The 72,089-nt window shown below is 33.4% G+C and overlaps 1 protein-coding gene and 1 long non-coding RNA gene across 3 annotated transcripts in view; both read left to right on the plus strand.

The window, feature by feature from the left end:
* Positions 1-3,964: 3,964 nt before the first annotated feature.
* LOC142352784 (lactosylceramide 4-alpha-galactosyltransferase-like) lies at positions 3,965-35,903 on the plus strand. The gene is made up of 6 exons (XM_075404891.1): positions 3,965-4,606; positions 16,172-16,321; positions 16,746-16,917; positions 23,368-23,615; positions 34,410-34,580; positions 35,624-35,903. Exons 1-6 carry the CDS (start codon positions 4,243-4,245, stop codon positions 35,716-35,718), a joined length of 1,200 nt encoding a protein of 399 aa, XP_075261006.1. The 5' UTR covers positions 3,965-4,242; the 3' UTR covers positions 35,719-35,903.
* A 31,654-nt stretch (positions 35,904-67,557) lies between these two features.
* The window catches only part of LOC142353087 (uncharacterized), an 8,831-nt gene continuing 4,299 nt past the window's right edge, over positions 67,558-72,089 (plus strand). The window contains exon 1 of one of the 2 annotated variants that reach the window (XR_012761026.1): positions 67,558-68,309. This is a non-coding gene — a long non-coding RNA (uncharacterized LOC142353087). The remainder of the gene's footprint in view (positions 68,310-72,089) is intronic. The other variant, XR_012761025.1, reaches the window with a different exon arrangement.

Genomic DNA, 72,089 nt, shown 5'->3' on the forward strand with positions numbered 1-72,089 from the left:
TCTATCTCATTAGGTGACATTTGAAGCCCCAGTGCTGGAATCGGGAGCAGACAACGATGCTCCAGCATATGGATTGGAGAATGACAAACGTCGATTTCTCTTTCAGAAGCTAACATGCCCTGGAGAATTTGAAAATTTTATACTCTTTTGCAAAATTAGTTACATTGTCGAAGCGCACTTTCGAGCAACCCTAATCTCCAAATATAACTGCTGGCCTCATTAAAATGTCTTCTTCAAAGTTTTGGAAAACAAGTTAAAACTTATTGAAGTAAATTTTTGGTCATTTGATTCCATGGTTGAAATAACATTAATATATTGCGATTGTCTGCATTGTATATAATATGTAATTGTTAGCTTCACCTTTGTTTAAAATGTTTTAATTCTCATTTCATAGTTCCGTCTTGCATTTGGGAGGAGGAATCATATACTGAATTGGGTTTTTCTTCAATCATTTTTGGACGATCGATATATTCATTGTAGAGAGTTGTGAACAGTGTCATTAGAAAGCCCTCCAACGTGGAATATAGAATTGAAAAGATTTTTCTCCCTTTTTGGCAGGGAAATATCGAGACTAAAATCTTTGTGAATAGCAGACGAAATTACATTGTTTCTCTTTACCTTTCTCCTAATTTTTGATCAAATTTTTGTCAAATTTGCCAAAATTTGTTATAATTGGTAAAAGGAATGTTTTTGGTTTAACTTTTAAGGAAGGTGAGACTTGCTGCTGTTAGTTTTATCGGAGTCCTTTGCGTAATGTTCATGCTAATTTTTTTGAGGTTCAGACGTTTTCATCAAAAATGGCTCCAATTCGCTTTTTAATCCCACTCGGTTTAAATATGTCAAAATTAGAGACCCAACATCTGCTGTAACGATCTTTGAAAACTCCAGAAAAAAGCTCTTTCAATTTCTATTGGAGTCTCTTGAAATTCAAATATTGCCGGGTTTTTGAGATTTTAATTAAATTATCATAAAAAAGCATCAATTATTTTTGGTTTTTTGAAGTATTTCATTTGCTAATTGTTCCTATTTTGCAAACATTTTGAGTAATAAAGTATTTTGTTGGCAGCGCAGCAAAATAAGGGCTGTTTTTGGACATATATTGTTTTATTATAATCATTAATTATCTGCACTATATTGGGGCTTGGTCTTTCTCAAAATACTATTGCATTTTTTTAATTCATTACTGACGAGAATGAACTCAAATTAAGGATCAATTAATGACAAATTCTATTTGAAACAAAATGAGGTCAAATGAATCTACATGATTTCTCAAGAGAAAAGCTCAGTTTAAAGGCTTTGATATTGTTTATTGTAAGCATTAATCGATTTCTTATGATTTGCCTTCATTTGTTATTCTTTTTGCAGACCTATCTTCGTCCTTTTAATCAAGAATCCAGTTGGGTTCTTTAAGAGTCATAATTGAGCTCCTGAACTTGTGCCTCGTGAGTGCTTTCAGTTGTTATCTAATGCCTATTATGACTTTGAATATGTTTGATTTATGGAAATGTCAGTGATGTTTTGAAAATGGAAAAATTTTTTATCTTATTTCTGTCCACATGTAGCTTAGTCTCATTGTGTACAGGGCAAAACAAATTTTTTATTATTTGTTTCCTTTTCAATTTATCACATTAATGACAAGCTCAATGTTCAAGGAGAGAATGCGCATAAAGAATAGTTTTATGAAGATTTTAGTGTATTTTTTATAGTTTGCCAAAACCCTTTTCTCGCAATATTTAAAAGAATATTTTTCTGCTTTTGTCTCTAATTGTCCTTCGCTATGTTTTCATATGGCATACTATTGACAATCAAAGATCTTAATTAGTTCCTATGGAGAATTAAATGAATATCCTATGGAGATTTAAATTATATCAATTTGTAGCTAACGGTTTAAACGACTTTCAAGAAATTTTTACAATGAAATTATTTTATTATTTATGAACTTCCCAATTTTTGTACTCATGGTTGTCAACAAGTAACTTAGTGTCATTCATTTTTGACATTGCTCATCAATTTCTGTTGCTTCAAAAATATTTTTGTTCTTGGTTTTGTTTTGACTGATGTCTTTAGGAAACAAATTTCTTGTTTTCTATACTGGTCATTTTGTTTTCTTTGTTGTCCTTTTCAGAGACCCCTTACAAAGAGGAACCATTTCAAATCATAGGAGTCCCATAAGCACGGAGTTCAGACCCACTTTGTCATTTCTAATTTTTATGGTTTTCAATACTGTATAGTTTGAATGGCTTCAACAATGTCGTTTCGATAAATTGTTTTTGAAGTATTGAGTTATGTCCATAACTGTTGTTTTTTCGTCTTACGGTTTTGTCTCAATAATAACCAGCATAACTGCCTTCCTGGGCAGTTGCATGTTAATCTGTTTTGCTTAAAGTTGAAAACCTGTGGCTTGTTGTCATTTTTGAAAATTTTTGTTTTAAAAAGTCAATGGTTTTTAAAAAATTAGTGAATATTTGTTTTAAAAAAATCAGAGGTGTTTAAAGAAGATTAGTGAGTATTTGTTTTAAAAAAATCAGTGGACTTAAATCAATGGAATTTTTAGCTTGGTTTCTATATCCACAGGTCGCATCCTCTTTCTAGCAAACTAAAATCGAATCTTTGTAAAGGTTTTATTTTCAACTAATCGTTTCTTGTCTTTGATACTACGCGTTTTCATAAAAATTGTGATTTTTGAATATTTGCCTGATTTTTTTTCCATGCCACTGCCACGTTAGTGTAGCCCAATTGGCGTTGAAAAATGCGCATTGAAAACATTATATGTTCTCCGTGACAAGACTTGTTAAATTTAATTGATGTTTTCTCATTTTTGCCGTGTTTTTTGTAATCGTGTGACATGTTATGGATAATAACAGGTCCAAATTGCTTCCTATGAAAAAAGAAATTAACCTTCCTAATGAGCCTAGTTGACATGTATTGGTTTTAATCAATTAGAAATGGCTTGTTTTCAAAAATAGAAGCGCATTTTTGAAATTTACCTGTTTTGCTCTTCTTTTTCGACCTGTTATCGAGTCACAATGTGGACAGGTTGCATATTTTATCCCAAGAAGTACAGTTTAAATTATTAGTTCAGGTTTCATCTATTTCCTTTTTCATTATACCAAAGGTTTTTTTATTATAGAGATCGAGTTTTGGTCGTAGTTATTGTTTGCTATTTTCTGATTTTTGTCTTGTCCAGTACTGTTATTATTAGCAGTTCTCACCGGTCCTCTAATTCAGCATTATTTTGTTCACTTAGTTGTTTGTCGAACGATGGTCCAATTTTTGAAAATTTTCTATCTCTTCCTCATTTGGTAGACAATTAAATCAAAATGTGGGTGAGCGGGGTCGGAACATCATGTGCGAACGCACATTACCGACATTGTTGCTGTGTGTGCGTAACTGTATGTCATGGTATGAAATGCAAGGGTTGTTCCGTTTTTATTTCTCGGATAGCGATTTTATAATGAATAAATTCATTAAATGAACACCAAGAACATTAACAATTTCAATGCTAATTTCAACTTTGTTTCCCAATTTCGTGCTTTTTTCTCACTCGTCGGCTCCCAATGGTCAGAAATGTTTTCGCTTAAAATTAGTAATTACTAGTCAGGGGTCCAAAAAAAACAATCTTTAATGTAATTAAAATCATCAATAAAATAATGACGTTTTCATTTTGTTAAAATCTATCGTATTTAAAAGATTTTTTTGTTCATATATAAGGTATAAGTTTTAGGATCTTTGGACAAGAAACAAACGGTTACAAAGTGAAATAGTTTTTAACTCTTTTTACAAGCATCATTTGGCGCAGTAATGGAATATGTTATCGTTTAATGCTTTTCACTAATTTTGTAAATCTACAACATATTGGAAGAAATAGCGGATTTATAATATTGTGTATACTCCTCAATGATCATATGTCAATGCAATAACTACCATAGTGAGTCAAGTCTAACAGATTTTGTATTAAGCAAGGTCGGTTTGCGCTCTTTACTAAAAGATTAATCCATACAACAAAACTAAGTTTGCATGTTTACATGTACAATTGATTGATCAATATAGGTTCAATTTCGTTTACCAAATTTCGTTTACCATATTATAACTTTGCACTCATTTAATGTGATTCGGTTTCATGCGATGATATTCGATTGTTTATTTGATGACATAATGTCAATGATTACTTAATAAACTAGTACTCAATCTTGAAAATTCAGATTAATCATAAATCATAGATCGATTAAATTCTAATTTACAATGAATCCCATTACCCTGAAGTTGAACTCAAAACTTACGTTTATAGCTTTCAGCTGCTTATTCGTTAGTGCAGCTATTTATTGTTTTTCCTCATTTTCGAGCCCAGCGTCAATTCAACATGAAAAAAATAAAGACGTGAAAAGTAATCCCAAATTATCAACCAACTTATTTTCAGTGTTTTCAAAAAGTTCCAGTAGTTGGAGGATTACATCCAAATACCCGCATTGCAATATTTTAGTTCCGTTGCCTTTTTATAACGGAACTTCTGAAGAAAGTGATCAGTTATTTTTCCTGGAAACCTCTGGAAAATCTTATTTATCCGGACGACAAGCATGTTCTGTGGAATCTGCTGCTCTATACTCAGGTAAACGGCTCGTTTTTGTTATCCCTATCCTGACAAAGATGTATTTTTTCTCAAAAATTCTTATTTTATTCATTTTCTTTCCATTTTCCAATTTTGCAATTTTGCTTTTGATTTCAATTTTGACGAGGAGGCTCGATAATGTACGTTTGCACATAGTGTTCTGACACGGTTCATCCACATTTTTGGATCAATTGTCTACAAAATGGGCACGAGATAGAAAGCGTTCAAACACTCAAAAAACGACAAATATTTTTAATTGGTCTCGAACGGAGTTTGAAGCAATTATTATGAGCGTGTTGGTCTTTTTACGACTCGAAGAGGAGTGTTGAGATTCTTCAGGTTTTTTAGCTGCCGGTTTGCAGTCGTATATGATAACCTCTAATGACGTCATTTGAAGTCCGCTTTAGTGGTTTTAGTTACTCCATCCCCCTCCCCTAACTGCAGGCTCCAACTAGTCGTTCGAGAAAATTTCTTCCGAAGTTAGTCGGTTATGTTTCAAATCCAGAAGTCATTGACTTTTTTCTTGAAAAAAAAACTTTATAACAAAGGCAATATAAGGTCCAATAAAAATTAAACCATACAATATATTTTTTATTTTACTAGAAAAACATGGGACCGGTCTTTAGTGAGAATCGATATCAAGTAGACAATAACGAAAACAACAAAGTTAAATTAAACGTTATATTTTTGAAAACAATTTATTGCAAATAATGAAAACCAGTAGATGTCAACAGAAATCTTTAAATAAGTTTATGATCATTGCTATCTCTCTATAAAGGCATTGAGAACTGTCGTTATACAGAATATGTTGCACGTCTAAAAAATCAATGTCTAATACAGACAAAAATAAAATTCCAATCAAATTCTGAGAAAAAACGGTGCCAAAGACGTTAAAACCATTTTATATTCCGTAAATATTTCAACATAATCAATCGCACCTTCTTTGAACAACAATTTTTTTATGCGTGACCTCGGAATAGTGAGACTAGCTATGAAGTAGAAAAAAGAATAAAAAGTTCAAATTAAAAAATTACATGTGTTTTTCGAAAACAATTCATTTCTAACCCACAAAAACGTAAGTTTTCAATTTAAATCGTTTGCTGGGTCCATTTATTTTTCAATAAAAGACATTGAGATAAGTTTTTATCAAGAATATATAGGTCTACGAAAAAAAGAACGACAAATATTAAATACAGACAAAAATGAAAAAAAAAAATAAAATTAAATTTTACGAAAAACCGTTGTCAAATCCTTTAAAACATTATTTGATGCACAAAAACTTTTTGTTTGTTTAACTTAACTACCCAACAACAAAAATTTTTTTAAATGCGACCTGTTAAAAGACGTCTTGCAAAGTTAAAAGACGTCTATATTTCAAAAAATTGGATTTCAGAGTTATTAGAAACCTTAGCTATTAACTGAAATCCGTTAGAAGTTCTTTTTTATCCACAGCAATCCACTAAGACCTGAATTCATCCGGAGTTTTTCATAGAAGTAGAGAAAACGGCAAAAAAATAAAAACTTCCGTTAAATTCTGCTAGGAGACGGTGTCGAATCCGTTAAAATCTTTATCTATTCACTGAAAAGATTGATATTTTCTGTTTTGTCTCCTTTTGAAACGACAATAATAAATTTCCTGACCTGTCATTTTCTAAAATGAAAGAAAAAGAACCTCAAAGATGGGAAATTGTCCAAAATTGAATGTTTTTGTGACAACTCGTAATTTCAAAGCTGAAAACCATCTCTTAAAGCGTAAAACCGCACTAAATTCTAAATTTAACCGATTAGAAAGACGATTTGACCTGCTTTTGCTGGCCTTAGGCTATAATTTGGCCAAAAAAGTGATAAAAGCTGAATCATCCGTTGTTTTTTGAAAAATTTTTTTAAAAGTGAAAACTACGATAAGCTTTCGACTAAAAAACTAGTTAGGGTTCCATGAAACTCTTTAGAAAGCCAAGCCAACAGGTCCTCTCTTTTTCTAGCCTTAATTTGAATTGTTCTGTTGATATGCATATTTATTGCAGCACTGTTTTTTTTATTTTGCGGTTTGTAACGAGTTCATTAAGTCATTGATTCATTAATATTGTTTTGTGTAAATCAATTTTTGTTTGTTCCAGACTTATTTCGAAATGTTGTAGACCATCCATTGCGTTTCAGTTAAAGTGAAATTGACCGAAATGTATTTTTGGGTTCAAGTAAAATGCTGACATTGATTTTATAGTTCAAGCAATCATTTAATGTGTTGGTATCTTCGTGGCAACAACTTGAGACTTAAGTCTATGAGACTAGGATTTCGTATTTGGGCGATCAAGTTTGGCTTTGTTTTTTTCTTCAGAACGGCGATTTATCTCTGCGCTTGACGAATTCAGTTTTCGTGCTAAACAAAACCATTTTTTTTCGAAAAATAATCAAAAACGGGACTGATTGGCATCGTGTCCTCCGAAACAGTTCTAGAGGGACAAAAAATGGTATCATGAGTTTTAAATTAGCCTCGAGAAATTTGATTTTAGTATATCATCGCATGCTCTGCAATAACACTAAGGTTGTTGCAATAACCAAACCTAGAAAACTCAAGTTATAATAGGAAAGTTATAATAGAAAACTTAGAAAACTTGGCTGTAATAATTTTTATAGAAAAAGGCCCCGATGATAAAATGAACTGAAAGCAGAGATTCATAACATTTCAAATATTATCCGACCGTGTAAAATTATCTTACAATCTCAAACTCCTGGCATAACTCTACATGCTGCTATCGCTATTGTGATTCTGTCAGCTGTTAGACTGTCCAAAGGAAAATTAATATAAACCCTAGATGCAAACTTAATACTAATTTGCAAATGATTGCAATTATAGCTCAAGAAATTTAAGTTTGCAATTATCCGCAAACTAATTTTGCAAAAGTTTGCAGAACAATTCCAACCTCGTGAAAAATGCAAATTTTGAGCAAAATCGTTTCAGTCGAGCTTAGTTTTCGTTGCCCTTTGGTATGTGTTTTCTTTCGGCGCCTAGTGTTTTTATGCTCCCCGCTTAAAAATTGTGTATTAAAATTAGCACTTTCACCTGGTGGCGTGAAAGTTTTACGCTCACTAAACAATTAGATTCGGCTTTCCGTCGTCAATTTTCGATCTGAAACTATACTCAACTGCTTGGAAACGATTTTTTTAGGTTGTTGTAATATGCTTCTCTTCACTTATCTTTTCACTTCTCAATTATTAGACAGAAAGGTAATTCAATGGAGCTAAATTTTAAAAATCTTTTCTTGCGTTTTCTATTCTATGCTTCACGTTTCTTTTATTTTGATTGATTTGTAAACTCAGTTTTCAACTAGGGAATCAGCTAAATTTTTGATGGAAAGTGGAATTGACATACAAAAACCTGCTACAACCCGTCAAATTTTTAATCTCAATACAGTAATCAAGGATGCTGAGAAGCAACAAGTTAGTTACAGAGATGCAGATATAGTGTTCAATTGTCTGGTTCACAAAAAAAGTTTAGAAGACAAGTTCAGAAAAAAGTGTTATTATCAATTTGATGCTGTTAGCTGAAATACAGATATATAAGTAGCGACAGAAAATAAGCGCCAGAATATTATTTACAAAATATAAAAGGACAAAATTAGAAATGCAATTTTATTTGGAAGTTGTAAGCCAAGCGAATTTGTGATTGTGCACGTTTTCTGTCACATTTTGGTAATTAGCTAGTTTTCGTGAAATTTTTTGTTGTTTAGAGTGGACGAAATCGGTTACAAAAGAGTGGCTCCATACTTTTTGAAAAGTTAAACAAAAAGCTATAAATTGAAGCATACATGATATGTCACTTGATTCAATTCAATTTGGACAATTTCAACACTTAGAAATTTTCATTGATTTCAGATATAAAACAAGGAGGCTCGGTAATGAGTGCTCGCACATGATGTTTGACCCCGCCCATCAACGTTTTGATTTAATAGTCTACCAAATGAGGAAGAGAAAGAAAAGGTTCGAATAATCAAATATCTTTCAACAAACAATTAAGTGAAAAAATAATGTTGGATTAGAGCGCCGATGAGACTCGCCATCAACGAGACTACTGGACAAGACACACACAATAACAAATATTAGCAAACATTAATTATGACCAAAACTCGATGACTATATTTAAAAAACAAAAAAAAATAAGAAAATGAAAAAGAAATCCGATAAAACCCGATTTAAATAAATCAACCTGTACTCCATAGGATGTTCATTGGATAAGATATAAGACCATTCAATAATGCGAATCGGTGACAGGCCGACAAAGAAAAGCAAAAAAGGACAAAGTTCAAAACACGTATCTCTTTTAAAAAAAAACAATTTCAAATTGATTGAAACCACTTAGTATCAACTCGGCTCATAAGGGAGGCTAATCTATGCGTCATAGGAAGCAATTGAGAGTTGTCGTTATCTGTAATATGGCGGTCGACTGCAAAAATAACCGCAAAAATGAAACAAAAACAATTGAATTAACAATAACGCGGTGCAGCAACCGCTGAAATCACAAGCTGTTCATTGAGAATATTAGACACCGTTAATTTTGCACTTTTTCAAAGCCAACCTGGCCACCCCATTAGTGTGATAATTTGGAAAAAAAAACAAAAAGCTCAGAATTATCAAAATCTAAAAATCGCACTTCTCTTATGGAAATGCGTAGTACCAAGGCCAGGAAATCATTAGTTTAAAATAAAACTATTATAAAGGTTGGAGCTTGGTTTACTGGTAAGAGGACGCGATCTGCTGTTTTAAAGATCAAGCTACAAAATTGAAAGAAACAACAGAAAAGTGACAAAGCTCAAAACTGCACTGCATTTAGAAGAAATATTTTCAAAAGATCAAACAAACCTAGACTTTAAAATTAAAACAAAAAAGATCATTTTGCAACTGCTCAGGAATCCAGTTGTGCTTGTTATTATTGAGACCAAATCATAGTACGACAAAAAACAGCAAATACGGACAGAACTCAAAATTTCATAAACAATATAACAAAGACACTGTGTAGAAGCCATTATGTCTATAATACATTAAAAACTTTAAACTGACAAAAAAGATTAAATGATTTGCTTTGGTCCCTTCTGATTTTTTTGGACTTCAAGGTAAAAGATCTTTTTGGAAAAGACAACAAAAAGAACCAAAAATATTGACCAGTATCTAAAACTCACAAAATTCCTAGGAAGACACATTTCTAAGCTCTATGAACATCTGTCAAAACATCACAAACAAAACCATTGTTTAGAGCCTTAGAAAATTGATGAGCTCTGTCAATAATAAGACTTAGTTACTTGCTGACGACAAAGAGAACAAAAATGGGAATAACAAAAAAAAATTCTATAAAAAAATTAATTAAGTCTTTAAAACTGTTAGCTCTAAACGGAAATCAAGAAAAAGATTCATTTAAATAGTCGTGGAAGAAATCAAAGCCTTTAATTTTCATAAATATGCCGAATGACAACAAAAAAAAAGACATTTAGAGGCAAAAACAAGAGAAAAATTATAATATTTTTCGCCTTAATGAGAGCCTTAACACTATAGGCTATTCACTGAATTCCTCAAACAGGTTATTTTGCCGATTCGTTGCAATGCCAGTTGGAAGCATCTTTAATGTGATAAGTTGAAAAGAGAACAAATAACAAACCAAAAATGGAAATTTATGCAAAATTTGGGAAGTACAAAATTATTTTCTTGGAACAAATTAATTGGAAGTCATTAAAACGTTTGGCTCTAATCCGAAATCAGTAAATAGAATAATTTAATCATATATAGAAGTAATTAGAGTTTTTGATTTACAGGAGTGTGCCGCAGGAAAACGAGGAGAACCACAATTACAGGCGAAGACAAAAATCCAATAACTTTTGTGAGAACGGCTTTGCAGTCGTTAAAACTACCAGTTAGTCACGGAAGTCATTGCAAACCTTTGTTTTGCACTTTCTATCAAAGCCATTTGGAGTTATATTTAACGTGGTTAAATAAAAAGAAATAAATAACTAACTCCTACAGGAAAATATGCAAAAATTCGCAAAACTTTTACGAAATTTCGTAGTAACTAAGCCAAAAAACATTACCTAAATATAAAACCAAAATGAAGTTTTTTCTTCAGTTATAATACGTTTTGCCCTGAATAATTTGAGACTAAGCTACATGTGGACAGAAATCAGATTTAAAATGACATATTTCAAAACCTCACTAACATTCTCTTGAAACAAATATATTCAAAGTCATAAGTGGCATTTGATAACAATTGAAGGCCTTGTATAGGATCACCTGCGGCTCCGTAAGAAGCGAATTGAATTTTTATTTAATGAGACGTAGTAATGAGGATGCAAAAAGAATGACAAATGAAATCAAAACAAAAAGAAATCATTTAAAATTTCCAAAATTACATTGTCTAAGCCATAAAAGCTATGAGCTTTTCTATGAAGACAAACTATGTTTTCATATAGCCTTATTTTGTTGCAAATATGATCAGCCTTTGATTGGGCCGTAATTCTTGTCAGTAATCAACATAAAAACAACACTGCAAAATTTTTGTGAAAAGAGTGCACCCTAATATTATCCAATTATTTTTGATTGTAGGAATCTATGGTTAGTTCAAACCTGATTTTTCTCAGCGTCCAATAAAAACAATTAATTGATCCATATGTAAAATAGATCAATTAGTAGATGGAATATTCGAAGAAACCACAAATAAATGCATTTTCTATAATTATTAGATTGATTTTTCGAAAAACCGGTGAAAATTTATTTCCAGAAAACTTCTATAGGAAGCGAATGTACAGCGATTTTTTTGGGGTGTTCAAAAATTATGGCAACAAACGTTATGTCTCTATTTCCTGCAAATTTAAGCGAAGCAGGAAACAAATCTTATTTGGAGCTTTTTTTATTTCAAAAAAGTCTCAAATTCGAAAAATTTAGCAGAAATATTCCCCAAAAAACTCGGATAAAACCTTCTCGAATCTTCTATATTCTTAACCGAGAAACCAGGAACATCGTTTATAGAAAATATTAGCAAGTTTTAGCAAAATTGACGAAAAATTGTTCAAAAATTACGGAAATTGTGAATAGAAACAACGGAATTCACTTTACTTTTCTCAAAAATTTAAACCGCGGTAACTCCCTTTAAGAAACGAAAGCAACGAAAAAATATTTTTTATTTCCATTTTCTACGCTGAACGAGCTTTTTAATGATACCCGTCTCAACTCTCTATTATGAATATATCGGTAGGCCAAAACTGCCTGAACGAAAAAAAACCCATTTGAGTATATAGTTCCCTCCCCCACAAGTGCATCGGAAGAATGATGCCCAACATCTCAATCTGATTTGACCTCACTCATTAAAAAGTCGCAGATGTGTACTCGCTATTTTTATTTCAAAAGAACTTCTTTTTTTTCAATACAATTAGTGAAAGTTTTGTTTTTCTGACATATCAACCTTTTGTTCCAACGCTTCAAATTGTTTTTTGGGGTTCTTGAACTTTATAACAGCCCTACTTGTTAGGCCAAGTTTAGCCGAGTGTTTTAGTAGAGATACAAAAGTGGTATAATTGGACAGCCATTGAAAACTAAATCAGTTGTTGAATAGGTTTTGATTTTTCTGGTTTATTGAGGAAGACAGGTATAAATTGTTCGATAATTTCGAAAATTTTTCAGCAATACCGTGATAACTACGCTTCTATGTAAAAACAATAGTTTGAAATACATTATAAAATAACCATTTATTAGTTTTAATGGAAAAATAAAAAACTGCTGGAAAAATAAAAAATGCTGATGAAATGAGATTCATAAACTGTTGATCTGTTGTATTGATAACCACCGTTATGTTAACCAAGTTAATTGTCAATTAAATTTTTATCACTTGAAAGTTTTAAGGGATATAGTAAATTGTTTTTGGCAAATAAGGTAGAAACACTAAGAAAAGGTGAGGTAAAAAAATTCAGTTTTTCTTACTTCTCCAAAAACGTTCTTCCAATAACATTAAGTTCAATTGCTGCCAGTTTTTCATCTTGTTCAACCGGAGAAACGAATAATACAGCATAAAATAAACGACTAACGTCGGGCAAATGGCAAATGCCTCTCAAACGATCGGGAATTGTTGGCTTCTGTAGTAGCCAGCTGGGGCTTTTAGGGTTACTAGCATTAGTGGCTGGGGTGACCGATGTGTGTGTTAGCGCCTGTGCATGCGTGGGGGGGGGGGGGGGGGTTAAGCGTAAGGGGGAGAGTGGGGAAGCGTGGGGGGGGGGGGGTGGCGTTGCGAAAGCTAGCTGAGCGGGCAATGAAATCGAAATGTGGAGGAGGGTGGACAATTGGATTGTTGGGGGGGGGGGGGCTTCACACCATGCAATTGTCTCCTCAAAACAATTCAGGTGAATAGCATTCTTAGAGTATAAATAGTCTTAGGGCTCTAAGGGAGCTTAATGCCCTCCGAGCGCTTCTTGTTTAGCACATTCTTGATGACGAAAAGTCAAATAGGCCCGACAAAAAATCGGTCAATAGACAAATCGCATCAAGGAGACCACAAGATTAATATAATCGTTAAACTTTGTTTGAGAGCAATTAATTAGTAATATTTTGGTTTTCAGAGGCTTAACACATTTTTATTTTAATTTTGATATCAATTTTTAATTACAATATTTACTTTATTTTAGAAATCGGAGTAATTCATCTGAAAACTGTTTACTTGAACTAATTTCGTCTCACTTCTCTGAGCAAAATGCTCCAAGTTTTTTTTTACACCCTGAGATTAGAAGAGTTACTAATCAATTTTTTTTACGCCAAGTTAGGCTTGATTTAAAATATATCACAATTTTGAGTTTTTGCTTTTTTATACCAGCCTTGAGAACTAGTTTAAATTCTTTGTTATTACTAGTATTTGGCATTCAAATTATCCAAATCTTGTTGGTTTTAAACATCAAATAGAAATTACTGTAAAATAATTTTGGCTATATTTCTGCCAAGGCTTAACAAGTTAAATTTTTTTGAGGAACAATTTCTTTAAAGTTGCCTGTAGTTCAGCTCTCGTGCTCATTATTCACGAAATTCCAGAAGTCCAGTAATTGTTGCTGCTGCTTTTTTTGCGGAGTAAAACACCCAGTATGAAAAAATTTAAGGGTCTCTTATTGTACAATTTAAAACTTGGAATTTCTAATGCTTATTGAAAAAACATGCCTCCCTTCTCGAAATTTTATATCATGTTTTTGAAGCTACACAAAACAAAATGATAGGATGAATCGTTGGTGAGACATCTTTTGATTTATTGAATTACAGAGATATTTTGATAATTGTTTCCTTTTTTGTTTTTCCACCTTCAAACTGCGGTTGCAAAAAGCGCAATGGTTAATTTGAACGTGATTTATGCCAACCATATGTTCTTTCCCCGTTTTTGTCAGAAACGAAAGAGTTCTGGTCAAAGCATTGGAAATTCTGCTTCGTTTTACGCAAAAAGATATTCATAATATTTTGTTCTCTGTTGACAGATTTTTGGCTGGAACACTGCCAGTGTTTCAACAAAAAATGGTGAACATCCACCCGTGCTTTTAACTTTTTCAATTTTTATATGCTCCGATTTCAAGAAATTACCCGCAAAAAGTTGTCAATTAAGTTTATTTTTTATAGAAAAGCATTCGTTCTTTATAATTTGCCCTGGTTTCATCTCCCTTGCCCATTTGTAATTGCCCTGGTTTCATCTCCCTCACATACCTTTTCTGATTACCTTTAAGATCATTTGTAAAAATCTTACCCCTTTTTACCCCCCACAAAAATTGAAATGATGAAACTTTTTTTTATACTTGAACCTTTTTAAATCTATGCCTGTTGTTATGCATTTAGATGAAAATAGATCTTATACTGTCAAGTTTTGATAAGTTTGTTTGTGCTCCGAGGGGGTTGGCACAATAGGTGCCAGCATACACGACTAGTTCTCTTTGTTCTTGTAGATTGCTACGGAAAGTGCAATGTTTTTTAAATCTTATTCCAACTATGACCTCAAAGTTTTTTTTCTAATTTGTCCCAGCAATAATGGGAAAGGACTAGTCTTTTTTGCTCAGGTCTTCCGATTAAGGTGATCATCAGAAAGACAACCTCGACTTATAACTCAGTGTCGTAACTAGTAGGGCTGCGAAGGCTAGATTAGAGGGGAATCAAATGATCAGGTGGAGGAGGGTGGACAATGGGAGTTTTGAGTGGTGGGGGGGGGGGCTAATGGCGCGAGTAGGGGGTGGATATGGGGTGAGTGATTGGGTGTGGTCAAACTTTTAAGATTAAGAAGCGCCCTTCACATCATTAAATTAACTCTTCTGAACAGTTTAGGTGAATCGCATTCTTAGACTATAGTAAGTCTTAGGGCTATAAGGGGCTTAATGCTCTCCAAGTGCTACCTGTTTAACCCGTTTTTGATGACGAAAAGTCAAATAGGCCAGAAGAAAATCGGTCAAGCGACAAATCGCACCAAGAAGACCACAAGACTAATATAGTCGCATAACTTTGTTGGAGAGCAATTAATAAGTAATATTTTGGTTTTCAGAGGGTTAACACATTGTTATAGAAATTTGATCTCATTTTTTGTTTAAGCTTTTTACTTTATTTTAGAAATAGAATTAATTCATCTGAAAACTGTATATTTGAATTAATTTCATCTTACTTCTGTGAGCAAAATGCTTCAGGTTGTTTTACACCTGGAGATTAGAAAAGTCACTAATCAATGATTTATTACGCAAAGTTAGGCTTGAGTTAAATTATATCGCAATTTTGCATTTTGGCATTTTTTTTACCGGTCTTGAGAACTAGTACAGATTCTGTTATATTAATCGTATTTCGCATTCAAGTTGTCTAAATCTTGTCGGAGTTAAACAGCAAATTGGAATTACTGAAAGATGAATATGGCTATATCTCTGCCAAGGTTTAACTAGTTAATTTTTGTTGAGGAAGTTTTTCTGTATAGGATTTTAAGAAAATCTTTCGTTCTTCATAGTTGGTTTAGTTGCTCTAATATCATCTCCCTCGCATATCATCTCTAATTACCTTGAAGACCATTAGTAATGTTTTTGCTCCCTTACTACCACAAAAATTGAAATGGTTAATAAACTTTTCTTGTACTAGAACTGTTTTTAAATCTATGTCTGTCGTTATGCATCTAGTTATAAACAGATCTGATATTGTCAAGTTTCCGTAAGTTTGTTTGGAATATGAGGGGTTGGAACTAAATGTGCCAGCACACATTATCGATCCTCTTTGTTTTTGTATATAGCTACGGGAACTCTCGAATGGTAGAGATTTGTGTAGCTTTTTCAAGTTAGTTTCCTGTTGGAAAATTTCCTGTTTAATTTGACATTATTGAAAATATCATTAGGAAAAGTATTTTTTGTGAAACAAGTAAGTTCAAAGTTATAAGCAATAGGTTAAGCAAAATTGAACCAATGAAATATGTTTTACACACTCATCATTCCAGTATTTATTATTTTTAAAATTTTATTCAAACCATGAAATCAAAGTTTTTTTTTCTAATTTGTCCAAGGAAAATAGCAATAATGGGAAAGGAAAAGTCTTTTTTGTTTTGTTTAGGTCTTCCGATAAAGGTGATCATCAGAAACGAGAACCTCGACTTATCAATCAGTGCCACAACTTGCCATTTATACTTCAATTATACCAACGTACAATTTTATACAGTTAATTTTACCGAATTGTTCCTGGACACGCCAGTTGCAGGAATTGAGGGAATTCTCCAGTTAAAAATGTAAACGATGAATACCCGAATCTTTATTAATTAAGCTATCGATAATTCTCATCCTTAAATAGTGCAAATCTTGTATCTAATCTATATCTGTTCCATTATTTGGAGAGATTATTATCAGACAAAATGTTAACGCAGATAATATGGTGCTCGGGTGTTTCAAATGGGGTGAAACGTGACATGTAGCTGAAGCTGGGGGCAAGGCTAAAAATGAGAATTTTCCATTATCCTTCCCATCACCGTGAAATTACCACAATGTGGGCTAAATTTTGTTTACGAGGGCGGCTATCATGAGAAGGACCCCTTAATTTTTCTTAAATTGAATGGAATTTTTTTTTTACTATGTTATAATAAATATTCTAAAATTCTCTTACATTTGAAGAATTCCCTCGTCTCTTTTTGGGTAGGAAAGGGTAGACAGAGTTGTAGCCCATGGCATAACCCACTACAGTGACATAGGCAGACAAGCTATAGTGTACAAGTATGGGGGCTTCTATCTCGACTTGGACATTGTCGTTATCAAGAAACTCACACATCTCAAAAATTTCTACGTTTTGCAGTACAGCAACGGAGCCAGGTAAAATTTGCTTGTTTTTACTGAAAATAGTGGTGAACGCGGCCCCTCTTCCTCTTTAGCACGCCCGTCACGTCCAGTCATGCTTGCAATATTAATACAAAATGATTTGTTATGTAATTTGTTTATAAAAATTGATAATTTTTTTGTGAAGCGTTGTCTGTACACCTGCGGAACGTCAAAAGTAAATTAGCGCCTTCTAGTTTTACGGAGTAAAAAATTTTGACCTTATCATTATTTTTTTGACCTGATGTTGCACCAACTTGTTATTAATTTTCCAAATAATTTTTTTACACCATTGCTCCCTACATTAATAATCTTACCTACTTATTAAATTGGGTTAATAAGCAATGTATAAGTTACCGGCTACCCCAGCGCAAATTTGGTGAATCATACAAGTCTGACAGTAAGACAAAAATGTCTCAAAATGTCTCGCTCTTTGCCACATGGTTTTCCAACAGCCATAGAACCAGTGACCAGATGCAATATCCCGTAATGATGCGTCATTTCGTTGCTCATGATTGCTTCTCTTGAAGCGTTGATAAAAATGCGCCTGGGACCTGTCGGTGCCTCTTCTTACAGTCTCAGTAATCAGGCTTCGTTAAATTAGTTGGACGCAGTAATCGATTGTTTGCTTTCAAAAGAGTTCTTTATTTTAAAAGTTTTTGAAATTAAACTGACCCATGTCAACACAGCTGGAAAAATTTACATTAGTGCTTTTTACAGTGAAGACCGAAGATTTCTTGTGAGATTTTTTTTTTGTTACGACCCACTTTAGTGGGGGAGGAACTATATACTCAACTGGGTTCTTTTGTTCAGTCAATTTTCGCCGATCGATATAATCATCGTACAAAGTTATGGTATCTTTATAAAGCTTGTCTAGCGTAGAATTTCAAATTAAAACAATTTTCTTGAATGTTGCTTTTATTTTCGAGGAGTTAAGGAGGTTTAAATGTTTGTGAACGTTAGCACAATTTCCGTTATTTTCTTAATTTTTGTTTTAATTTTGACAAAATTTTGCTAAAAATGTGGAAAAATTGTTAACCTTAGTCTCATTGGTTTTACGTATGAAATTGAAGAGTAGTTGATGAATTGTTTGAACTAACTGTTTCGGCTATATTTCCAGCTAAATTTTTAAAAATACTGCATTTTTTTCTCATAAAAATTGGCATCAAATATGTCAATTTTAGAAATTTTGTCCAGTTTGACCAGTAGTGTAGACAAAAAAGCCGTTACAATCTTTGTCTGCTCAGATATGGGCTCATTGTACCCCGGTTCCTTGGAAAAATTTCTGAAAATTTTCTGCGGTCTTTTGCTAAATTTTGCGGTCATTCGCTAATTTTAACCAATAATTATATAAAATGCATAATTAATTTTTGATATATTATGATTTTCGTTTGTCAAAAAACGTTTACGTAATTTTTTAGAACAATTGCGTTTCAAATAGCCGGGCATGGTTTCGCTCCCGTCGTTGATTTTGCAATGAAAAAAGATCCGGATTGTTTCTTGTGTCTGTCAATTTTAAAACGTTGTCTTTTTTCTGTATTTTTTTCATGCCAATTACAGGCTTTTTATTCGTTCAAAAATTGAATTTCTAAAAAGTTCCGTTTATATTTTACTGACTTCCAATCAATAACAATTGTTTTTTTGTGCGTAAAGCTCATGGTTTTTATGGATTTGACAAATTGTTTTTCCTATTTTTTAATGAAGTCTCGAGTTTTCGCCAGCATTTATTGTTCTTTATGTAGTCTTATGACAGGGTCTAAATAATCAATTGTGAAATTCGGTTATTGAGCAAGCTATTAAAGGAACTATCTAATGCTTTCAGTTGATACATATTAGTTTTTCGGTAATATAACTCGATAAGTACCCAGAATGCATCTTTTTAATATATTGACGTTTTGGTCAAATTAGCTATTTCGGTAATAACTAGAAAATTTTTGAGTGTTTTTTACGTTAGTGCTTTTTACAGTGAATACCCAAGATTTCTCGTCAGACATTTTTATTGTTGCGACCCACTTTATTGGGGGAGGAACTATATACTCAACTGGGTTCTTTTGTTCAGTCAATTTTCGCCGATCGATATAATCATTGTACAAAGTTATGGTATCTTTATAAAATTTTTCTTGCGTAGAATTTCAAATGAAAGCAATTTTCTTGAATTTTGTTTTTATTTTCGAGGAGTTAGGGAGGTTTAACTTTTTTTGAACGTTGCGTAATTGCCGTTATTTTCGTAAGTTTTGTTTTAATTTTGACAAATTTTTGCTAAAAATGTGAAATAATTGTTAACCTTAGTCTCATTGGTTTTACGTATAAAACTGAAGAGTAGTTGATGAATTGTTTGAACTGACTGTTTTTGGCTATGTTTCCAGCTAAATTTTTAAAAATACTTCATTTTTTCTCATAAAAATTGGCATCAAATATGTCAATTTTGCAATCTTTGTCCAGTTTGACCGGTATAATCTTTGTTTACTCAGATATTGGCTCACTGTACCCCTGGTTCCTTGGATAAATTTCTGGAAACTTTCTGCGGTCTTCCGCTAAATTCGCGTTCTCTCGCTAATTTTAACCAATAATTATATAAAAATGCATAATTAATTTTTGATATATTATGATTTTCGTTTGTCGAAAAACGTTTACGTATTTATTTAGAAACAAACAATTGCCTTATTAACAGTTGGGCATGGTTTCGCTCCCATCGTAGTCTTTATAGCTTTTTTTTATTTAAATGTTTTGTTTTCGTTGACACTACGAGTTGTCATAACTTCATTTTGCAAATTTTTTGTCATTTTTAGGTTATCGTTTGCTTTCTTGTCCAATCATCGCAATAATTGCACATCGCATATCACTAATGGTCGTTGAGAGAAGGCGCAACTGATTATATTCAATATTTTTAGTGAAAAGATTGTGATTCTATAGGCTTCGACACTGTTTCCGCGCAAAATTGAAAGCTCTTTTTGATTTTTGCCTTCATTTGATTTTTTGTAGGCGTATGACATTCTGGATGCTTGCATGTCTTTGTGATTTTGTATGACGGTTTAAATGAAGCCATTGAACGATTTCTGTTGATATCTAGTAGTGGCTTTCATTCCTTTCAATTTAGTTTTTTTTTACAAAAAGTGTTGAGGCATTTATTAGGTTTGTCCTTTTTGTTTTCTGTCTACTTGTTACTTTTTTTCATTATAGACAGCTCACATTTCTTTTCTGATTAAATGCAGGTCATTTGTTTAATTTTTTTTCTGATGCCATTTTGACTTCTTCGTTATTTTTTTTAATAGACAATGAGATTTGGTCGTAAGCAATGCTTGCTGATTTTATTTGATTTTGGTTGTTTGTCTTGTCTCATACTCTCCTTAATTGCAAATATCATCGGCCCTCTAATGTGCTCGTGTTTATTTCCTATATATTGGTTTAAGCCTAAAGCGGTTTTTTAAATGGATGAACCAGTTATGTTCGAACAATACGTGATTTTTTAAAAGTTTTCTATCTGTTTCTCATTTGGTGGACAATTAAGTTAAGAACGTGGTTGAGCGGTGTCGGAACATCATGTGCGAACGCACTTTTCTAAGCTTCGTTGTTTACATTTTGAAATTGTTTACATTTTGAAAATTGGTTAACTTGAATACTTATCGCAAAAATGCAAATTAATTTCGGAATTGAAAAGTCATTGCTTACTCCCCGTTGATAGTGAAACTTGGAGATTCTGATTAAATTCTCAGCCAGCTTATTAAGAAAGAGGACTGCTCAAAATTTTGTGTTTGTAAACAGCTGACAAGGAAAAGGTTGAGCAGAAACACTTGCACAAATAAGCGAGATATAAGCTCAGAAACCTAGACCCAGGACTAATACTTTCAAGAACAAATAACTTATCTCTTCAATTTGCTTTTATTGATTGACGTTAATACAAGATTTTTTTTAGCTGTGGTGTCCATGAAACTCACCATTGTACTCACCTGTAAACTGGATGCAAAAAACTGCAGATTCTTGGAAATCATCGAACTGATGTTGTCGGGAGAATTTACCCAATGCCATTATACCCAATGCACTTTGGTATTTTCGTTCAATAATCCGACTACAAATTAGCAGATGCTATGAGACTTACGTTTTACAAACTTAATGGCCATGGTCATACCTCAGTGGCCCGTGTGACTTAATATAAAACTATCACAACCGAATATTGGAATAAATTATTCGCTTGAGTATGTTAAAACTTACGTTGAATACCGACTGCTTTGTATTGGGATTATTGAATGGAAGTATTAAAGTGCATTGGGTATATTGGCATTGGGCACACTTGCATTCAGTATAATGGTTGTGCATGTTGCCATGATTGTTAACCGAATAGAAAACTAGCCGAAAAATTGTGAATTCCATAGAATATCAACCAATTTTACAAAGATGAGAATTTTTATCCCAATATTGCTGAACAGATAAATTACCACATCGTTTCTTTTTTCTATTTTGCCTTTTTGTCCACCGGTTGTTAACCGCGATATAACCGACTGAGATTGAGCCGAGAGTTTCACTCTTGATCGACAAGTTTTGATAACACCACCTAAAAACCCGGGTTTTGTGCTGAAAATCTGCATTCCTCTGAGTTCCAATTTTCCCAACAGTTTGTAGTCCTAAGAGTTGACGGCCGATCAAACGCATTAATACTACCATGAAAATGTTTCACTTCAATCATAGATCGTATACATAATCAAAGAAAGTTGAGCTGAGGATATTTTTGAAACATGTCCGCAATTGCTGTTTTGTAGAACTGAAAGGCGGGAAACATCTTTTGTTTGTGTAAAAATACCACAGCAAATTTTTTTTTTGATCTTTTTTAAAGGTTTTTTATATTTACATAGGCTTGTGACATACCGAGATCTTGTAGTTTTCGAAAAACGCTTGTTGTAAAGTAGAACAAGCGTCCATAATGAATCGAAACCGGAGAAATCGCTTTCGAAGCACTATTAATTCCAGTTGTGTAGTCAGTCAGCAATTTTTTCGGAACAAAAATGTACCAAAAATTTTTTCAAAAATTTTTGGCCAAATATTTTTTTTGTTTATTTTTTAGCTGACTAAAAATTCCGAGCCTTGTTTGGTCGCAAAAATTAAAATTCCTTCCTCTTGATGAAGCAGAAAATTTTGATTTTTTTGTTATTCTCCAACTTTTCGGTATCGAATTATCTTGCAAATATAGTGGCGTTAGAGGCATATATTCTGATCGCTTGTATTTTAATCAACGCGAAATCTTGTCGTACTGGGGCGGTGAAAAAATTTTGATCCAGTGCCTGCAAATTTTCGTTGTAAGATTGGCGAATTTGTGTATGGGGACTCCGCGGAACTGATTCCTGATTTTTTTCGCCTTGGAAATCATTTTTATGTGGGATTGGCTTGTTTTGTATTGCATTTAGGTTCCCATTCAACGAGAGTTTGGTGACTACGTATTTAAAGTAGATAGAGTTGGATAGCTTTGTTTTTCTTCAACAAAAAATTTTTAACAATTGAATTTTGTCTGCCTCTGCGCTTAGATATTGTGAAGCTGAATTAATTCTGCTAATAGGCCTAGATTTGACTTTTTCGGCTAATATTCACGTCGGCTAGTATTCTGGAGACGGCTTTGGGTTTATTGGCATCGGCTACATTGTCAGATAACCAGGCTGACATTTAGCTTTTTTTACTGAACTGCAAAAAATTCTGGCCGTAATTGCTGTAGTGATTTAGTCAATTTAATCAATACGACAACAAGTACAACTGGGCGCTCAAATAATACTCAATTATACTTTTCAGAGCAATTTTTTTACTCAAGCAGAAGTTAAGGAAAATTTTACTGGAATGGGTCAATTTTAGTAGGAGCTCAGTTCCTCAGTGGAAGATGGCTCTAAAATTATGGATAAATTTCCAAAAAAAGAATAATTGAGGCAAATTCAAAACGGCATATACTTCAACAATGTGAACTATTTCAGTTGCAAAAAATAAGTAGTTTAAAGAAGATTTTTTCGAACCTTTAACTTTTAGTTTGCAATATGAGGAGATAATATTGTCGAATGATTTTTAACCCAAGGATTGTAGATATAAATTTATTTATTCAAAAAAGTATTTTCGAAAAAAAACGCGCGTCAGTTACCACGAGTTTATCCCGAATCACCAATGGAATCACAATCGCTTCCTTCTTGAAAAAAAAATGTTTGAGGTGATACTTCCTGTTCTTGCATTCAGATTTTTCCCGCCACTGAAATTTGAATTTGATCCTCAAATTTTTGATCCTCAAATTTTGTTCTTTATGTTTTGGCCATCATCGATTTGAGCGCTTGGCTCACAATGAAAAAGACAAGTTTACATCCAATTGAGTTTTTTTGCTATATAATGGCGTATTGATTGTGGAATGCAATTTAATCGTTAATGAGTGTAATACTAAAAAAAATGCCACTCAACTTAATTTGGAATGGCAAAAAATTGTTTCAGCCCAGACGAATTCTGCGAAATAGGAGAGGGAACAGAAATAGGAAGGAGTGAAAACTGGCTAAATAATGCCCACTTCCAGTTTAGCAAACATCACCAGTTTCCCTGGGAGTTCCTCCAGTATGTGAATAAAACCTATAACCCAGAGGTCAGTGACAGGCGACAAGCTGGGCCTAAAGTGTGTGGGATTGTGGCGACTCGTTTGTACAATTTGTCAAGACGCACAAATATGAAAATACCTTCAGATGACAGTAAGAGGCTGTATTATTCTTATTGTATAAAGAATCAACTATATAGATTTTCCTTTTACTTAGTTTCTTTAAGTAATGTTTAAGTGAATCTGCTTGAAGTCACTGAGAACTTCTGGCGTTTATCGAGAACCGCAAAATGGTTTGAGATATTCAGTCAGAATTTCGAGGTGACTTCTGCAGAGTCACTTAACCATGCTTAAGACACGAACCGCGCACGTTTTAAAATGACACGAAATTCAACGAAATTCAACTTCTGGCTAAGTAGCAACTTCTAGCATTTTGACTTCTGGCACTGCAGACTTGCGGCATTTTGAAATGTGCACGTGAGTGTTTTAAATCATTATTCCGTTTTTTTAAGTTCACTGAAATCAATAATTTACCATTCAGTTTGTCCACTCATAATAAAGATTCTTCTGCATGTAATTTTCTTGGTTCGTTATCTGATCGAAGCTGACCGGAATTAATGGTTCTTCCACCATCTAAAAATTCTAGATCTAGTAGTTGTTTTCATTCAAAATATATTTTTCATTTTTCAGTTGAAACTTCATGTTGAAACGATAGTTTTTTATTAATATAAAACGTGCTCGAAATACCTTCACTTTCATTTTTGATTGAATTTGATGTCTGACTCTAGTTTTTCTCTTACTTTTCTTATTCAGATTTAAAATATGGGCATCAGTATGTTAATAACATTTAAAGTTTTGCAAACCATTTGTCGTAGATTGTATAGACTGCGCTTCACCAGCTCATCTTTTCTTTTGTAAAAAAGTGAAAAATTTGAAACTGATAACCTGAAGCGACTAACGTCGAACAAATGGCTGCCGAACGTCATGCGGGGCAATTCAAATCAGAGGGGGGCTGTATCCTAGATAATTTTTTTATTAGTACAAACAATTCCGACCTAGGAGAGTTTCGAATCCCCTACCTCCTGCATACCAGAGAGTACAACTCCTGCAGTTACTATAAATGGGATTGTACGTTGCAGCAAATTTCAAAAATAGCTATTGGTCAAGCAAAAATCAAGAATTCAAGCGTGAAAAAGTCACTCACGAATTGAGATCAAAGAATGTTCTAGAACAAAACGGTCAAACAAAGATTTTGCAGGAAAAAGAAAGGCACATAATTGCCTCAAACTTCATTCCAGAGCAGCTAGAAATGATTTACAGCCATAAGAACAGAATCAAAGTCTTCAGAAAAAGTCTATTTTGCAAATATTTTCTGTATAAAAAAAGCTCGATGATGTTTTCATGCGTAATTTAATTAAACACACGAAACCTTGCAAAAGCTCAAATAATAAAATAAACACGGTGATTAACGTTTTTATATTTACTTTATGCGCCGTGATAATCAGCCGGTGCAGATGTTGTGGTATGAGATCTGATAGTTTGTAAAATTTTTAAAATGGGAATGGCTTGCTGAAACAAGCTCATCGTGCTACCCGGATCATCGTAACATAGTAACTCAGCGCTGAATCATAGTATTTCAATTCTGCAATTTTACCCTGAGCAGTACTATGTTCATGTCAGTTTTTACGCTGATCATGATCATGTTAAAAATACATAACGAAAAAATGTTATTCTGAACTTAATGTGCCCAGATCATTTTTTAGTCTGAACAAAGTCAGCTCAGCCGAACTTTGCAGACCTCTGATCTAAATTTCAGTCCGTTTCAAATACCTATAGCAGATGAGCAGTTCGTTTTTAAACACCTATATCTAAAGAGGAGTCCGTTTTTAAATACCTACGGCTGAGGAGCAGTCCATGAACCAGTACCAACGGCTAAAGAGCAGTCCATGAACCAGTACGTACGGCTGAAGAGCAGTCCATTAAACTGTACCTACGGCTGAGGAGCTGTCCAATCGACTGGAACTTCGGCTGAAGGATGATGCAGGGGAAGAGATCTTCAACTCAGGCGTAGTACAGAGGACCAGATCTGCAGCTAAAGTGCAGTCCGATGGACCGAACCGTTAACAGAATATCACTCCAAAGTGCCGACGATGTACACTTTGTATACAATGTTTGAGTACTAACACACTATGGGACGAGGGTCTGGGTATTTTTAAATTCTATTTTTGTTTCATTAATAAAAACTACAATTGGACGAGAAAACCGCCAAATAGTTTTTCGGCTTTTTTGTTGCTTTCGGCTTCACAAGGATTTTAATCTTAAAAACATTCTTAAATGGAAACAACTTAGAGAACATTGCTACGCTCTGAAAAGCCATCAACAACAATTTTTCCAACCTTTTGTAACCCATGAAAAAGTTTCAGATAAAATAAATTTTAAAGGTGCGAGAAAACTGAGTTCGTACGCATATGCTGCAAACAGTATCCGTAAGCTTTTTTGCCGCCTATTAAACTTTTTGAGCAATCAACGCCATTTAGAAAAATGCCTGACAAGTTGATAGAGTACTAGCTAAGAATTCAGACTAGTACATTCATTTTAAGAAAATAAAATTATGAATCAGTCAAAGAAACTACAAAAGATGATTTAAAATCGTAAAATTGGGTCTCTAATTTGCTATCTAAGTTAGGTTTAGCTGGCAAAATTCACTTAACAATTTGGTTTAGGTTTTCTGAGGATATGATTCCGGAATGAGGTAAGAATATTGAGCAGCGCTTTAATTGCGCTGACCAAAAATGTAATGAGCCTTGTTGTACATAATCATTTTATTTGGTGCAGTAAAATTATTATACCATGTACTTATTTAACATTGTACCTAATCTTGAAAGACGTATTCCAAAGTCATCTTAAGTTCACGTTCTACCGCACTTTATTTCACATATTGTGTCTGTTGCCCTAAATCCCGCACTGGGAATTGTCTGTTCACATTCCTTATGACTTCTGTATTGCTAACTTATTAGAAATCTCATTCTCTTAGTTTTGCACCTCGGGTACAGTTGCTCAATTTAACTACTTTCTTGTCATTCGTTTTTACTAGCTGAGTAAAATAGACAAGTGTCAGATAGACGATTCGCTGAGCGAATTCAAATACAAATCCGTGTTAAGTGCACTCGCCGCACAAGTAAATTCAACAACTCAACAGGAATACTAACAGTGATTCGCATCGCAAAATCGAGTACACAATATTGATTGTGTACTACATGGTGCAGTCAGCAACGCAAAAGCAAACTCCTCTTGGCATCGAACCCTTCTGGGAAAAACCTAGTGCATACCCTCCGTTGAAGTGGGAGAAATGGCAGATGCAGGCGAAACTCGCTCTTCTTAAGAAGGAGAATATTACATTGGATATTCTGCTCGAACCAAAGCCCGAGAATGTTCAACTTCCCTTAGAACCGATCTACGAGAGTACAATAACAGATTCCTCAGCCCAATCAGAACGAGAACGGTTAGCTAGAAATGCTCAATTGAAGATGAATTGGGTGAATCGATGTCAAAAACAGATGGAGGTAGGGATCATGTGTGGCGATAAGCCATGGACACAAGCAGATCGCAAGACAGTATCTATGCTATACCTCAGTTTGGGTACCGAAGGAAGACGCATCATATGTAGCAGAAACTCGCACCTCAAGGTGGACATATTGACAACGGTGGAGCTTTGGCAAATAATGGATAAAACGTTCATTCGTCAGCGTAATATTTCCTTTGATAGGTATATGCTCCTCACCACCAAGCAGTCCAAAGAGGAATCTATTGAACATTTCTTCGGCAAATTGAAGGGATTGTCCGAGAATTGCGATCATGGAAATCAAGAAGATACTCTGATCAGAGATCTATTCATTGCCAATATGCAAGATCCTGAAATTCAACGAGAAATACTTAGGGAAACACCACAAGCTCTATGCTTGGCCATAAATATGGAACTCGGACAACGGAAACAGAACCCGCATCACATGTGAATGCCATAATTCCACAATGGCCCTTTCGCTAATCAAATCAACGACAGAATATTTCAGCCCCTATCCGACAGACGAATCAACTATGCCAAAATTGTGGCCTCACTTGGTTAGCAAATCACAAGGACAAATGTATTGCGAAAGGCAAGATGTGCAATAATTCTGGTGTACAGAATCAGTTTTCACGTGTATGTCGTAAACCGAAGTCTTCATCCATTAAACCAACTCGTCCCAATGTTAACTAAATTGAGGTAAATACAACTGAACAGTCTGTCAATGCTATCCAAAATGCCAATTATAACACTCAATGTGGATCCGACTATGATAGTTTGGATGATAACATGGTAGCTAGCATTGCTAGTACCACAGTGCAAATCGAACCCAAAAATACAATCTTACAGTGAATTCTCATTGACTGCGGGAGTGTGTGTAGCACTTTGAATGAATCACTCGCTGCTGAAGTAATCAGCAAATCTACACTTGCACGATGGCGAACAGCAGCATCTGCGCAAGAACTGAAGGACTTTGTCATTGAACCAATATCCGTCATTAGAATGATGCAAGCGCTGATAGAAAGTAATGGTTGGCGGATCGAAGACGCCGAATTTGTGGTAGTTAGAGACGGATTGAAACCACTAATTGGCATAGACTTATTTGAAGTTCGTGGAACTTCAATCACTCAAACTGTTTGTTCGGATGAAGGTAGTATGGTCAACACTATCACACCTCAATGCCCATTCAAAACAAGCATAGCAAATCAATTTCCTCAACTTATTTCACGCATTGGCAGATCAAAAGTTCACATTGTTATATCTAAATTTCACAAAAATTTTCATCCTAAACATCAAAAGGGTAGAAGAGTACCCATTAATTTACAAGAACGGGTTAATAACGAAAATAAAAATTTTCTTGAAGAAGAACACATAGAAAAACTTAACAAATCCTCGTATCAATATTTTATTTCTCCAATAGTCATTATAATTAAAAGAGATCAAACAATCAAATTAGCTTTAGACTCTAAAATTCTCAATAAAGCCATACATAAAAACAAGTACCAAAAGCCGAACATTGAAACGTTGATAGACTCCATATCACAAATATTAACTGATTACAAAACAGAACCAGCTGATAATATTTATTTCTACTTTAGATCTTAGGTATGCGTATAGTCAACTGAACCTCCATCCTGACACAGCCAAATATTGAAGTTTCATTATTGTTAGCGGTGATATGACAGGCACATATCGATTTAAAACAGGTTTTAACGGACTTGCAGACATGCTTGTCGAGTTTCAGAAGGCGATGGATTATACATTAATCGGCCTTAAAAATACATTTTGTTTCCTTGACGATATCCTTATTGTAAGTAAAGTTTCAGATGAAGATCACTTTCAACTTGTAATAGGTTGTCTTAAAAAAATAGATGCGGATAACCTACGTACCAATCTTCCCAAATGTCATTTTTCGAAACAAGAAATTTCATGATTTGGGTATAATATTACTCAATCAGGAACATCACATCTGGAATCTAAAACTTCTGCTATCCTTTAATTGCAGCCTTCTAATACACTCCTTCCTTAGTTCGGTTCACTATATTAGTAAATTTATTCCCAATCTAGCACAACTTTGCCATCTTCTAAGACCCCTTCTTCGTAAATCTACAAAATACATCTGGACCGACGAACACACCATACATTTTAATGCTATAAAAACACGAATCGCGAATCACACAGAAAAGACTTATTATAACCCGTAACTCGAAACACGTATAAAACGTGATGCTTCTCGCTCCGGTCTAGGAGCAGCATTAGAACAATTCACAGTTAATGGTTGGAAGCCGATTTCATTTGCATCTAGATTTTTGAATAGTAATGAAGAACGCTACAGCATCAATGAACTTGAACTTCTTGGAGTGTTCTGGTCCCTAGAATATTTTAAAAATTATCTTTATGGCAAAGAATTTTCTATCATAACTGATCATCGAGCCCTTCTTTCAATTTGAAAAGAACAGACATCCAATAAAACATATAACAGTCGTTTATCACGGTGGGTTGATCGGCTTTTACCCTACCAATTTAAAATCGAACATTTTCCTAGCGCTAAGATGGGATTTGTTGATTATATATCCCGAAACCCTTATCAACCAGCAAAAAGTATTTCTAAACATGATGAAGAATTTTTAGTTGCAACGTTGTCCCGTATACAAACTGATGCAAAATTACTTCATCAAGAAAAACATATTTCGGCTGTTAAACTTAATGAATTTTTCCTAGATAATAATTCTGTTATACAAACATCTAGCGCTCAACATACAAACCAAGTATTGAATATAAATTCTGCGAAGCCTAAGTTGATAACAAAAGACATTATGTCACTAGCTCCACAAAGTCCTATTTCAGATTTAACCATAAAACGTAATCATAGTTTTATTAGTGATCACGCAACGCGCGTACGCTTAACTCAAAGTAATTCAACACTCGCCACGCGAATGCATCATTCAAATCTACTCTCTTATAACAATATTAATTCCGATAGTGAACACGCAATGCGCGTACGTTTAACTCAAAACAATTCAACATTCGCCAAGCAAAAGCCTAATCAAAATTTCATTCAAATTAATTGTACAAAATTTGATTGCACACCCGCATCGCGAGTCTATTTAACTCAAAATCAATTAACACCTGCTCAGCAGTTTAATACTTTCAAATCAAATACTCCAAATCATCATATTTCTGATTGTGATTTTGATCCGCGGTTACACTTTACTCATAATAAATTAACACTCGCCGGTCATAATCCCCTCTTATTCAACCAGTCATATATTCCGCATAACTCAAATGCCTTATTTGCAACTCACACTAGTAAACACCAAATTAAATGTCAACTCGCTTCGCATAGTACAAATACTATCAATACTCCTCTACAAATTGAGCCTCAAATAGTACTATTTGAGAGGCAAAATCCCGGAAAGGCGTCACTCGCTTTCCAAAACCAGCATCAATTCACTGAATTAAGCCACCTTAACTTGTCAATCACAAATTAGCCTCAAATGTCTTCCTTAATTAGCACTCAAAGTCACATGCCTTAAACATTTCACGTGCTCAATTGACAAACAAAAGTCGCTTTTTGCCCAAACTCACTCTGAAATTCAGTTGATTTCTCACTCAATTAATTTAATTGAAAATTCATCAAACTCATCGAAAATGAGCCAACAAGTGTCCGCAATGAAAGGTGAATCAACCTCTAGTCGTTCTACCCGAACTTCGCCTCGCGTTTCCTTCACGGATAGTGCAACCCCAAACACGCCTCGCCAATTTCCCTCTCATTCAAATATCAGCACCCCACTCACTGATAGCCCTCTAGTCCTCTCCTTTGAAAAGGTGATTGGGAAAGTATTCAACAAGAGCCTAATCGCCTCCCTACCGAGCAAAGATGCAGTGCTAAAAAAAATCAGGGACTGCATCATCCGCTCTGACGAGCAACGTTTGAAAGAATTAAGCCCCTACCTGCATAGCTACTGGAGGGACTTACATGTAAGCGGTGATTGCGTTTGCATGGGCGAGAAGGTGGCCATCCCAAACGCCTTAAAGGATGCGCTCATCGAGGACCTCCATGCCAGTCACCCGGGTAGCTGGGGGATGGTATGTATGGCCCAGCATTGTTGGTGGCCATACATGAATAGAGACCTTTTGTTCCGAGCAATAGAGTGCAAACCTTGCACTGCAATCGGTAAAAATTTAAAATCTATGATTCCCGCAAAGCAATTTCAAGCACATAAACCATTTATAGTCCCAATCCAAGAGATACAAATAGATTTTGCAGGACCTATTTATAATGAAAAAGATCATGAAATTTATATTTTAACATGTATTGATAGATTTTCCAAATACACCTTTGCTGAAATTTTTGATAACGCAAATGCTTCTAATGTAATTAAATTTTTAGATAACTATATACAATACATTAACGGAGTTCCTCGTTCATTACGATTAGATCAAGCTCGTTGTATTATAGGAAATCAAGTAAAAAATTTTGCACTAAAATAATATCAATCTACTCCCAGCTCCAGCAAACGATCACCGAGCTATAAGTTTAGTAGAACGATTAATTAGTACAACTAAACAGCGCCTTGCATGTATAAAAGAAGCAAATAAAGAATTAAATTCGTTCACCGCGTTAAAGCAGCATTAAAATCAAAACTCTACCAGCTCCGCATATGTAAACATAAAACTACTAAGATTTCGCCTTTCGAATCACACTTTGGGCGACAAGCAAATACTCCGCTTAGCAATATTAGTACTAAACCACATTCCCCTGATTTAAGTTATGAGAAAATTTTAAATCATTATTTAGACGAAGAGACGGCCACTCCCAATGAGACGGCCAGATTCGTAGTGTCGAGAAGAACATGTGTACGGCTACTCAGAAAGCCCTCTCTCGCGAACAGCTTGCGGGTGATGATGAATCCCATTTCTTACGCTCGACGAAAGCTCACCGCCCTATACCCCACAAGGAGCTTACAGTACAATCGAATATTGCCCGCAAGAAGCACCCGAATAGACTATCCAAAAAGAACCTTGACGCGCTATATGAAGTGTTAGCCCCTGGGTCAGTTGTGCAAAAGACTGATCAGTTTACGTCAGTGATTCGCGAACCCGGGAAGCTGGAGGTCACTGTCAGAAACAGCGATATTGCCAACTTTGTCACCCGTGATGAACGGAAGACCAAATTAGCAGAGTACGTTAACCGTAGAGGACCCAGAGTACATGAAAAATCAGCGGAGGCTAAAATTCTGAATCATACAAAAGAATTCACACTAATTCAGAAGTTCGATAGTAAGATGAGACACCGCAAACGTGATACGGTAAGCGGTGTCTCATCTAACAGTTCCAATATGGGAGTATTGTGCAATGCGAGTAAGGATGCCAAAAGTGCCACCCAATCTCGTACCGCCAGAGACCCCATCACATCCAAAGACAAATTCCGGCCAACAAATCATAGCCTCTGAGATAATTTTTGCGCCTCCACCAACGAATCAACAACCAGAATTAACATTACCTTCTACTTCGGCACCAACAGAAGCATTGCACCAAGTCCTCTCACGTTCAACTAAGAGGACACGAAAAAGCCCGAAATACTATGGATATAAAAATTCCTATTCATCTGGTGAATCGACAAATTCGTGCCCGCCTAACTTCATACAGCCTCGTAGGTAACGCCGTGCAGGTGACGTCGAATCCGTGAAGCCTTCGCTGATCCAAACAATTGTGGATACTGCGGCTCAAGTAGAGCCAATTCCAAATACATTTCCCTCGCCAGTCATAGGTGAAGTTTCTCCAACTGACCCTCGCATTCACCCAGCAAATCAGAGTCCACCAGAAGAAATCATAATTGACCAAGAGGATATGTAGACTTAAACTTTCCATACAGTATTATTTATGACTAGCTATGATAACCAGTAAATATATTGTTGATAACTATTTAACAGGTAAATAAATATTAGTATATGAACAATATTGTTATTAAAATTTTCATGTTATGCAATTTAACTTTTCACTAAAATGGGAGAAATGTTGTACATAATCATTTTATTTGGTGTAGTAAAATTATTATACGATGTACTTATTTAACATTGTACCTAATCTTGAAAGACGTATTCCAAAGTCATCTTAAGTTCACGTTCTACCGCCCTTTATTTCACATATTGTGTCTGTTGCCCTAAATCCCGCACTGGGAATTGTTTGTTCACGTTCGCTATGACTTTTGTATTTGCTAACTTTTTAGAAATCTCATTCTCTTAGTTTTGCACCTCGGGTACAGTTGCTCAATTTAACTACTTTCTTGTCAGTCGTTTTTACCACCTGAGTAAAATAGACAAGTGTCAGATAGACGATTCGCTAAGCGAATTCAAATACAAATCCGTGTTATGTGCACTCGCCGCACACGTAACCTCAACAGGAATACTAAAAGTGATTCGCATCGCAAAATCAAGTACACAATATTGATTGTGTACGACAAGCCTGAAGTAAGTTTACATTGGCATATCTTTTTTGGCATGTTTTGACATATCTTTTGACATATCCTCTAAATTGACATATCTTTTTTGGAGTTTAATTTTGTCAATGAAATTGAATTGACTTTAAAGTAAAATTAAAATTGGACAAATGTAATTTGTTGAGCAATTCGTCGTCAAATTGAGATGAAAATTCAACAAAAAACTTTTTGTCGCTGAGTGTCTAATTATTATTAATTTCAGTGAAATGATGAACGTAAGTGCGTAAAGATGATATTTGTTAGCTTCAGAAGATCAGTTTTCAATTTTCAATTGTTCTTATTCCTGCTCGAAAAAAAAATGATTGAACAAAATTTCTGATTAAAGATAATTTTTGTTAATTTCAGAAGTTCAGTTATCTATGTTCAATTGTTCCTTTTTTGCTAGTCAGTGTATGGCGTAATGTATCTCAGTGTATGTCTTATTTGAAGACCTGGTTTCAAAGCAATTCTCTATTACCTTTTGAACTGATATATCTCCACGATTGACCAAAATTTTAGACAAATAAATTATTTTGTTTTTATTTTCTCCCAAAAGTAAATTCAAAATTAAACAAGCTGCCATGAGCAGGTCTGATATTGATTCAAATCCTGATCGTCAAGAGCTCCAAAGATCAGCAAAGTCATGTTAGCAAATACAGGAAACTAAACGAAAATGAGCACAATGAAGAAAAGTGTTACAAAAAATTCTTTTACATAAAAGTTCATTTAAAAAAAGAAATTATGGGAACAATAATGTAGTTCACAATGTCTCAACCAAAAACAACGATTATTGTTTAAAAACGAGAGCTAATTTCTGTCGCCGGGCTTATTGCTTATTTTTTTTAAAAAATGGTTATTCGTTCTGATTTTTCTTCTGATTTGTACATGTTCAATCCTTCGTTTAGAAAGTAGAGAGATCCAATTCTTGCCCACATTCAAGTTTCAACCTGCCGGGTTCAGAGAAATTGGGCCCAAATTGTATCCGAAGACACCTCAGAAAGCTGAAGATTGGGAGAAGTTGTTTAGGTGCAGCTATATTGTCCATTTCTACTCGAACAAATGGGGACGCCAGAGGGGTACGGTGTATCGACATTTAAAGTTAATCGGCATTTGAAATTTAAAATTTTCATGCAGAGGTATAAATTAATTGGCCTTCAAATTCGACCCAACTTTTTAGTGCAATCCTATGATAAAAACGTGTAACATAACCGACTGACGTCTGAAGAATTGCTCTGGAATATATTGCAACCTGTTTCATTGGGGGGGGGGGTGGTCTTGGGGGTAAAATTTAGTGGGGAATAAATTTCATTATTCAGATGACGTCCTTAGATGTGTCTTTTTTTAAATTTTACTTTCAGTAGTAAACTGCTGCCTTTTGATTTCATTTGCTTAAAATTGTGGGTCACACTTAATTTTGCATTTTTTTAAAAAGAAAACCACATTTGGTGTCCACAAGACTGTCTTTTCGTATTCTAAAATATGGAGAAATAATAATTTTTTTGGAAGAAGTTGGGATCATAAGCATCTAAGTCCAATCGAATTGTTCTCAATCAACGGGGGGGGGGGGGTGTCAATTGTGCCCTTCTGCAGGGGCCGGGGAGGCAGTATAGTGTCACTGATGATATTAAAATGATGGTATTGCAAAATGGAGTTTCGAACTTGTGTAAATTCAAAATAGCCAATACATTCAAGGCCAATAAAGCAAAATCAAAAGCAAAAACAGTATAAACCGATAACGCCCGGGATAACTGCGGTTCACAATAGAACTTTCAACCAAAATTAGGCTGTCAATTTTCGTCAGCCAGGTGTCAAAAGCAGCTATTTTTCGGCTGTTTATATCTCTGAACAAGCAAGTATTGAACGTAGTGATTTTAATTTTATTAAAAATTAAAACTTTTCCCCATGAATTTTTTTTGGAAAATTTTCTGGCATTTAATAGAGTAGTGTAATAGCATTTGGGAATAATATTTATGTAAAAAGTTTTTAATTTGGAAACGACAAATGCTATAAATGCTTAATTTGTTTTGTTTTTTCAAAAAAGTTTCTATCAAAAATATTTGTTTAAAAAATGATATTAAGTTGAATGACTATAATCGATACACTGGGACAACCATTCCAGTTACGGGTGACCCTGAAAGAGACGCCTACTCCTATTTGGGTCCAACATACTGCCCGCTTTCGTTCAAACATTTGGATGAATTCAACTACCCTTGAATGGTGCTGCTCAACATGTGCAAAAAATAACCCTTGAGTGCCTGAAATTGCTTGACGGCAGATTTCTAAATCTAGCGTGTCAACTTGCCAAAAGATTCAATTGTGTTGTATTGTAATGTCAATCATAGCAGTCCAATTTGGCAGTATTGAAATTGATAACTTGCCACAAATTGTCGAACTGTTTTCTCTCCAATTGTGAATGATCATTTCTAACCGATGTTATTTTCACACGGTTGTCATGCTAAATATTTTTTCATTTTATAATCGCGCCTTTTCCCGGGCTATGATATGCAAAATAATGTTCATACAAAAATTGTTCATACCAAATTTTGATCAGTTTGTTTATAAATTCTTAAGCGAAGCATTATTTTGTTCAACGAGAGAAAACATTTCCAGTTTTTGCTATTTTTACTGCACTGTGCTTTAACATAATTTATCTCATTTTGCATTTCAATTTGTATCATAACTCAATTTTGTCCTATGCAGTCTTTTCTTGACTTATAATAGTTTGAATAGAATTGAAAGAATCCGCACTTCAACAAAGCGTTCAAAATTGAACAATCGGAAGAAGTTCTTTTCTGTGTCTGTGAACATAGAAGTGTCAAACGGTATGTGAAAAGTTTTTTGATGTGCTTTATATTCGTGTTCTTTTGCTTGGTCAGATTTAAGCAATATAGTTACTAAGTGTTTCTGATGAACCGTGTGTAAGATAATTCGCAGTATAGGCGTCCATGAATTCAGTGAGTTCATTAATGCGACATTTTGTGGTTTGTAGGTCTATAAATGAGACATCTTGTTGTGCATACCCAATTAATCTTTTTACAAAGGTTAATGGGTGATTTAAAGGATTTTGCATAAGAATTTGAGTAAAGGATTGGAAGGGGCAAAGAACATTGTGCAGTGGTATAAATGAGAAGTCAGATATAACTTCAGTAGTTCGAACTTCATAATTGCTTTTGTATTCGTATGCAGTGAGTGAGTAAATCAGGATTCTATGCTCAAATGGTTGCAAATATAGTGTAGGATCTCCGATAAAAAGAAGTATTTGTGAATAATAAGGTGGTGGCTTTGTGGAAGGTTCATAGAATTTTAAGAACTTCATTTCATTATTATGTGTGATCTCCAGTGTGTGAGACGAAAATTTTATAGATTCTACATAATTTTCTAGGAATTGTGTTTCTAGAATATTAAATTTTGTATATGAGACGTAAAAGGCTATTGTAAAATATGCGTTTTGATAAATTCTGTGTTCCGTTAGGTCTGGATAGAGACTACGTTTTACAGTTTCGTGTGGACGTTAGGATTATTTGCTGCTGAGCAAACAGATGTTGATGCTTTTAGTTGTAATTTGTGGTATTCTTTAATTTCATTCCAAGTATTATTTAATACATTAAGTGTGGCGCCCGAGTCAATTAAGAAGTCAATTTTGAGATGTGGTGGAGAAACTGTTCTGGTATGATCGAGCGTCTGTTGTGTAAAAATTGTAAGTGGTAATACCCAAATGTTACTTTTGCTTGTTGTGGAGAAAATGTATTCTTCTGTCAGAGTATTATATTCTTCCTGACAGTATTACATTTCCTCCTTAGTCGTTAAACTGTTGTTCTAAGAGTTGTTCTTCTGAAATGTTTTTAGTTTTTGTTTGTTCTGTGTTGGACGTTGTGTCGTCTATTTGTTCTTGATATAAGATTGAATTAATAAAATTTCGTACATTTCGAAGGCGATTAATTGAGAATGGTCGTCGTAAACGATTTCCATCTTTATCATAGTTAGGTGATTTTGATCGAGAATTATAAGAGTAATTGTTGTTATTATTATATTTTGGTTTTTTTTTAAATTTTGTGGTCTCGGGTATGGTGAACCCGTTTTACTTGATAGTTTAAAACTACTGTTTACATAATAGGGTTTGGAGTTGGAGAAAGAATATTTATTAGGTCTGCGGTGTCGAGAAGTGTCTTGATTTTCCCTACTATTGCTCCGTGAGCTATAGGGGAAAGGAAGTGGTTTACCAGTCATGTTATTTGATGTGATTTGTTTATTTGGGAGATTTTGAGTCTGTTATTGCTTGGTTAAAAGTCTGCTTTTGAAAGGTTTTTCAAGTGGTTTTACATATCTTTTCTCAGGGCAAGTGGAAATACTGTGTCCTGATCGTGAACATTTTTTTTACTCAATTTAAGAAGTAGTGGTTTCCCTTTAAAATTTGGATCATTTGAGTACTTGTGTCGTACTACGTTGATCCCATATGCAATATCTTGTTCCATCGTGCGGACATCATCTACTGTGAGATTATCTATGTTCATATATACTATAATTATGGATGATAAAAGAGTGGATTTTGTGCTTATTTTATGTCTATCTATGTGTGTTCTAATGGCATCTTCTTGAATAAAATTTTCAACTAATTGTGCAAATGGAAGCTGTGATTCCAATGCTGTTGATTTGTGATTAGCAGTCTTTTAAGAGCTATTCTAGCTAATTGTGGATCTAGTGCTTTCCCAAGTGCGTCATTCATCTTTGCATTTCTCATAACTGGGGCGTTGTTAACATATGCTTTTCTAGCCATTTGTTTAATTTTGAGTACCAATGTCTTCATCTCTTCTCCTTAAGCAAGTGTAACATCGCTTGTGTTTGCGATTGCTGATTATCAAATTTTTTTCTGAAATTCGCGGCAAAACGCTCGCCAGTTCTTTTTTATTTCTAGGGGTAGATGTGAATGACACTGTTGTGCTGGGCCGATTAAAGCCCTTTGTATCATAGCGATTCGTTTTAATATCCATGCCTCATGATACGATGAGTCGATTTGTTTGCGTCCTGCTGTCATTACCAATTTGGCTGTAATAGCGTTTAGAAAATCTTCTGTAGTGTACGTGGGGTCAGTGCCATCAAACAGTCTTAAAGACTGCTACATGGGTACTGAGCCTCCTAAATGAGGGTATATCATTTGTGTGTTACGACTAACAACTGGTGAAGATGTTTGTAGACGCTGCTTGTAAATAATAAGGGGCTGGAGCGTTTGTTGTCTGTTGAGTAATTTTTGAGTTAAATTGTCTAAAGAATTTACTAATTGTTGCAGGGTTAATTGAATATTTTGATTGTTATTTGGAGCTGTTTGAGTTGATGTATTTAAAATAACTGTTACAGTATTAAAATTTAATTAAATTTGTCTTTGTAAGCGTTGTAAAGGTGTAATTAAATTAGGTAGTAGTGAAAGAGTTGTGATGAGTGGGTCTGAATTTTGTGTCAGTTCAGGTGAGTCCCCAGGTTGTCTATTTCTATGATTTTCAAAAATATTTGTTTTATTAGTAGCATCTTTAATTACCTCATTGTCATTCTTTTATTGCTGTTTTCTGTATCAATTAGTGAAAGAGTGTTTACAGTGTGTGATTAAAAAATTGTTCTATCATCTAACCGTGTGGATTTAAAGTCGGTTCCTGTGGTTTCCTTCAAGTTGTAATCCATCGGCCCTGAATGGACTATAGTATCTAAGTTTTCTATTGCTGATGCTACAAGAGATGTATTCGTGTTTTCTGTAATGTTTGTGAATGTAAATAAAATGGTTGGTTTCCGGCACTATGGTTTGGCATTATGAATGCAAAGGGTTGGTTTTTGGCATTATAATTATTTTTGATTTTCAATTTTGTTATGATCAATTTTTAGTTGTTGTATAATTTCAGATGGTACTTCTGTGATGGTCACAAAATTCTCCGGAAACAAATTTGGATCATAGGTATCGTATAGTGTTTCTGGTAGTTGATCTATTAATTGGGGTATATATTGACGATCAATTTTGCAGGCTGAAAAATAAGTCTTACTAAATTTTTCCAAAATCTGTGTATATACCAGGATAAAAATGTCAGGGAGTATAATATCTGTGATAAGTCTGCGTCTTTTGCACAGCTTATATATGTTTTTATATTGTGAATGAAACCTACTATTTCCTGTATAACGGTCTTGTGCACGCTTTCCTTTCGTGATTGTAAAGCAGCGGTATTTAGTGTTGACGCTAGGCGTTTTAGAAATCGAAATGATGATTTTCTAAATGCACCAGCACTATCAGAGGGTTGTAGATTCTCTCCATAATCTGTTAAGGAATTCAAATAGTGTGTCTGATAATGGTTTTAACGAAGTTTTGTAGATGAGTGAGATAGAATTATATGTGAGAGGGTCGCAAATAAAAATAATTGAGCTTTTTGTGAAATTAGCTCCGTAGATTTCAACTAAGCATAAGAGAAAAGTGGTCAGTGAAACTTGTGAAGCCCTGTCCCGCAAGGAGAGTACAGGCTGTTGCTCTACTGCAAAATAGTGGTATTTAATTTGTTTTGCTTTGTGTAAGAACAGGTTTAATTCAGCTTGGAGATGATAATGTAAGATTTTAAATGGTAGAATTTCATGCAAGAGACGTTTGTTCGGCTGTGTGCGAACAGCTAATTGTAATTCTTTGGAATGTGTGTCCGATTATGATGACGTTTGGCCAGTGTGACGGCTAATTTTGTTATTAATAGTGTTTTTTTGTTATTTTTCTTAATTATTTATTGGGATTTTGTTCTCCGTTTCCTAAATTTTAAGTGTAAAAAGAGTATAAAGTTGTATAAACTACCTCTAAGTCTTTCTCAAGAGATAAGAGCTTGTTATCTGAGAGTTCGTTTTACGGTTGGAGTTTGTTAACTCACTGGTCGCACTAGTTAAGGCAGACCCATGATGGTTTCCTTTTATAGCCTTAAGGTATGAAGAGCTAGAGGTACTTATTTCTGCGCGCGAAGTAGGCTTACCTATATCTCTAAGACCAACAGACTCTGTAAAACACTGATGATAAACATCTTTTATTAGGCTGGTAATACAATCCAGCACCGGAGTCAAGAGTATACACATGGTGTATCTTAACTAACAGACTGACTAGAGTTAGTGGAGCATGCGCTTTATATAAAAGAATATTGTCTTCTCAGTCTCTGATTGGTTGGAGGTGAACATCCAGTATTTTTACTGCTACAGTACCACTTTTTTATTGTATTCGAGAAATCTACTTCACAAAATGGCAACATGTTCCGTACATTATACCGACTTTTTTGTATACCAATCAATTTTGCCTTATCAGATTAACCATGATAGGTTATTGGATATTTTAACTGTACTTGACAGGCAGAAAAAATGCCCTGTTTTCATGCTAGAATTTTTTAATTGATCATTTTTAATTGAGCAGAAATTTGGAAGCGAAATAGATCTGTGCGTCATATAATGCAGATAGAAACGGAAACAGAAATATAAGTTGAAAAAGTCATCGACGCCGCTCAAAAAATTATGTAAAAACATTCAGTGACAAATTAATTAGTCTTGTTGAAGTTCACTCCGGGAAAGCTATTTCATTAGAGTCATGTAGTGGAGTCATATGAGCTCCTTTGACATCAATCTATTTCAAAATAAAGTTCAATTTTAAAGTGCAAAACTCATGAGTGATGTAAGTCACGTATTATCAAAAACTAATTACGAAAAATTTTTACTACAGAGAGTGAGAATTGACATCATGCGCTCAAAAGCTGTTAGTGAGAGGAGGAAGTTTTTCAGACAATTTTACATTTTTAGATTTGCGTTGTGAACAAATGTTAAACAAAAAAAAGTGTCAGACGACGAAACAAAGCATAAGCCAAAGAATTTCGAAAGCGACTCGAAGCGTCAGAGACTCTCACCAGAGTCAAATTATGCGGCAAAAATTCAAGCTGATTCAGGATGAATTTTATTCAGTATTGACATCAGACAAGTAAGCCAACGAAAAGAATTTTGTCGTCATTCAAAATTAAACTATACTAAACAAAATTATCAAAATTATTAATTTAAAAAATCAAACTTCACACAAGGTTTCGGTGGAAGACTACTGAAAAAAGAAAAAAGCTTAAAATCGTAAAACGTTGAAAAAAATATGAAAAGTTGAAAAGTATACAAAAGTACTAAGACAGACAAAAAGTGATGAACAACAAAAAACCGACCCTTTTGACAGCTGTAACGAAACTAACAATATTTCATTTTACTGTGCGACTCAAAAGGCACATTGAGAAAACATAAGACAGATAAAATTCTTTTAAAAACAATCGTAGAAAATGAAAAATTTTTTTTAGGTCTCTAGGAAAAAGGAAACTTTCCGTTGTGGCGTCACAGCATTCTGACAATTACCAATTAATGGAGAAACTTTGAATACTTTCAATTAAAACTACTACAAAAATATCAGGAGAAAAACAAAGTAAACAGATTAAATCTGTAAGGCAAAAAATTGTTTATAATTGAAACCTATAACCAAGAAAATACACAAAAAACAAAAATGATTGATTCAGTCTTAATGATCAATGAAAAATTTGATAGTGAATTCGACAAATTATTAGAACTCGATTATGTGAAATGATATCAACTGCAAGCAGAAATGTTTGCAAAGAATCTTGAAAAATCTTTAATCTTTAATATCTTTTAGAACCATAAAGCACAGCCAATAAAATTAAAGATAAACACATCTGAGTGAATTAATAGAATAGGCCGCGAAAAGATTGAACGTGGAGAGTGCGGTCTCCACGTTCAATATTTTCAATTGTATAAAAAGTAACCAAAGGCAATTTCATTTTTTTGAGATTTTAACATCAAAACAATGAAAATTAGACAGAAAAACAAGTAAATGTCATTGCCTACTATTGAAGGTTCAGTAAAAGTGCATAATCATCTTCCTGCAAAATGACACAGATAAAATGAATTTCAAAAATAAAATCAACCAGAAAATTTAGCCCAAAAAGTCAATTTAGTTCCAAAATTGCAATTAGGAAAATAAATTATTGATATTCAAAACTTAACGTCAAAAAATAATTTATTCATCAATAACAACCATTCAATACGCTGACAAAGCAATGAAAGCGTTCTTTCAAAAAATCATTCCAATATACGATCGAACATAGAAAAATTGGACAAAAACCCACTGTTTTGTGTACAATATTAGAACACAAAAAAAACTCCTAACAAAAACCGGGCCTTCCTATATGAATTATCACAGTTACGATAACACATACATTGATTGCCAAAAATTCACTCAAAGGTCCAAAAACAAAAAATACTGAAAAAATCCCATATTTAATTAAAAGTTGAGAATTGAGAATCCTTTGAAACAGTAACAAGAAAAAAGGATATTGGAATAGTATCTGACAACAAAAAAGAGATAATCTAATTAAAATCTTCTTTACTAGTGGCCTCTCCAATACGAGTATTGGCAAAATACTTTGTGATACAGTGAGCTTAATTTCGTTAAAGGACTCTCAAATAATAGAAAAGCAACCAAAAAATTTTTTAAAAAAAAGACCGTGGGAATGGAAAGGAAGTCAATTACAAAGTCGAAAAGCAATATTTTCTACAAAAAGTTCTACAAAATTATCCAAAAAATAGTAAAATGCCGACTTAACACCAATATTGTTAGATAAAATGTTTATTACTTCTTCGCATTGAGCATTTAAACGCCCAACACCTGGCAGAATTGTCTTGAACAAAAAAGTTCGATTTTTTTAAAGTTAGAATCTTGTATGTTATTTTCAAAGAAAATGTCCCGTCTAGCCAAAACTGGTACCTTTTAAGAACAACGCCTATACAATAACTCTATATACAATAGCTCTATATTAAGGGTTGCACAATAAGAACTATAATAGGAAGAACGAAAGCAGAAATAGTTTTAAAAGACATTGAAAAAAATTGTACGAAATTTTGTTACAATTACTCCATTTTCTTGACGATAAACAACTCAAAATTAAAATTTTCTTAAATAAAAGCCAAACAACTTAGACAACTAATGTGAACTAAGGAACTCCCCAAATGCTGCAGGAAATTGAAAAGTAATACAAAAACAGCTTAAAAAACTGACAATATTGCAAAACTATCAAAATAGCTCAAAAATGAATTAAAAAAATTATTTTTGCTTCAGATTAAGAAAAAAAAATCGAAACGCATTCTTGCTTATTAAAGTAACGGCGAAAAACGTCTATAAACAAAAATGTTGGCCAGCAAATATTTTTCACATCTACTTTTCTCGCTAACTCTCAATAATGCGACATGGGCAGAAAATCACCTTTTGTTCTCTCTACACTTGAATTTTTCAGCTGTTTGACTTAAGCACTTAGTCTTCACGTTCGTTATTTACTTCTACATCCTGTTTTAAACACACTCAATTAAAAAATTATATCGGGACAGCTGCGAATTAGACCTGTGTGTCATATAATGCAGATAGAAACAGAAAAAGAAATATAAGTTGAAAAAGTTATCGACACCGCTCGAAAAATTATGTAAAAACATTCAGTGACAAATTAATAAGTCTTGTTGAAGTTCACTCCAGGAAAGCTTTTTCATTAGAGGCATTTAGAGCACATATGAGCTCCTTTGACCTCAATCTATTTCCAAATAAACTTAAATTTTAAAGTGCAAAACTCATTTCATTGAGTAATGTAAGTCACGTATTATCAAAAATTAATTACGAAAAATTTTTACTACAGAGATTTGAGAAATGACATCATGCACCCAAAAACTGTTAGCGAGAGGAGGAAGTTTTTCAGAAAATTTGAATTTTTTAGATTTGCGTTGTGAAAAAATGTTAAACGAAAAAAAGTGTCATACGACGAAACACAAAGCATATGCCGAAGAATTTTGGACGCGAATCGAAGGTCTCATTTTATAAAAAAGAACCAAAAGGCATTTCAAGTTTTTGAGATTTTAACATCGAAACGATGAAATTTAGACAGAAAAACAATTAAATGTCATTGCCTACTATTGAAGGTTCAGTAAAGGTGCATGATCATCTTCCTGCAAAATGACACAGAGAAAATGTATTTCAAAGATAAAATCAGCCAAAAATAGCCCAAAAATGTCAATTTATTTCCAAAATTGCAATTAGGAAAAAAAAATTTTTGATATTCAACAATTTAACGTCAAAAAATAATTTATTCATCAATAACACTACATTCAATACACTGACAAAGTAATTAAAGCGTTATTTCAAAAAACAATTTCGAAATACGATCGGATTTAGAAAAGTTGGTCAAAAACCCGCTGTTTTGTGTACAATATTAGAACACAAAAAAAACTCATAACAAAAACCGGGCCTTCCTATATGAATTATCACAGTTACGATAACATATACATTGATTGCCAAAAATTCACTCAAAGGTCCAAAAACAAAAAATACTGAAAAAATCCCATATTTAATTAAAATTAGAGAATTGAGAATCCTTTGAAACAGTAACAAGAAAAAAGGATATTGGAATAGTATCTGACAACAAAAAAGAGATAATCTAATTAAAATCTTCTTTACTAGTGGCCTCTCCAATACGAGTATTGGCAAAATACTTTGTGATACATTGAGCTTAATTTCGTTAAAGGACTACCAAATAATAGAAAACCAACCAAAAATTTTTTAAATAGAAGACCGTGGGAATGAAAAGGATGTCAATGACAAAGTCGAAAGTCAACATTTTCTACAAAAAGTTCACCAAAATTATCCAAAAAATAGCAAAATGCCAACTTAACACCAATATTGTTAGATAATATTTTTATTACTTCTTCGCATTGAGCATTTAAACGCCCAACACCTGGCAGAAATGTCTTAAACAAAAAAAATTCGATTTTTTTTAAAGTTAGAAACTTGTATGTTATTTTCAAAGAAAATGTCCCGTCTAGCCAAAACTGGTACCTTTTAAGAACAACGCCTATATAATAACTCTACATACAATTGCTCTATGTTAAGGGTTGCACAACAAGAACTGTAATAGGAGGAACGAAAGCAGAAATAAATTTAGAAGACATTGAGAAAAATTGGACACATTTTTGTTAAAATTACTCCATTTTCTTGACGATAAACAACTCAAAATTAAATTTTTTAAAATAAAAGCCAAACAACTTAAACAACTAATGTGAACTAAGGAACTCCCCAAATGCTGCAGGAAATTGAAAAGTAATACAAAACAAGCTTAAAAAGATGGTACAATATTGCAAAACTGTCAAAATAGCTCAAAATTGAATAATAAAAAGTATTTTTGCTTCAGATTAAGAAAAATTATTCCAAACGCATTCTTGCTTATTAAAGTAACGGCGAAAAACGTCTATAAACAAAAATGTTGGCCAGCAAAAATGTTTCACATCTACTTTCTCGCTACCTCTCAATAATGCGACATGGGCAGAAAATCAGACTTTGTTCTCTCTACACTTGAATTTTTTCAGCTGTGTGACTTAAACACTTAGTCTTCACGTTCGGCATTTACTTCTACAGCCTGTTTTAAATACACTCAATCAAAAAATTATATCGGGACAGCTGCGAATTAGACCTGTGTGTCATATAATGCAGATAGAAACAGAAACAGAAATATAAGTTGAAGAAGTTATCGACACCGCTCAAAAAATTATGTAAAAACATTCAGTGACAAATTAATAAGTCTTGTTGAAGTTGACTCCAGGAAAGCTTTTTCATTAGAGGCATTTAGAGCACATATGAGCTCCTTTGACATCAATCTATTTCCAAATAAACTTAAATTTTAAAGTGCAAAACTCATTTCATTGAGTAATGTAAGTCACGTATTATCAAAAATTAATTACGAAAAATTTTTACTACAGAGATTTGAGAAATGACATCATGCACCCAAAAGCTGTTAGCGAGAGGAGGAAGTTTTTCAGAAAATTTGAATTTTTTAGATTTGCGTTGTGAAAAAATGTTAAACGAAAAAAAGTGTCAGACGACGAAACACAAAGCATAGGCCGAAGAATTTGGGACGCGAATCGAAGGTCTCATTTTATAAAAAAGAACCAAAAGGCATTTCAAGTTTTTGAGATTTTAACATCGAAACGATGAAATTTAGACAGAAAAACAATTAAATGTCATTGCCTACTATTGAAGGTTCAGTAAAGGTGCATGATCATCTTCCTGCAAAATGACACAGAGAAAATGTATTTCAAAGATAAAATCAGCCAAAAATAGCCCAAAAATGTCAATTTATTTCCAAAATTGCAATTGGGAAAAAAAATTATTGATATTCAACAATTTAACGTCAAAAAATAATTTATTCATCAATAACACTACATTCAATACACTGACAAAGTAATTAAAGCGTTATTTCAAAAAACAATTTCGAAATACGATCGGATTTAGAAAAGTTGGTCAAAAACCCGCTGTTTTGTGTACAATATTAGAACACAAAAAAAAAACTCATAACAAAAACCGGGCCTTCCTATATGAATTATCACAGTTACGATAACACATACATTGATTGCCAAAAATTCAGTCAAAGGTCCAAAAACAAAAAATACTGAAAAAATCCCATATTTAATTAAAATTAGAGAATTGAGAATACTTTGAAACAGTAACAAGAAAAAAGGATATTGGAATAGTATCTGACAACAAAAAAGAGATAATCTAATTAAAATCTTCTTTACTAGTGGCCTCTCCAATACGAGTATTGGCAAAATACTTTGTGATACAGTGAGCTTAATTTCGTTAAAGGACTACCAAATAATAGAAAACCAACCAAAAATTTTTTAAATAGAAGACCGTGGGAATGAAAAGGATGTCAATGACAAAGTCGAAAGGCAACATTTTCTACAAAAAGTTCACCAAAATTATCCAAAAAATAGCAAAAAGCCAACTTAACACCAATATTGTTAGATAATATTTTTATTACTTCTTCGCATTGAGCATTTAAACGCCCAACACCTGGCAGAAATGTCTTAAACAAAAAAAATCGATTTTTTTAAAATTAGAAACTTGTATGTTAGTTTCAACGAAAATGTCCCGTCTAGCCAAAACTGGTACCTTTTAAGAACAACGCATATGCAATAGCTCAATATACAATAGCTCTATTTTAAGGGTTGCACAACAAGAACTATAATAGGAGGAACGAAAGCAGAAATGGATTTAAAAGACATTGAAAAATATTGGACGAATTTTTGTTAAAATTACTCCATTTTCTTGACAATAAACAACTCAAAATTAAAAATTTTTAAATAAAAGCCAAACAACTTAAACAACTAATGTGAAATAAGGAGCTCCCCAAACGCTGCAGGAAATTGAAAAGTAATACAAAAACAGCTTAAAAAGATGGTACAATATTGCAAAACTGTCAAAATAGCTCAAAATTGAATAATAAAAAGTATTTTTGCTTCAGATTAAGAAAAATGATTCCAAACTCATTCTTGCTCATTAAAACAACGGCGAAAAACGTCTAAAAACAAAAAAATCGACCAGCAAAAATGTTTCACATCTACTTTTCTCGCTAACTCTCAATAATGCGACATGGGCAGAAAATCAGACTTTGTTCTCTCTACACTTGAATTTTTTCAGCTGTGTGACTTAAACACTTAGTCTTCACGTTCGGCATTTACTTCTACAGCCTGTTTTAAATACACTCAATCAAAAAATTATATCGGGACAGCTGCGAATTAGACCTGTGTGTCATATAATGCAGATAGAAACAGAAACAGAAATATAAGTTGAAGAAGTTATCGACACCGCTCAAAAAATTATGTAAAAACATTCAGTGACAAATTAATAAGTCTTGTTGAAGTTCACTCCAGGAAAGCCTTTTCATTAGAGGCATTTAGTACACATATGAGCTCCTTTGACATCAATCCATTTCCAAATAAACTTAAATTTTAAAGTGCAAAACTCATTTCATTGAGTGATGTAAGTCACGTATTATCAAAAACTAATTACAAAAAATTTTTACTACAGAGAGTGAGAAATGACATCATGCACTCAAAAGCTGTTAGTGAGAGGAGGAAGTTTTTCAAAAAAATTAACATTTTTAGATTTGCGTTCTGAACAAATGTTAAGCGAAAAAAAGTGTCAGACGACGAAACACAAAGCATAGGCCAAAGAATTTCGGACGCGACTCGAAGGTCTCGTTGTATGAAAAATAACCAAAAGGCAGATTCATGATTTTGAGATTTTAAAATCAAAACGATGAAATTTAGACAAAAAACAATTGAATGTCATTGCCTACTATTGAAGGTTCAGTAAAGGTGCATAATCACCTTCCTGCAAAATCACACAGAGAATATGGATTTCAAAGATAAAATCGGCCAGAAATTTTAGCCCAAAAACGTCAATTTAGTTCCAAAATTGCAATTAGGAAAATAAATTTTTGATATTCAAACATTTAACGTCAAAAAATAATTTATTCATGAATAACACTACATTCAATACACTGATAAAGCAATTAAAGCGTTAGTTCAAAAAATAATTTCAAAATACGATCGGACTTAGAAAAATTGGTCAATAACCCGCTGTTTTTTGTACAATATTAGAACAAATAAAACTCATAACAAAAAACGGGGCCTTCCTATATGAAATATCACAGTTACGATAACACATACATTGATTGCCAAAAATTCACTCAAAGCTCCAAAAAAAAAATAATGAAAAAATCCCATATTCAATTAAAATTCGAGAATTGAGACTCCTTTGAAACAGTAACAAGAAAAAAGGATATTGGAATAGTATCTGACAACAAAAAAAGAGATAATGTAATTAAATTCTTCTTTACTAGTGGCCTCTCCAATACGAGTATTGGCAAAATGCTTTGTGATACAGTGAGCATAATTTCGTTAAAGGACTACCAAATAATAGAAAACCAACCACAAATTTTTTAATAGAAGACCGTGGGAATGCAAAGGATGTCAATGACAAAGTCGAAAAGCAACATTTTCTACAAAAAATTCACCAAAATTATCCAAAAAATAGTTAAATGCCAACTTAACACCAATATTGTTTAACAATATGTTTATTACTTCTTCGCATTGAGCATTTAAACGCCCAACACCTGGCAGAAATAACTTAATCAAAAAAGTTCGATTTTTTTAAAGTTAGAAACTTGTATGTTAGTTTCAACGAAAATGTCCTGTCTAGCCAAAACTGGTACCTTTTATGAACAACGCATATACAATAGCTCGATATACAATAGCTGTATTTTAAGGGTTGCACAACAAGAACTAAAATAGAGGGAACGAAAGCAGAAATAGATTTAAACGAAATTGAAAAAAACTGGACAAACCTTTGTTAAAATTACTCCATTTTCTTGACAATAAACAAATCAAAATTAAAATTTTTTAAATAAAAGCCAAACAACCTAAACAACTAATGTGAAAAAAGGAACTACGCAAATGCTACAGGAAATTGAAAAGTAATACAAAAATAGCGTAAAAAGATGGTACAATATTGCAAAACTGTCAAAATAGCTCAAAATTGAATAATAAAATGTATTTTTGCTTCAGATTAAGAAAAATGATTCCAAACTCATTCTTGCTTATTAAAACAACGGCGAAAAACGGCTAAAAACAAAAAAATCGACCAGCAAAAATGTTTCACGCCTACTTTTCTCGCTAACTCTCAATAATAAGACATGGGCAGAAAATCACACTTTGTTCTCTCTACCCTTGAATTTCTTCAGCTGTTTGACTTAAACACTTAGACTTCACGTTCGGCATTTACTTCTACATCCTGTTTTAAATACACCCAATCAAAAAATTATATCGGGACAGCCGCGAATTTGACCTGTGTGTCATATAATGCAGATAGAAACAGAAAAAGAAATATAAGTTGAAAAAGTTATCGACACCGCTCAAAAAATTATGTAAAAACATTCAGTGACAAATTAATAAGTCTTGTTGAAGTTCACTCCAGGAAAGCTTTTTCATTAGAGGCATTTAGAGCACATATGAGCTCCTTTGACCTCAATCTATTTCCAAATAAACTTAAATTTTAAAGCGCAAAACTCATTTCATTGAGTAATGTAAGTCACGTATTATCAAAAATTAATTACGAAAAATTTTTACTACAGAGATTTGAGAAATGACATCATGCACCCAAAAACTGTTAGCGAGAGGAGGAAGTTTTTCAGAAAATTTGAATTTTTTAGATTTGCGTTGTGAAAAAATGTTAAACGAAAAAAAGTGTCAGACGACGAAACACAAAGCATATGCCGAAGAATTTTGGACGCGAATCGAAGGTCTCATTTTATAAAAAAGAACCAAAAGGCATTTCAAGTTTTTGAGATTTTAACATCGAAACGATGAAATTTAGACAGAAAAACAATTAAATGTCATTGCCTACTATTGAAGGTTCAGTAAAGGTGCATGATCATCTTCCTGCAAAATGACACAGAGAAAATGTATTTCAAAGATAAAATCAGCCAAAAATAGCCCAAAAATGTCAATTTATTTCCAAAATTGCAATTAGGAAAAAAAAAATTTTTGATATTCAACAATTTAACGTCAAAAAATAATTTATTCATCAATAACACTACATTCAATACACTGACAAAGTAATTAAAGCGTTATTTCAAAAAACAATTTCGAAATACGATCGGATTTAGAAAAGTTGGTCAAAAACCCGCTGTTTTGTGTACAATATTAGAACACAAAAAAAACTCATAACAAAAACCGGGCCTTCCTATATGAATTATCACAGTTACGATAACACATACATTGATTGCCAAAAATTCACTCAAAGGTCCAAAAACAAAAAATACTGAAAAAATCCCATATTTAATTAAAATTAGAGAATTGAGAATCCTTTGAAACAGTAACAAGAAAAAAGGATATTGGAATAGTATCTGACAACAAAAAAGAGATAATCTAATTAAAATCTTCTTTACTAGTGGCCTCTCCAATACGAGTATTGGCAAAATACTTTGTGATACATTGAGCTTAATTTCGTTAAAGGACTACCAAATAATAGAAAACCAACCAAAAATGTTTTAAATAGAAGACCGTGGGAATGAAAAGGATGTCAATGACAAAGTCGAAAGTCAACATTTTCTACAAAAAGTTCACCAAAATTATCCAAAAAATAGCAAAATGCCAACTTAACACCAATATTGTTAGATAATATTTTTATTACTTCTTCGCATTGAGCATTTAAACGCCCAACACCTGGCAGAAATGTCTTAAACAAAAAAAATCGATTTTTTTAAAATTAGAAACTTGTATGTTAGTTTCAACGAAAATGTCCCGTCTAGCCAAAACTGGTACCTTTTAAGAACAACGCATATGCAATAGCTCAATATACAATAGCTCTATTTTAAGGGTTGCACAATAAGAACTATAATAGGAGGAACGAAAGCAGAAATGGATTTAAAAGACATTGAAAAATATTGGACGAATTTTTGTTAAAATTACTCCATTTTCTTGACAATAAACAACTCAAAATTAAAAATTTTTAAATAAAAGCCAAACAACTTAAACAACTAATGTGAAATAAGGAGCTCCCCAAATGCTGCAGGAAATTGAAAAGTAATACAAAAACAGCTTAAAAAGATGGTACAATATTGCAAAACTGTCAAAATAGCTCAAAATTGAATAATAAAAAGTATTTTTGCTTCAGATTAAGAAAAATGATTCCAAACTCATTCTTGCTCATTAAAACAACGGCGAAAAACGTCTAAAAACAAAAAAATCGACCAGCAAAAATGTTTCACATCTACTTTTCTTGCTAACTCTCAATAATGCGACATGGGCAGAAAATCAGACTTTGTTCTCTCTACACTTGAATTTTTTCAGCTGTGTGACTTAAACAATTAGTCTTCACGTTCGGCATTTACTTCTACAGCCTGTTTTAAATACACTCAATCAAAAAATTATATCGGGACAGCTGCGAATTAGACCTGTGTGTCATATAATGCAGATAGAAACAGAAACAGAAATATAAGTTGAAGAATTTATCGACACCGCTCAAAAAATTATGTAAAAACATTCAGTGACAAATTAATAAGTCTTGTTGAAGTTGACTCCAGGAAAGCTTTTTCATTAGAGGCATTTAGAGCACATATGAGCTCCTTTGACATCAATCTATTTCCAAATAAACTTAAATTTTAAAGTGCAAAACTCATTTCATTGAGTGATGTAAGTCACGTATTATCAAAAACTAATTACAAAAAATTTTTACTACAGAGAGTGAGAAATGACCTCATGCACTCAAAAGCTGTTAGTGAGAGGAGAAAGTTTTTCAAAAAAATTAACATTTTTAGATTTGCGTTCTGAACAAATGTTAAGCGAAAAAAAGTGTCAGACGACGAAACACAAAGCATAGGCCAAAGAATTTCGGACGCGACTCGAAGGTCTCGTTGTATGAAAAATAACCAAAAGGCAGATTCATGATTTTGAGATTTTAAAATCAAAACGATGAAATTTAGACAAAAAACAATTGAATGTCATTGCCTACTATTGAAGGTTCAGTAAAGGTGCATAATCACCTTCCTGCAAAATGACACAGAGAATATGGATTTCAAAGATAAAATCGGCCAGAAATTTTAGCCCAAAAACGTCAATTTAGTTCCAAAATTGCAATTAAGAAAATAAATTATTGATATTCAAACATTTAACGTCAAAAAATAATTTATTCATGAATAACACTACATTCAATACACTGATAAAGCAATTAAAGCGTTAGTTCAAAAAATAATTTCAAAATACGATCGGACTTAGAAAAATTGGTCAATAACCCGCTGTTTTTTGTACAATATTAGAACAAATAAAACTCATAACAAAAAACCGGGCCTTCCTATATGAAATATCACAGTTACGATAACACATACATTGATTGCCAAAAATTCACTCAAAGCTCCAAAAAAAAATAATGAAAAAATCCCATATCCAATTAAAATTTGAGAATTGAGAATCCTTTGAAACAGTAACAAGAAAAAAGGATATTGGAATAGTATCTGACAACAAAAAAAGAGATAATGTAATTAAATTCTTCTTTACTAGCGGCCTCTCCAATACGAGTATTGGCAAAATGCTTTGTGATACAGTGAGCATAATTTCGTTAAAGGACTACCAAATAATAGAAAACCAACCACAAATTTTTTTAATAGAAGACCGTGGGAACGCAAAGGATGTCAATGACAAAGTCGAAAAGCAACATTTTCTACAAAAAATTCACCAAAATTATCCAAAAAATAGTTAAATGCCAACTTAACACCAATATTGTTTAATAATATGTTTATTACTTCTTCGCATTGAGCATTTAAACGCCCAACACCTTGCAGAAATAACTTAATCAAAAAAGTTCGATTTTTTTAAAGTTAGAAACTTGTATGTTAGTTTCAACGAAAATGTCCTGTCTAGCCAAAACTGGTACCTTTTAAGAACAACGCATATACAATAGCTCGATATACAATAGCTGTATTTTAAGGGTTGCACAACAAGAACTAAAATAGAGGGAACGAAAGCAGAAATAGATTTAAACGAAATTGAAAAAAACTGGACAAACCTTTGTTAAAATTACTCCATTTTCTTGACAATAAACAAATCAAAATTAAAATTTTTTAAATAAAAGCCAAACAACCTAAACAACTAATGTGAAAAAAGGAACTACGCAAATGCTACAGGAAATTGAAAAGTAATACAAAAATAGCGTAAAAAGATGGTACAATATTGCAAAACTGTCAAAATAGCTCAAAATTGAATAAAAAAATGTATTTTTGCTTCAGATTAAGAAAAATGATTCCAAACTCATTCTTGCTTATTAAAACAACGGCGAAAAACGTCTAAAAACAAAAAAATCGACCAGCAAAAATGTTTCACGCCTACTTTTCTCGCTAACTCTCAATAATAAGACATGGGCAGAAAATCACACTTTGTTCTCTCTACCCTTGAATTTTTTCAGCTGTTTGACTTAAGCACTTAGTCTTCACGTTCGGCATTTACTTCTACATCCTGTTTTAAATACACTCAATCAAAAAATTATATCGGGACAGCCGCGAATTTGACCTGTGTGTCATATAATGCAGATAGAAACAGAAAAAGAAATATAAGTTGAAAAAGTTATCAACACAGCTCAAAAAATTATGTAAAAACATTCACTGAGAAATTAATAAGTCTTGTTGAAGTTCACTCCAGGAAAGCCTTTTCATTAGAGGCATTTAGTGCGCATATGAGCTCCTTTGACATCAATCAATTTCCAAATAAACTTAAATCTTAAAGTGCAAATTTCATTTCATTGAGTGATGTAAGTCACGTATTATCAAAAACTAATTACGAAAATTTTTACTACAGAGAGTGAGAAATTTTTGCTATAATTACTCCATGATAAACAACTCAAAATTAAAATTTTTTAAATAAAAGCCAAACAACTTAAGCAACTAATGTGAAATAAGGAACTACGCAAATGCTGCAGGAAATTGAAAAGTTATACAAAAACAGCTTAAAAAGATGGTACAATATTGCAAACTGTCAAAATAGCTCAAAATTAGATAATAAAATTTATTTTTGCTTCAGAATAAGAAAAATGATTCCAAACGCAATCTTGCTTATTAAAATAACGGCGAAAAACGTCTATAAACAAAAAAATCGACCAGCAAAAATGTTTCACACCTACTTTTCTCGCTAACCCTCAATAATGCGACATGGGCAGAAAATCACACTTTGTTCTCTCTACCCTTGAATTTTTTCAGCTGTTTGACTTAAGCACTTAGTCTTCACGTTCGGCGTTTACTTCTACATCCTGTTTTAAATACACTTAATCAAAAAATTATATCCTGACAGCTGCGAATTTGACCTGTGTGTCATATAATTCAGATAGAAACAGAAACAGAAATATAAGTTGAAAAAGTTATCGACACCGCTCAAAAAATTATGTAAAAACATTCAGTGACAAATTAATAAGTCTTTTTGAAGTTCACTCCAAGAAAACCTTTTCATTAGAGGCATTTAGTGCACATATGAGCTCCTTTGACATCAATCTATTTCCAAATAAACTTAAATTTTAAAGTGCAAAACTCATTTCATTGAGTAATGTAAGTCACGTATTATCAAAAATTAATTACGAAAAATTTTTACTACAGAGATTTGAGAAATGACATCATGCACTCAAAAGCTGTTAGCGAGAGGAGGAAGTTTTTCAGAAATTTTGAATTTTTAGATTTGCGTTGTGAAAAAATGTTAAACGAAAAAAAAGTGTCAGACGACGAAACACAAAGCATAGGCCAAAGAATTTTGGACGCGACTCGAAGGTCTCATTCTATAAAAAATAGCCAAAAAGCAGTTTCATGTTTTTAGAGAATTTAACATCAAAACGATGAAATTTAGACAGAAAAACAATTAAATGTCATTGCCTACTATTGAAGGTTCAGTAAAGGTGCATAATCACCTTCCTGCAAAATGACACAGAGAAAATGGATTTCAAAGATAAAATCGGCCCGAAAATTTTGCCAAAAAACGTCAATTTAGTTCCAAAATTGCAATTAGGAAACAAAATTATTGATATTCAAACATTTAACGTCAAAAAATAATTTATTCATCAATAACACTACATTCAATATACTGACAAAGCAATTAAAGCGCAATACACTGACAAAGCAATTAAACAATTAAAGCGTTATTTCAAAAAATAAATTCAAAATACGATCGGACTTAGAAAAGTTGGTCAAAAACCCGCTATTTTGTGTACAATATTAGAACACAAAAAGAACTCAAAACAAAAACCGGGCCTTCCTATATGAATTATCACAGTTACGATAACACATACATTGATTGCCAAAAAATCACTCAAAGGTCCAAAAACAAAAAATGCTGAAAAAATCCCATATTTAATTAAAATTAGAGAATTGAGAATCCTTTGAAACAGTAACAAGAAAAAAAGATATTGGAATAGTATCTGACAACAAAAAAGAGATAATCTAATTAAAATCTTCTTTACTAGTGGCCTCTCCAATACGAGTATTGGCAAAATACTTTGTGATACAGTGAGCTTAATTTCGCTAAAGGACTACCAAATAATAGAAAACCAACCAAAAATTTTTTAAATAGAAGACCGTGGGAATGGAAAGGATGTCAATGACAAAGTCGAAAAGCAACATTTTCTACAAAAAATGCACCAAAATTATCCAAAAAATAGTAAAATGCCAACTTAACACAAATATTGTTAGATAATATGTTTATTACTTATTCGCATTGAGCATTTAAACGCCCAACACCTGGCAGAAATGTCTTAAACAAAAAAAATTCGATTTTTTTTAAAGTTAGAAACTTGTATGTTATTTTCAAAGAAAATGTCCCGTCTAGCCAAAACTGGTACCTTTTAAGAACAACGCCTATATAATAACTCTACATACAATTGCTCTATGTTAAGGGTTGCACAACAAGAACTGTAATAGGAGGAACGAAAGCAGAAATAAATTTAGAAGACATTGAGAAAAATTGGACACATTTTTGTTAAAATTACTCCATTTTCTTGACGATAAACAACTCAAAATTAAATTTTTTAAAATAAAAGCCAAACAACTTAAACAACTAATGTGAACTAAGGAACTCCCCAAATGCTGCAGGAAATTGAAAAGTAATACAAAACAAGCTTAAAAAGATGGTACAATATTGCAAAACTGTCAAAATAGCTCAAAATTGAATAATAAAAAGTATTTTTGCTTCAGATTAAGAAAAATTATTCCAAACGCATTCTTGCTTATTAAAATAACGGCGAAAAACGTCTATAAACAGAAAAATCGACCAGCAAAAATGTTTCACATCTACTTTCTCGCTACCTCTCAATAATGCGACATGGGCAGAAAATCACACTTTGTTCTCTCTACCCTTGAATTTTTTCAGCTGTTTGACTTAAGCACTTAGTCTTCACGTTCGCCATTTACTTCTACATCCTGTTTTAAATACACTCAATCAAAAGAATTATCTCGATCAATACACTCGATCAAATTATCGATAAAAAAGTCGATCCATCAATACTCGTACTCCTTTTGGAGTCGTAAAAAACCAAGCGCACCTCAATATTGCTCCGCTCAGCTTACAGCTTCGCAGCTATACTAATTAAAATAATTCTTTTAAAGTAAATTTAAAATTAACTTTGAAAACTTTAAATTTTTTTAATAATGGTTGTATTTACTTGTGTACAATTCAGAATGATGGTATAAATCTTGATTCACGATTAAAAGTCTTTATTAAAAACGGAATCATCAGAGTTTGTTTTTACCTTTTCCTTCACAGTTGTTTTCCAATTTTTAGGCAGCATGATATGATCGTAAGTTAAACACCACGCCCCGTTCATGTGCTGAGATAAAGATAACGAGTTTGAAATGCCGCCCCTCTCTTTTTGGGTGGCATATATAACGATAATTGCTCCCCTACAGTGATTTAGGAGGGTGACTTGAGCTGAGCACCTGTTGGCATTAGCATTCCTGCTTTGCTTTGCGTGGCGTATTTTTGGGCATTTTGTTTGCCCTTCCTGTCTTCACCTGCTGTCAGAGTGAGACAACACTTCCCAGGTTTTGGTCCAGACCCAAATTAAGCTATGATCAGACCCAATCGAGGGCACACCCCTGTGTTCCCAGACCGAAATTACAGGGTCTGGAAAGCGGTTCGAGCGCACAATAGTCTGGAACATTGTCTGATTTCGGTCTGATCAGAGGTCAATTCGGTCTGGACGGTCTGATCATAGTCTTTATAGTCTGGACCATGGTCTGGGTTCGGTCTGATCAGAGCTCAATTCGGTCTGATCCCAGTCTTTATAGTCTGGATCATGGTCTGGATTCGGCCTGATCAGAGGTCAATTCGGTCTGGAAGGTCTGATTTCGAGTGCTTTATTACAATTCAAAGAATTTGAATTGTATTGGGGCGCTGTCTTTTTTTTTAAGATCTGTTCACACATTTTCATGATTTCTGAAGTCAAATTGGAGTGGTGATTTTGGTCACGCCGAAACAGGAAATGGAGCGAAAAAGCGAGTGGTTTTGCGGCGTGAATTTTTTTCGGTCTAATTTTAAAGTAGAGTGAGAAAATGGTGTTTGAACAAAAATTCGGTTTCTCCGTAGTGGTTTTTTGTTCACATGCGGCAATTTCACTCTGATTTTTACTGTTTTTTCAATTTTTTGGATCGATTTTTTTCTAAATGGTTTTCCCAATCTATTCACAGCTCATTCTAGGCCTAGCTTTTTGTTTGAATTAAATTTTCATTTCTCGCTGGTGGTTTTTTTGTTCACATGCGGCATTTTGACATTGATTTTCTGTTTATTTCTCATTTTTTTGTTCTGATTTTTTAAAAATGGTTTTCTCAATTCACTTATAGTCCATTCTAGGTCTAGTTTTTCTGTTTAGTCAATGAAAATTCTTTGAATTGTACGTCAGGACTTGTCCTGCTATGTTTTTTTTATTTTTTTTTTATTGAGGGATGTTGGCTTTGCCAAGAGGCAACAATAAAGCAGCGTTCCGATCAGAGACTCATCTAAAGTCCGATGACTCTGATCAGAAACAAGGGGTCCAGCTGATAGCAAATGCCGGTTCCCTCAAGAGGAAATTTTGATTAACTGAAGACCACGACGTTTCTTGTGGAAAGCTGTCTAAGTTCATCCATTGAGTCAGAAATATGAATTAAGGGGTATGGTAAATAAAATTTTTTCTCAACGGTTGGGTTTCGTTTTCATTAGCAATGTTTTCAGAATTGGCTTTTCCTTAGATGATTTTAATACTGGAAACAACAGTTTTTATGAAATGAATATATTATAGCAAAATTAAGAGATTTGTTCATAATTAAAATCTTTCTCTGATCAGACTATTTTGAGCGCACTTGGGTCTGATCATAGTCTGATTAAGGTCTGGGCAATGGTCCGAAATTGAGTCTGGACCATGGTCTGAAGACGGTCTGATCATAGTCTGTTTATAGTCTGGACATTGGTCTGATTTTGGGTCTGATCATAAGCGCACTATAGTCTGGACAGTGGTCTGGGTTCCGTCTGATCAGAGGAAATTTTGGTCTGGAAAGTCTGATCAGAGATCATTTTGGTCTGGAAGGTCTGATCAGAGGTAACTTCGGTCTGGAAATTCTGATCAGAGGTCATTTCAGTCTGCATAGTCTGATCATAGATCAATTTGGGTCTAGACCTAAACCTGGGTTCTTTGCCGCATGATATGAAATAGGTTTGGGATCTATTCTGTTTGCCCCCCCCCCCCCAGTGTTTTTTACGCCCCTCAGTTCAAAATTAAATGTTGTTATATAGCACGTTAATGTAAAAAAATAGCACGTGCGCCAGGGGGGCGTAAAAGATATAAGCCCACTAAGCTTCAGTGACACTTTCTCTGTTTCCCCACATGTTTTGTTTTGGGGTATGCTATTGCTATTAAAATCGACCTCATGAATTAAATGACAATTCAGTACCTTTATCCATTTGCTTTGTTTGCCATTTCCCCCACTTTTCAACTCTTAGAGTGCAATAGTATTTGTGATCTGTTTTAAGGTTTAAAATGGGGGTCAAATTGTAGTTTGTTAAACTTCACGTGGCTAAAAATCAGATAGGCAAGAATGTGTAATTGGTTATCGTAAACAATAATAAAGAAAAAACACACTCAGGAAAAACGAGAGGTACCAGGTTGGTAAAGAAATACTCGCCCAAACACAGTTCCTGTCGATTTTATAATGTTTTCCTATCACTGCTTAGCTCTTCCTGTGGAAAAAAAACATTACGTTTTGTTTCGAATTTTGCCTCCTAATCCGTTTACAAAAAAGAGAAGGTAGAAAAAGGAAGAAAGTCTTGACAAACCGAGACAAATTCTTCTCGAGTACATGCGTGAAATGATTTGTGACCACAATTTATTTCTCCGCCTCTTAAAAGAGGCGCAAAAATGGTAATTCAATGAAACCCATGGGATTTAATAATTCACCTTGAATCATGGCTTCTGTCCATTTTCTTCCAAACAATTTTTCAGTTCAAATTCCTATTTTTCCACTTTTTTTACGTTGATAAAGGAGTGATGACGCAACAGTTACATACCGAATTGCGTAAGTGCTTTTAAATTTTTCATTTCATTTTTAAATGTTTGACTTCAAGTTTGATCACACTGTGTCTAAGATTCGGCTAAATTTTATGTAATTTTTATGGCTTTTTTCCAAATCCTTGACCTGGGAGATTAATGGGAGGAGAAGAAGATATCAACTTGACTTGAATTCTTATAAGACAATTTCATGGACTCTGATAGCTACTGCATAACAAAAAAAAAACAATGATTTCTTATTATTGCTGTAAAAACAATTTCTTCTTCAGATTCGAAAAGGTGCAGATTTTTTCATCAAAAAAACCCTTGTGATAGTACCTCTCATCAATGAGTTCTGACGGTGTTATGAAGAAGATATTAGTTAATCTGCGCTTGCAGTGAAGTAGCAACTCTTATTATGTGAAATTTCATAATCAAGCACCACGCTTGTTTAGGACTCTACTTATGAAACGACAAAAAACATCTATTTGGGAGGTACTTTATTGACAAAAGTATATAGTCCAGTTCCCTAATTAAAGCCGAGGAAGGATCATATCACTGGTATTTTGTGTCAAGCCTGATCTTTTCTTGGGTTGAGAAAATGACTTTGACTGGTTGAGCAAAAGGCAAGTCATCGATGAAGTCATTGCTCTTTTTATGAATCGAGGAAGAATCCTTTAATACGTCGTTTATTGCAAATCTGGAAACTTTTTTTCAAAATTTTGATCCTCTACATACTGACACAATAACGGAGAGAGGCTAATCAACACTGCACTAGATCTTGAAAAGTCGCCAGACTGTAGAATTTCAAATAATTTTTAAGATGAATTAGTTGCCAGTTTTACATTTTTCCACGTTGCCTGAATTACTTAAACTAGATTGCTTAACTGTAATGGCCTCCATTAGTCATGAGAAAAAAACATGACTTTTTGCGGTTTTCTGCTTCCAAAATTATATATAAGTTTTGTTTGGCTCAAAATACACAACTTTTTTTAATGACTCGTGGTTTTTGAGAAATTTTCCAGATGAAGAAGTTTACTTGCTGACTGCAATTTAGGTTTTGATAAGCAAACAAGCACATCGGAAAATTTTCGAGGCAAAGTGCAGACTCATGAAAACATTTTTGTCGATATGTGATTTGACAAATGATTGACCCATGTTATGTTAATCAGCATTTTGTGCCGAGAAAAATTCGGACAAGACATTTTGGTTTGATCTTAAGTACAGCAAAAAAAAACTAAGTAAAATAATGCGAGACGTTTTGGGAAGAACGAAAGTCTAGTGTAGATAATTTGTGTTTAGCTAAAGTCCAGCTGATAGTTAACACGTTTTGATTTCAGCTGACAACTACAATTACTTTACTCGATGGTCCAAGAGTTACAGAATTTTCAAAATTTTGTGCTCCGTATAAACAAGGTTGACTATTTTCAACTAGAAACAAGCAAATTTCAATTTCTAAGAGCTGTTTTCTTTTAATTTGAAGATAACAGAAACCAATTAACCAGTCGAAATATATTTTTCCTTAGTCCAACTTGCTGGAGATCATTTTGAACTGTTTTCTATGAAATAAATAACAAATATTTCATCCACAACGTAGATGATCCAATTATTTCCACTTCAATGTGTTCAAACTAATTGTTTTTCTTTCCGAGCTTCAAAAACCGCCGGGAGACAAATTCAGGCTTCACACAGTAAATTGAATAATTTGCATTTTTCAGCGCTAATAACTACTTTATTGCAAATCTGGATTTTTTTTCGCATTTTTGATCCTCTACATACTGAAGCAGCAACAGAGATAAGCTTATCAACACTGCACTAGATCAATCTAATTGAAGTTATAATTAAAAGATCGCCAGACTAGAGAATTTTATTGACTTCTTAAGATAAATTATTTGCGCAGTTTTATATTTTTTGAGGCTGCCTGAATTACTTAAACTAGATAGCCTAACTGTAATGGCCTCCATTAGTCATGACAAAACACGACTCTTTGCGTTTTTTCTGCTTCCAAAATTTTATACGAGTTTTACTCTTTGCTCAAAGTACCCAAATTTTTTATTCATTTTTGGTTTTTGAGAAATTTTTCAGATAAAAAATCTTCGCGGTGTTTGCGTTTTAGGTTTTTAGGAGCAAACAAGTAGTTTTCGAGGCAAAAAGCAAACTCATGAAAACAATTTTACCACTTCTTGATTTTCTAAAAGATTCACCCATGTTATGTTAATCAGCATTATGTGTCGAGCAAGAAATGGTCATAACATTTTGGTGAGCTTAAGTGCAGCTAGAAAAATTTTCAAACAATAAATGCTCGACATTTTGGTAAGAATGAAGGTCCATTGTAGATAATTTATGTTGAGCTAAAATGCAGCTAATAGTTGACACTTTTTCATTCCAGGTGACAACTACATTTGCTTTACTCTAATTTCTAAGAATTACAGATTTTTCGATATTTTGTGTTCCGTATGTACAACGTTGACAATTTTCAACTTAAATGAGCAATTTTTAATTTCTAAGAGCTGTTTTCTTTTAATTGTTAACATAACAGAAACCAAATAACCGGTCGAAATAAATTTTTCGCTTAGTCTATTTTGCCGGATATTGTGTTTTGAACTGTTCTATATAAAATAAATAAAAGATCTCCCATCCACATCGTACATGATCCAGTTATTACCACCTCAATGTTTTCAAACTGATTGTTTTTGTTTCTCGATCTCCAAAAACCCCGGGAGACAAATTCAGGCTTCACACAGTAAATTGAATAATTGGCTTTTTTCAGCTCATTTCCTGCAAAATCTTTTCCCAATATTTAACCTGTGAGATTGAAGGGAGGAAAATAAGTTATAATATTGAATTTTATTCTTATTTGAAAAATCCTATGGACTCTGATAACTACTGCAGAACAAAAAAACAATGAGTTCTTATGATTTCTATTAAAACAATTTCTTTTTCATAGTCGAAAAGGCGCATATTTTTTCAACAAAGAAATCTTTGAAGAATTACTTCTCATAAATGAGATCTGATGGTCTTATGGAAAGGAAGTTGGTTAATCTTCCCCCTCATGTGACGCTGCAACTCTTATTGTGTCAAAATTTATAATCGAGCACCACACATGTTTAGGTTTCGACTCATGAAACGACACAACAGATCTATTTGGGAAGATTTTTGACAAAATCACATAGTAGAGTTTCCCAATTAGGCCTGTATAGGGTCATATCGCGGTATTTTGTGTCAACCCTGTTTTTTCATTGGTTGAGAAATTAAAATTGAATGGTTGAGCAAAAAACAAGTCATCGATGAAGTCGTTGCTTTTTTCATGAATCCTGTTTTAATGCAAATCTGGTTTTTTCACATTTATGATTCTCTACATACTGAAGCAATAGCAGAGAGAAGCTTGTCAACATTGCACTTGATCAACCTATTTGAATTTATATTTGAAAAGTGGCCAGACTGAAGAATTTTAACGATTTTTTAAGATAAATTATTTGCGCAGTTTTACATTTTTTCCGAGTAGCCTGAATTACTTAAACTAGATAGTTTAAAGGTAATGGCCGCTATTAGTTATGAAATAAACTAGACTTTTTGCAGTTTTTTTGCTTCCAAGAATATATATGAATTTTCTTTTCAAAATACACAATTTTTATATTGACTTTTGGTTTTTGAGAAATTAACTTGATGAAGAAGTGCACTCGCTGTCCGTATTTTAGGTTTTGATGAGCAAACAAGTAGATCAAAAAATTTCTGAGGCGAAGTTCAGACTCCTGAAAGTGTCTTTATCGATTTGTGGTTTGACAAAGGATTGACTCATCAATTTATGTTAATCAAAACTTTTGTCAATCACAAATCGATTATGAAATTTTGGTTTTAGCATAGTAGCAGCAAAATAATTAAGCTCAAGCAAAATAACGCCAGACATTTTGGGAAGAACGAAAGTACAGCGTAGACAATTTGTGTCGAGCTAAAATCCAGCTGATAGTTAACACTCTAATTTCAAAGCATAACAGATTTTTCAATATTTTGCGTTCTGTATATACAACGTTGACTTTTTTCAACTAAAAACGGTCAATATTCAGTTTCTGAGCACTATTTTTATTTAGTTTCGAACATAACAGAAACTAGTTAGCGACATAAGAATTTTTCCTTAGTACAACTTGCAGAGGATTGTTTTTTGAACTGTTTACTATAAAACAAATAAAAAAATATTTTATCCACAACGTACAGGAACCAATTATCGCCACTTCAATTTGTTCAAATTGTTTTGTTTCTTGAGCTTCAAAGACCGCCGGGAGACAAAATTGAGCTTCACAAATTAAACACAAATAAGAAGTTAAAAATTGGGGAAAATGAGAAACTCTCATTTTTCCCGGTTAGTCTATGTGGTAACAGTCAAATAACTACTCAGTTTTTTATGCGCAAATGCTAAGAGCATCTTGTTTTATTCTGGGTGTTTTTGTCTGTCTTTTTTACTTTTCGTCTTTCAAAAAGGATATTCGATCTAAATCAGTCCTTGGATCTTTACTTTTATTATTTCCTTAATTTTTTCTTAACTCTAAAACCTCCCAAAAAAGCAACTTCGCATAACAGTTTTTCTTCTCGAAGATTTAATAGTTAAAGAGGAACTTGATTGTTGTTGTGTGTATATTTTGTAGCGTTTCCCTTTGGTTTATATTTCTGCTGTAAAAAATTTGACGTAAGAACTATTCAAGATTCAGCAACTGGCAATTAAAATTGTCCCCCGTTCAGGTCCTATTTTGATATATTAATGGTTCCATAACTGCAGGCTATACTATAAGGACATTAAAATCTGCAAACGAAATCTCGAGAATTCTAAACAATTTTATCATCAGTCTTACAATAATTTGAAAAAAATTGTTTTGCAGATTTTCCAAACAAATCTCAAATGAATTTAGCCAGAGCCCGTTACATTAGTGGCAAATGGCACAAGTGGTTAAATTTGATCCAAGTGGCATTTTGCAACCAAATAACATAGACAGACACGGCTATGTGTGTTAGGGCAATTTTAATGATTGGGCTAATAAATGCCGCCCTCTCCCCACACCCCCAGTCCCATCCCTCGATATACAGCCTCCTCAATTTAGCACCATCGTTTTTCTCTATTCTCTGTATTTCCATTTTTTGCATGATGTTTCATAGATAAAGCGCAACGTATTAGCGCACAAACACACAGACACACACGCACGTAATTGTATAAGCATACACAACACAGTGGAGTACTTTCAACCCCACGAGATTGTGTCATGCAAAAGTCGAGCATAACGTTTTGCTTTGAGTGCAGCGTGAAAAATTAAGTTCAAGCGAAATTCAAGACATTTTGGGAAGAACGAAAGTCCAGCGTGGACAATTTGTGTCAAGCTAAGTTCCGGTTGACAATTAAGTAATAATTACGTGACTCTGCTTGAAGTTACTAAAATTTTCTGGCGTTTATCGAGAACTGCGAAGCGGTTCGAGATATAAAGTCAGAATTTGAAGTGACCTCTGCAGAGTCACGTAGCCATGCTCAAAATACAAAACGCGCAAGTTTTAAAATGACGAACGTCAACGGAATTCAACTTCTGGCTCAGTAGCGACTTCTGGCATTTTGAATTCTGGCACTGCAGACTTTCGACATCTTAAAATGTGCACGTGAGTTTTTTAACACCTTTTGATACCCCATGACAACTACAATTATTTTTCTAAATTCTATGAATTACAGATTTCTCAGTATTTTGTGGTTTTATGTACAACGTTGACAATTTCAACTAAAAACGAGTAATTTTTAGTTTCTACGCGCTTTTTCAATTAATTGGAACATAACAGAAACCAACTGACTGATCGAAATGAAAATTTTTCCCAAGTCCAATTTATCGGAGATCGTTTTTTGAACTGTTTTCTATAAAGCAAATAAAAAATATTTGATCCTCAACGTACAAGAGCCAATTATAGCCACTTCAATGTGTTCAAATTGTTTTTGTTTCGTGCGCTTCAAAAAGCACTGGGAGACAAATTCGCGCTTCACACATGAAACACAAATAAGGAGTTAGAAATATGGGAAATTTGAAAAAAGGGAAACTGGGAAACTATCACTTTTCCCGGTCAGTCTATATGGTTACAATCAAATGACTACTCATCTTTTTTGTGCAAATTCTAGGAGCATCGTTTTTATTCTCAATGTTTGTTTCAGTCGACTTTATCTTGCTTCTCTTAAAATTTCAGATATTCGAACTAAATCAATCCTCGAATCTTTACTCCTATTTTTCGCTTAGCAATTTTTTGCTTAGCAATTTCTCAATTCTAAAATCTCACAAAAATGCAACTTCGCAAAAGAGTTCTTCTTCTCTAAGATTTGGAAATTAAGGAAGAACTTAATCTTTTCTACATATATATGTACTTAGCGTTCCCGCTTTAGTTTATATTACAGCCGTAAAAATTCTGACCGTAAGAACGGTTCAAAGATCACCAATGGCAATTAAAATAGTGCCGAGTTTCGGCCCTATTTTGTGATATAAGTGGTTCCATAACTACAGGCTATACTGTATGGATATTGAAACCCACAAACAAAATCTTTGAGAATTCTAGACTATTTTATCAGCAGTCTTACGATAATCCAAAAGTATTGTTTTTATAGATTTACCAATAATCTCAAATCAATTTAGCCAGAACCCGTTGGATTAGTGGCAATTTGCACAGGTAGATAAATTTGATCCATGAGGCATTTTTTAACCCAAATAACATGCACAGACACGGCTATGCGTGTTAAGGCAAAATTTCTGAGTGTGCTAATAAGTGGCGCCGTCTACCCCCCCCCCCCCCCGCCCACGGCCCCTCCCTCGCCATCCCGCCTCCTCAATTTAGCACTATCCTATTTTGTGTATTCCGTATTTCTATTTTCTTGCAGACTGGTTCATAAATCAAGCGAAACATTTTAGCACACACACACACACACACACACACATACATACATACATACATACATACATACACACAAACGCACGCAAACGTATAAGCATACAGTGAACAGTAGAGCACTTTTAAACCCCCCCAAACAGAAGAGCGGGAAGATTAAGTGAAAAAGAAGAGAAGTTGAAATTGTGTTTTATGTCCAATTTAACACCGTGTCGTCTTTATACATGCACCCCAGTGTGTGTAGTTGTTACTTACCCCATAGCGTTAGTTATAAACCAACCTGGTTAGTAATGATGGAATATTTTTGCCCATTGATTTGCCTCTTTTTCTCTTCCGTTTCATCCCCAATTTACCCGAAATATTGAGCAGAGAAAAATCTGAAAAGGTCTCTTGTTTAACTATGCATAATGTTCATCGGAATAAATGGAAACCAATACTGTATATCCTTTCATAATTTTATCTCATACAAACTCCACACAGCTTACAATATACGGACATGCATGCAGCCACAAACTCGGCAAGGCTGCAAAAAAATTGCTCAATAATGAAAAGCAAAAGTAAGATAGTAATTATCCACCAGTAAGATGAAGCTACTTAGCACAAATTTACCTCACAGTAGCTTCAAGAAAAAGAAACCTTTATTTACTCCTTTCCTTTTAGTTTCAACTTGTTCTTATAATCTTTTCCTTATCTTCTTTTAGCGAGTGCACAATTCTATCTGTTTCAAAATGAAGTTGGAGATATAAAGCTTTTAGACTGTTTATTGACTACTTTCAATTAACCTAATGGTGTACCTAATAAAGGTGCGCTTATCTTCACAGAACAGACTTCCATTTTCATTCCCATTCAGCCATGAATCGATGCCAACTTATTACAGACTTAGCGATTTCAAATAACCAATTCAGTTATTTATTAATGCATTGTCGAGGTTAAAATTGGTTGCATTACTTGTAACTGGTAGGTGCGTGTTTTTGTTTTTTGTTCCTACCGCTCATGCTTGTTCCGACCCTTTATGGAGATTATACCAGCCCGACTTTTTTTGCTCAGTCAATTTTGGCCGACCGCCATCTTGTGTGGAGAGATACAAAATTAGCATCATTGAAAAGGCCTCAATAAACTGAATTGATTGTTAGAAATTTTTAATTTTTTTATTTCTTGAGGAGACAATGAGGTTCAAAGTTCTGAAAGTTTACCTTTCACGCTTCAAATTTGCTGAGATAGTACCCAGTGAACTGAAACTTGGTACACCTTGATAAGAAACATACTAAATCTTGCCAAGATCTGGATATGGTACTTAACCATAAAAATATTAAGATTGGTGCGAATTTGCCAGATCTTTGCATGGCTGTCGAGAAACAAGATCTTGGCAAGATAACCAAGAAAGATTAAACATGACATGGCAAGATATACCAAATTGTAAAAGTTGAAAAGCATCTTTTTCGCACAACAAAAATTAGCACAAATTTATTTGATTAAGCAAGAATTATCAAGATTTAGAAAGAGTTACCAAAAATAATCGAATATTATCAGAAACTTCAGCTCCCGTTAGTCTATTAACCAACAATTGAGCCTACTTTTCCAGTATAATAATTTTTTTAAGTCGGTGCAAGCTCGGTATTTACACAGTACACATCTTATATAGGACCGCCACCGGAAGGATTCCACTAAAAAAACCTAAAACAATAATCAACATCAGAGTCAAAAACCATTAAAATAAAGTTCCGAATCTCTTTTTGAGGAACAACTAAGCTTTTTTAGCAAGTACAGCACACTAAACCTTACCTTAACTTAATTTTATTTTAACCAAAGTTTATTTTGACATCCTTAGAATAATTTTACATAAACTTTGTTTAGTGTGCTGAGATCTCAGAGATATCTGAGGACAAGATACGTCAAGCAGCAATCAGAAAAGTTATTAAGTGTTATCAAGATTTTTCAAGAGCTGTCAAGAAATTTTCTTGGTCTTTATTGATAAGATCTTACGTCTGACCAAAATTGAAACATCTTACCAAGATCTTATCAAGATTTACCATGAAGCGTTGTTATTTCAAGATCTTGGCAAGATGTTTCAATTTTGGACAGAAGAGTCAGGATCATGGTAAGTACTTCTCAAACCTAGAAAAAAACTTTTCAACAGAGACAATTACTGCATGATAATATCAACGATAATACCACCATCAATGGATAAAGGTTTAAGAACTCTTTGCTGCCAATTTTTTGTGAAGTCAATTTCGACAGTTACTATCTTATAGAGAGAGATGATAGGGTGGTATTCAATTAAAAACTTCTGAAAATTTGAATAAAATTTTGTGCTATTTTATCGGAACATTATTTTCCTAAAACAAATGGAGGGTTTCAATTTTCAAAATTTTTGCCAGTTTGAGCTTTTTCTGCTTCGTAGTTCGTTTCAGTTGGAGTTATAAAGTAAAAAAATACATTCGCCATTTTGTGAAGAAAAAAATCATTTTACCCGACAAAATTACGCCTTTAATTATTCAAGCTGTACAGAGCCATAAAGTAAACTATAACCATTTTCGTCTAAAATGATTCTCTGCCTAAACTAATCTTCAAAAAGATAATATAAGGCTCAAGGTCAAATCTTGAAACTGAAGAAATGGTTGAAAAACAAATTTTTTGATTCTCCTTGGGAGAGATTAAAATAGTCTGTATTGAAAATGATTGAAAACAAAACACATATAGACTTTGATAATTGGATAATAAAGATGTAATTTAGGTGAAAAAAACCCTTGGTTTCAAAGTCCAGCAATTCAGTTATAGATATTTGATTAAAAAAGGCGGGCTTGAAGAGGTGAAAATATCTGTGAAAATATTAATCTCCAGAAGTTTTAAAAGGCAGGACCAAGAAATGCATTCAAATTTATAAGGATAACAATCGTTCAATTAGCATGAAACAATAAAAAAATTTTGATCAAAGTTTTCTAATTTTTTATGGTTTGCTCATAACAATGATTCCAAGCGCTTCTATATAAACTGCCAAAAAAAAATTCCTGAATATCTAATTTCTTCATATGAATGAACAATTTTCAGTGCAATGGAAAAAATCTACCTTAAAACATATTAGCAACTAATTTTGAATTCCTAAACAAAATTTGTGTCAAATAATTTCTACAAATTTTCTGATCTCGAAAAAATGCTTTACCCATTAACTGAACTGAGATTTGCTTTTCGTCTTATACAGTAGCGAACAAACTTAAATATTGATATTATCTAAAGCAGAAAGTAATGCATTCTTAAAACATTGAATTTGTAACGTTCTGTTCCTTTTTTAGAATGTTTAATTGAAAATTTTTGAGATAAATTTTGAAAATTTTACTGAATTCCGATAATACTTACAACTGAAAATTTTACTCGAGAGCAAATTTAACAAATACGTAAAGCAATGGAAGAGTTGCTGACAATGTATTATATAATAATTTCTGTTCAAACGTCGAGAAAAAGGAACCCATTTATCCTCTCTTTTTTCGTAAGGTTGTTGATGCTCAAAGGACAAAGTTGGCAACAAAAATAGTCAGCTTTGAACAGATTTCATTAGAAAAACACAAAATTTTTGTCAAGGAGAATAATCGGTTTGCAGAAAAAACTGTGCCTATGTTTGCTTGTTAATGATTGCCAACAATGACATTAATGATTTCATTTAATTGTTTTTAGCACATGCATTAGATTTATTTTTAGTTTCTAAAAAATAACAAAACTTTCAACTAAAGACTGGATGCTATGAAAATGTACAAAATTTTGTACTCAAAAATTTTGTGAAAAAAAGATGGCAGATATAAACAGCAAAAGGCTAGTATTTTCAAAGAGGGAAAAACAAATAATTTATCCTCAAAAGAGTAAATTTTTTGACGGAAAATGCTTGAACAGGAAAACTTGCATACAAACTATATGTTGTTTTTAGCTGTTTCTAGAAAATACTTAGCTCAATTGCATTTGCAGGGATGGAAATTCGCACCAGTCTATGACTGAAAAAAAATCTATATTCAGTCCAATATTTCCGAGCAAATGTAAATCTATCTTTCTTTTAATTTTCCTATCACGTCTGTTTTCTCATTTTATAGAGCTTAAACTGGAATATTTCCGTTTTTATTTTTTGCTTAGCTATTTCAATTAGTGCAAAACTCTGCGAGCTGAAACAAAAAACCCAAAAGATGCCAATTATGTGTGCTGTTTATTCACTTTCTATTTCCAGTAATTCGCCAAAACGGTTTGTTTTTCCATATATTGTTTTCAACGTTTGATACTGGGGTTCCACGACAAATTTGATGGTATTTTTAGTTGTGAATATTTGGATTTTTAAGACTTTTAAATATTGAAGTCGCTTTAATTTATGGTTTCTCCTTCATCAAAATGGCTAGTCTAATCTCAAAAGCTATAAAATGTTACTAATTTTTTTTTCAATTGTTTTCCAAAACTCAAACAAATTAAATTGTTGCTAGAGGTGCTCAAAATTAACATTGTCAACACTGCACTCTTCAAGTATTTTTCACAAGAAAATTGGTTCGGAAATTGTGTTTCTTAAAATCCTGAGAACCCATTTCAGTGCCGATTATTTCACTTGAAACTTGCAGTGCTCAAAAGCATTAATTCAGTTTGTTGTTAATGTTTGAACCTTGCAACCTTTCAACAATTAAATATTTCAACATAATTTGATTTTAATTTTCAAATTTAAAGAAAAACAAAGTCAAACTTTATCCAAAATTACTAACTTTTTCAATTTTTTTTT

Source organism: Convolutriloba macropyga, chromosome 14 (genome assembly GCF_964194025.1).
Source record: "Convolutriloba macropyga chromosome 14, txConMacr16.3, whole genome shotgun sequence".
NCBI classification, from domain to species: Eukaryota; Metazoa; Xenacoelomorpha; order Acoela; family Convolutidae; genus Convolutriloba; species Convolutriloba macropyga.

What these genes read in the sequence shown, in the direction of transcription:
- LOC142352784 (XM_075404891.1), top strand. Translation starts at nt 4,243, where the DNA reads ATGAATCCCATTACCCTGAAGTTGAACTCAAAACTTACGTTTATAGCT. An exon ending in CAGTACAGCAACGGAGCCAG is followed by an intron (nt 16,918 to 23,367) that starts GTAAAATTTGCT and finishes AAATTGTTTCAG; the next exon opens with CCCAGACGAATTCTGCGAAA. An exon ending in GAAAATACCTTCAGATGACA is followed by an intron (nt 23,616 to 34,409) that starts GTAAGAGGCTGT and finishes TCCTTCGTTTAG; the next exon opens with AAAGTAGAGAGATCCAATTC.